Below are 64,525 nucleotides of genomic sequence, written 5' to 3' on the forward strand. Positions count from 1 at the left end.
AGACCGTTTGTTCATATCTATTTGTATGTGTAGCACTTTTAAATTCAGTAGGGTCTAATGGGTTATTTCTTATATATTTAGTGAAAATAATAGCAATAAAAATAATTAAATCTCAGATATTATTATTATATTTATATATATATATATAAATTTTAAATTATTAATGCATTTGACAATTAATTATGAATCATCAATATGGGTACGTGTTTCTACAAATATAAATAACATATTTAAATTAATTAACGTGTCTTCAATAATACTACTATTTTTCTTAGAGAATTTATAATTATTACCTGTCCTTGGGGGCTTTTACGTAAATCTCATTTCCTCAAATGCTACTATCTTTAGGATCAATTCTTAAATAATGATCAAATGTTATTTTAAAATCATAAATCTATTATTAACGTATAATAATATAACAAACTAAAATAAATATTCTAAACTACCCAATCCTACCCAAATTATATTTTATATCTAAGCTTTGGTAAAATTTATATATTAGAGTATGCAGAACTTATATCCTATGCTCTGGTAAAATATATATATATATATATATATTTAATCTACAGAACCTATAACCTATTGCTCTGATACCAAATGTAACACCCCGACCCCGAGGGGTCTGCGATATTAACTTTTTACTACTGATTTACAGCGGAAGCAAATAAACTCAATTTTTATTAAACCAGAGCGCTAATTATTCATGTTACAATCACTTATTTCAAAAGAAGAAAATTACACAAACGTAAATATCTGAAATCATACTAATGTTTCAAATAAATCTTTATTTTTCTAATCCCCACCCGCATGCTTGCTAAGCCTGATTTCCGACATGTCCTTCAGAGTTATCTGAAATAAAATATGATTGGGGTGAGACGACGCTCAGTAAGTAAATAAGATTATTATTAGTGTGTGACCAAAATGAGCTTTTAAAGAATTTCGTAAAACAATATTTAATACTATAACTTCAAGACTGCTTTTAGAATAAACATAAATTTAAAAATTCCTACATAAAACTTTTGTCATCAATTTTAACAGTAAATTTTATAATCATATACTATAACTGTTAAATTAAACTTTTAACTTTAAAACTGTAAAAATATTTAATGATAAACATACATATACTTTTCCTTATACGTTTTCCTTAGATCGTCATTTAAGCACCAAAATGATCCTTTTCACGTAAACTTACACTTTTCCTTCAAATCATCAGTAACTTTGTACACGTAATTAAATATGTATAAACATATATTGTAAAAACCACCCTTAGGCCTGTTTGCCGTAAGTCATGTTTACCCCCATGACTGGGTTGTGCGGTCCGAAGACTGGACTTAGTTGACTGGCCGACCAAACTAAATCAACGTACGTAAACTTTAAGTGAGATTTTCTTTATTAAGTCCTGGTCGGGAACCAGGTGTGCACTCAGGAGAAATCCACTAACATAAATAACCAATTTGTAAATAGTGTGGGTGCACTCTGATCCGTATAAACTTTAAGCTGCGGTACCGAGCATCTGTAACTTTGAACTTTCGTTGCCATAAGGGGTTTGAAAATCATCTTATTATAATTTATGCAATTTAAAATAATATCGTGAAAATCTCATCTTTACTCATATTTACATAAAAAATGCAACGTAGAAATAAACTCATGCCATACAATTTTTGTGTTAAAAATATATATAATTTTATTTTTGAATAGAAAGAAATGCTGAAAATTTACCCGAGGGGATTGGAACATTTCTTAACCCAAAAATAGATGCAAGTATATTAAAGATAGAACTGGTATAATTAAATATGCTTAAAAATAAACTCATGGAAATTTTGTGGAACTAATTAACATAATTAAAATTTACGTACAAAATAAACTCGGGTATGAATTTAAAATAAAAAGAAACTAACATAATCAAAATTTACTTACCTTCTTCCTTACGAACACTGTAACTATCTCTAAGAAATGAGATCGGAAAGAGTGGGTGATTGAGAACTTACTTAAAAATTCTCTCTCCACCACAATTTCTTTCACTCACTAATTCTTCTCTTCCTTGGAAAATTGTTGTGAAAAATGAAGGTTAAGAGCTTCCTATTTATAGGAAAATTTTGGGGAAGAAACGAAATTTATAAAAGTGTGGGGAGATGGATGAAATTATAATTTTTAAAAATTAAAGAATAGGCAAGGTATGGGTTGAGTATGGGATAGGGATGGAGGCCATGTGGGAGTGCTTGCCACCATTCCCACTAAATAATTTTTTTTAATTAATTACTTACCTAATTAATTAATCAATTACTTAATTAATTATTTAATTATTTTTTTAATCATTATTATCATTATTATTATCATTGTTATTAATTTTAAACTACTTTTAGTATTTATTTATTTTATTATTTATTTTTGAATAAGAATTAAATTTAAATTTTGAAAACTCATGTGGCCCCACATGGTCTTGTGGCTCTACACAACTTCGAGACCTTAATGGATTCTACGTAACTCGAATAACTCTTATACGATTTTATGCATCCTACATAGCTTTGAGACTTGTGTAAACCTCCATACGGATTCGGGACTCATGTGGGTCCCACACAGTCTTGTGGGCCCCGCATAGGATACCTATATTATTATTATTTTATCATATATTTCTACAAATTATATCAGTTAAAACATTATTTTATGTACTTATTTACGTATATGAACAGTGTCTTGTGGCTCCGGGACTCATGTGGACCCCACATAGTCTTGTGGGCCCCACATATGATACCTATATTATTATCATCTTATTATGTATTTCTACAAATTATGTCTGTCAAAACATTATTTTATGTATGTATACTTATTTACGTGTACAAACTGTGTCTATCTTGTTTATCCTACGAAATTTCATTTTGACCAGGCCGACCTCCAAGGAGCGACTGAGCCGCAATGGTCTCTGAGCACTCGCTAAGATAAGGTCTTTCTTAGACATCAAACATGGAATGAAGGATTCTACAGAAAAACACTTCTGTATTGATATTAACTTAATGACTATTTTTATTATTTTATTATTATTGTACTTTAATCATATATATATATATTTTTGGGTCATCACAATACATCCAAGAGATAGTTAGACTCCACGGCGTCCCAGTGTCCATAGTTTCAGATAGAGACCCATGGTTTACATCTCGTTTTTGGAAGAGTCTGCAAGGGGCCATGGGTTCTCAGTTGTCGTTCAGCACAGCTTTTCATCCTCAGACAGATGGACAGACAGAGAGGACAATATAGATTTTGGAGGATATGCTGCGAGCATGTGTGCTAGATTTTGGAGGTCGTTGGATGCAGTATTTGCCACTGGTTGAGTTTGCTTATAATAACAGCTACCAGGCCAGCATTGGGATGGCACCGTATGAGGCACTGTATGGCAAGAGGTGCCGATCCCCATTGTACTGGGATGAGGTTAGTGAGAGACAGGTATTGGGGCCAGAGCTGATACAGCAGACTCAGGATAAAGTCAGACTCATCAGAGACAGGATCAGGACAGCGCAGAGCCGGCAGAAGAGTTAGGCTGATACTCGTCGGCAAGAATTGGAGTTTGACACAGGAGATCACGTGTTCCTGAAGGTAGCACCGCTGAAGGGTGTTATGAGGTTCGGGAGGAAAGGTAAGCTGAGCCCTAGGTATATTGGACCATTCAAGATTCTTGAGAGAGTGGGTCCAGTCGCCTATCATTTGGCATTACCACCGGTCCTATCTAGGATCCATGACGTATTCCACGTTTCTATGCTGAGGAAATATGTCCCAGACCCCTCCCATGTGATTAGATATGAAGCACTGGAGTTGGGTGATGCTTTAGCATATGAGGAAGTGCCAATGCAGATTCTTAACTAGAAGGAACAGGAACTACGCACGAAGAAGATTCCACTCGTAAAAGTTCTGTGGCGCAACCATGCCATTAAGGAGGCTTATTGGGAACTAGAGGATCAGATGCGCCTAAGATATCCGCACTTATTCAGTGGAGTTTAGAGCTGAGCCAGTCAAGTGAATGGAATAGTATTATAGTTTTTAATTGTATAGTGTAATGTAAGATATATAGGGTTTTTAGTTTTGAAACGTGAATGGTTTTGAGAGAATTTTGAATAGTTGTGATCTCCCAGAGCCATTGTTGTAACCACGGTATTCCTCCGCCATAAGTGAGGGTAATTAATAAAAATAAGAAGTGTTTTCGCTAAGGAAGGGAAACAGGGGAAATGGCAAATTTCGAGGATGAAATTTTTATAAGGATGGGAGAATGTAAAAACCCAAAAAAAAAATATATATATATAAAACAGATTAGTGGATTGATTTCAAAATAAATAAATTATTATTATTATTATTAATTAATTAATTAATTGAATTTAAAAGAAAAAGGAAACAAAAATTTAATTAATTAAAATTTATTTTTATTTTTTATTAATAAAATATATTATTATTATATTAATATATAAATATATATATATATATATATATATATATGTTAAACCACCTGAAGTTAAGCTTCACGTGGATTCTATTTTAAATTCAACCCCCCCCTATCATCTATCTTCTTCTTCTTCTTCTTCTTCTTCTTTCTTTTCTTCTTCTTTTATTTTCCTTTTCCTGCAGCAGCGCAGGTCCTCTCTCTCTCCTCACGTTCTCTCTCCCTCTCTCCTCGATTTCGTGACGGATTTTCGTCCGATCAAAAATCCAAAGATACCACTGGATTCCATTTGCCGCTGCCGTCATTTCTACCGGAGCGGATCGGTGGTAGGAGCGGCGTAAGTGTATTCCCTGGGGTAAGCCATTTTTTCCTTTTTCTTTAATTTCTTGCAAAATATAAGCCCAATTGACGAACGGACACCACCACGAGAATCTAGGGATGATTCTCTACAAGTCTAGTGGGACGAAATTCTTGTGGGGGTATCGGGCCAAAACCCCAAATTTGGGGTGCAACGATTATTAAGGGGCTTATTTTCAATTAATTAGCATTAATTTAGAAATGCTAAAATATTAAGCATTTGAAACTGAAGTAGGATTTCTGGAATTTAGGCCCCGGGTGAGCGCTGCGGGTGTAATTTTGGGACCCGCAGGCAAAATTTGGAAAATTAAATAGGGATATTAAATAATAGTTTAAAAATTAATTTGAGGTATATGGAGCTTAGGGAAGGTTAGATGAGTATTATTTTGGAGAAATAGATTAATTAATTTGGAGAAAATGTAAATTTCAGGAATTAGATTTCGGGCGCCAAGGGCGTGAAATTTTGGGTTCTAAGGAATTTCTCAATAGTCAGGTAAGGGAATAAACTAAAGCAGTAATTTTCCATACAAATTATTATTGATTATGAGTAAATTTATTTTCAGAAAAGCATATGTTATATTGTGTATTACGAATGACATGTACGATTGGGAAAATACTGTTATGATGATTAAAATGTATATGTATGTATGAGATGTAAGAGATTCACGATTTTAGAATATGAAGTATGACTTTTAACAGCATATGTGTGGCATGAATATTATTTTATGTGAAATGTATTATGATGTGAAAGATTTTACGAACAAAGCATGATTTCAGGTATTATGAAAATATGAGTTATGTTGTGATGGTTTTGACAATTATGTGATAAATGATGTATTTTCAGTATATATATACCTGAAACAATTTTGGCGCGAGGCCATATATTTATGTTATCGGCACGAGGCCGTATTTATGTTTTTGGCGCGAAGCCATATATTTATGTTATCGGCACGAGACAGTATTTATGTTATTGGCGCGAGGCCATGTATTTATGTTATCGGCACGAGGCCGTATTTATGCTATCGGCACGAGGCCGTATTTATATTATTGGCGCGAGGCCATATTTACGATGATTTTGGCGCGAGGCCATATGTATGATTTCGGCGCGAAGCCGTATCTATATTTTCGGCACGAGGTTGTAATGATGTTGCGTATGATCATGTATTATATGTTTTCATAACTAGGATGTTAGTTTAGTTCAGACCAGGAGCTCGGTACCGTAGCTATGGGTTAATTTTAGCACGAGGCCTTATTAGTGCTACCGTCCCACGAGGGGATGGGAGATGGATAGTCGATGTGGCTTTCAGTAGAGTGTGGACGTCCACCTGGCAGTCCGGACCAGGGTGTGGCGGGCTCATCGTACTTACAGACATATTTGATTCCGCAGTGGTCGACCAGCCATTGTCGGGTCCCGCCTTCGGGTTGCACAACCCGTCATGGGGGGTAATACATGACACCAGTTAGCTATTCATCCTGTGTTTATTTTCAGTACTACAGTTATAACAAATGATTTTATGTATGATACGAATTATTAACAGATGTGAAAATATATGTTTACCCAGTACGATATGATGATGTTTATGGAATTATGAAATGTACTATATACGTATAAATGCATTAAATATTCATGTTGCCACACAGCTGTATTTAGTTTATTTTCCCTTACTGAGAAGTGTCTCACCCCCAATATTATTACATTTTTCAGGAGTCCCTGAGAGACCGGTGGGTCAAGGCCGCCGTTGAGATTAGTGAGATTACCCTGTGAGGAGGTAAGATTTTGTACTAGGATTAGAATTATTTTGTGTTTCACCCTTGAGATATTTTGATGTATATGAGGATGTATAGTAGTACAGTATCATAATGTTATAGAAAGTTATGGTATTATGTTTTATGATTGGATGGTTGAGATTTTATGTTTACTGCTGCTAGGTTTTCCGCTGTGTTTGACAGGTGTCACCGCTACCCACGGGTTCGGGTTGACCATTTTATTTATTATGTGATATTTTATGTTAAGAAATTGAGGGACGTTACAGTTAAGCACCCTTACTCCCCTGAGCATTATTTCATATCATTGAAGTGCGTATTTTTATTGAGATTATTGTGTACATTTCTGCTTGTATTTTTCAGAAGCATTTTCATGTACAAAAATGGTTTTAATGTACTGGTTCGATTCAACCCATTAATTGAACTGGGCAGTCTCAGCCCCGTAAGTGAGACCGGTTCGGTTCAGCCCAAAATTGAACTGGGGAGTCTCGGCCTCATAAGTGAGGTTAATTCGGTTTAGCCCGAAAATTGAACTGGGGTTTTCCTCGCTCCGTAAGGAGAAGATGTAAAAGGCTTCTGCTCCGCCCGATTAAGTGAACAGGTATAGTTGAATCCTTGGGGGATATGCCTAAGGCAGGGATGTAGGTTGGTTTGGCCGAACCTCGATAACAAATCTGGTGTCGCTCTCTTTTTATCTTATTTAAATTTCTGCACTTTAATTTCAACATGTGTATGAATGCTTATTTAATGTCAAAATTATTTGCATGCACACATTTGATTTAAATAAGATACTGCACATGTGTATGTTTGCTTTTATTGTTAAACTCATTTTACATACACGTATATATGTTGTATGGGATATGAACTGTGGTGAATCGGCAAAATGTTTTAAATTGGCCGAAAAGTTTTAAATGTCCAATTCACCTTATAAAGACCCGAATAAAAATGGTATTTAAATAATAAGATAAGGGGAAATAGAAAATTGGAAACAAAAGGAAGTAGTCGACTTCGTCGACAAAGGCTTAAGAGAATTTGTCGACGAATATAGGGGACTCGTCAACGAGAAAATGCCAATAGAGGTTTTGGGGCAGCTTGAATTTCGTCGACGAATACAGGGAGTCATCGACGAATTTACTGAAGGATTCGTCAACGAAGTGATGTGTCCCGTCGACGAATCTGGCAGTATAAATAGTGAAAAAATCGGGATATTTTGTAATTTTCAACGCCTCTCTCTCTCTCCTACGACTCTCTCTCTCTCTCTCTCTCTCTCTCTCTCTCTATCTTTTTGATATCGGGCTAAATCTTCGCTGGATCGACGATTTGAAGCTACCATGACGCTCCGAGCGAAGTTCTCTACGAGTTTGCCGGAGCGGATCATTGGGAAAATGAAGTTGGAAATCATCCCTAAGTTGAGGTAAGGTTTTTTAAGCCAAATTTGATCTTATGGTAGTTATAAGAAATGATGTACGCATGAAAATACTGAAGTTTAATACTGGCAGTTTTCATTTTCAGGGTATTGGTCAGGAAATCCTACGGGAGTTAGACTAGATTATTTTGGGGGCTTTCTCAGTAGCCTGGTAAGGGGATAAACTAAGCTAGTATTTGTTGAAATTATGTATACTGCTATAACATCTGGTTTTAGAAAAAGTAAATATGTGTATATGTATATATGATTTTTATTTGGGAAATTATTGTTAAAATGATGATATATTGAATATGGAAAATCTGTTTAGTGTGGCATGAGTATAGAATGCTATGAAATACCGTTTCTAGAATTGTGTTTATGATACGGATTTTTATAATGGAAAAACCGGTGTACGGGCCGAATTTTTATATGTGATATGTTTGCCAGCATACGGGTCATGCTATGATGTCATTTGCTAGCGTACGGGCTGTGCTATGATATGTTTGCCGACGTACGGGCTATGCTATGATGTGATTCACCAGCATACGGGCTGTGCTATGATGTGGTTTGCCGGCGTACGGGTCATGCTATGATAAAATGTATAATATCGGCGTACGGGTCGATGATTTTCATGATACACTTTTATATGCAAAATGGTATGATTGATGTGAAAATAAATGATATGAGATATCTATGTATCACAGTTTTAGTATATGTTATATGATATTAGAACCTGGTTGGTTTGGTCTAGGCTAGCACTTGCACGGTAGAATTGCTATGTGTCCATGGTCTTCGTGATCATGATATTTGTGTTAACGCCGCTGTACGGAGTGGTGTGAGATTGGATGGTCGATGTGGCTTTTAAGAAGTGTGTGTGATCGCCCCTGGTGTACGGACCAGATCAAGTAGGCCCATCAGACTTACAGACTGTATGTTTGACTTGGCAGTGGTCGGCCAACCATTGTCAGTTCTCGCCTTTGGGCCACACAACCCAGTCATGTGTGGGGTAATACATGACAACAGCGAGCTAACCTACCAGGATTGTTTTTATGTTATCATTACTGTATAAGATAAGATATGTTTATGAAAATGTTATATGTTCAGCCATGATTTGATACGTATATGTTTTCCCAGATTTGACAAAACAATTGATATGTTCTGTATGGGATATGTATAACACAGTTTACTCATGTTGCCACACATTAGTATTAGTTTATTTCTCTTACTGAGAGGTGTCTCACCCCAAAATTTCATAAACTTTTCAGGAGCCCCAGATAGGAGAGCGGGAAAAGCCCCGCTGAATTAGAGCTGTGGTCTTCCCTTTATGAAAGGTAAGTTTTAGTAGGAACAGTTAAATTTTGTGGGAAAAGTTCCTAGATCTCATTTTTGGGTTGTATATGTATGGAAATACAGTGGTATAGTGACTATGGTGCTTGCATTAATGTGATAGATGTTTTGTATTTACAATATTGTGGTTGTATGTTTCCTGCTGCTTAGGCTTCTGTTTGTGTTCTGATGTTTCCCTGGTACCCACGGGTCCAAGTGGATTATGACCTGTTGAGCTGGGTTATGAGATATGTGATGATATATTTTATTTTATTATTATAAAAAAAAGTGGAAAATAAACAGGTCGTCACACACCCCCCTCTTGGGATCACACCAATTACAACACTCCGAACATCTTGCATGCTCTTCGGTTTCACTCAGTCAACCACTACTTCTATCTTACCAGGATCAACTGAGATACCACCTTTAGACAAGACATGGCCTAGAAACGCGACTTGATTCAGCCAGAACTCGCATTTCTTCAGCTTAGTATACAACTTCTTTCCCCGTAGTACCTGAAGTACCAACCTCAGATGGTTTTCATGCTTTTTTGAACTCCTAGAGTATACCAGAATATCGTCGATAAATACCACTACAAACTGATCCAGGTATTCATGGAAAACCCTCTTCATTAGGTCCATAAATACTGTCGAGACGTTAGTCAACCCGAAACGCATAACCAGAAACTTGTAGTGACTGAATCTGGTTCGGAAAGTAGTTTTCGCAACATCCTTAGTCCTAACACCTGATGATACCCTGACCGTAGATCGATCTTTGAAAAGACCCGTGTTCCCTGCAGTTGGTCAAACAGATCATCTACACGAGGCAACAGGTATCAATTCTTCACCGTTACCTTGTTGATCTCACAGTAATCCATGCACATTCGCATCGACCCGTCCTTCTTCTTCACGAAGAATACTAGAGCTCCCTAGGGCGAAACACTAGGTCTAATAAAGCCCTTATCCAGTAGTTCCTGCAACTGCTCCTTCAACTCTCTAAGTTCATCTGGAGCCATCCGGTATAGAGCTTTAGAAATCGGCGCCTTGCCTGGCAGCAAATCAATACCAAACTCCACCTCGTGATCAGGAGATAAAACAGGTAAGTCTTCCAGGAATACATTCGGAAATTCATCAACCACTCGGATATCTTCAAGTTTTAGATCATCCCGTGGTGGTTTCTTCACACAAGTTAGGTACCCCTGACAACCGTGTAAAAGTAACCTTCTCGCATGTGTAGTTGATAGAATTTGTGGCGTTGAACGCACACACGATCCCATGAACTCATACTCTTGCTCCCCAGGAGGTCTGAACACTACTTACCTCCCTACGCACTTCACACACGGTGTAGAGGATGGATCCCCTTGAAAACTCAACCACTCGGTGTTCTGCCGATAACCAAAGCTGTAATTCTTCTTCTTCTTCCACTGTCTCTGCTGAGAACCACTCTGAGGACCAGAAGATACTAGCCTCTTCCCCTGAACCTGTACTACCTCATCTCCTCGAAGGTCGGTCTCAACTATGGTGGCTTTATCCACCAGGATAGAGAACTCACGGATCTACAGTATCCCCACTAGATGACGAATGTCTTTCCTCAGACCCCTCTCGAATCTTCGAGCCTTCTCGTGCTCATTCCGGACCAAGTACGGTGCGAATCGAGACAACTCGATAAATCTAGCAGCATACTTCTGCACCATCAAAGTACCTTGTGTCAGGCCTGAAAACTCATCGGCCTTCGCATCTCGAGTGGAGATCGAAAAGTATTTCTCAAAAAATACCTCCTTGAAATGGCCCCACGTCATACTAGATGGACCAGCTCTCTACCGCTCCACCATCGCCCTGTCTCCCCAGTCAACTGGAAGGTAGCATACAAGACCTTCTACTTCTCAGTTCAGTGGAGGACTTCCAAAATCCTCTCTGTCTTCTCGACCTAGTCCTCCACCACTATCGGATCAGGTCCTCTCATAAATGTCAGAGGGTGCATGCGTGTGAACCTCTCAATGGTACACCCCGCATTAGTAGGACAACACTCGCGTCTCCTAACACTCCGTTTAATCTCTCGAATCACCTGTCTCACCAAACCACGAGACACAAAAGAAGACTCATCGCTCGCCGTCTCCTTGGAGCCACTCTCCAAGTTATTATCCTTGGGCTCCATTCTGAAAACAGGATAGGAATCGATTAGAATTCCTATATCGTACGTAGTTAACACAATCATAGACCTAATCATGTCAACTATTACTCTTATAAGTCTAAGCCTGTTCTGTCACACTGACACGAAAGTTGTCAATGATCTGCCCTGCCTTTACTGGAATCGTCATTCCAGGAAAAACACGGAATACCGCCGATACATCCCGATCTTGCAACAGAACAACCCTCGACCAACACTACCCATTTCCGACATCCTATACTCTGGTATGTACACAACAATACTCCTAACCAAGTCTACAAGACCTAACAACCTGGTTAGCTCTAATACCAAGCTGTCACGCTCCAAACCCGGAAATGGGACCCATGGGTGAATTTAAATAACCTAACCTGTCTCTGTATTAATTAAATCATACATAATACATTATACCAAGAGGGTCTGACCCCGTGGGGTACACGGATGCCCTATATACATACATACAAACATCCATACTCATCAACATATGTAGCAGAATACGATCTTTTATACATAACCAGTATCATACCAGAGTTTATATTAGACAATCTAGGATATACATTGCCATAATACAAAACATACCCCAGGTGTCTACAAAATTATCCTGACGATATGGATACCAAAACTCGTACTTAGATGGTACTAGCAGTAGCTGTGACACCCTTGCTTCCAGACGCTAGGATGCTACTTACCGCTACCTGAAGGCCCTGAAAAATATTGTACGTACATTCGGGGTGAGACACCTCTCAGTAAGGAAGAAAACAGTTTATATCAGTGTGTGGCATACCAGTGTCATTTTGCATACTTCATAACACTATACATACGATACAGTTTGAAACAATTCGTTCAGTTTCATACAAATACAAGAGTAGGGAGGTAAGTAGTGTTCAGACCTCCTAGGGAGCAAGAGTATGAGTTCGTGGGATCGCGTGTGCGTTTGATGCCACAAATTTTATCGGCATTACAAGCGAGGAGGTTACTCTTGGATGGTTATCAGGGTACCTAGCTTGTGTGAAGGAACCGCCGCTGGATGAGTTGAGACTTGAGGATATTCAGGTGGTCCACGGGTTTCTGGATGTGTTTCCTAATGAATTACCCGATTTACCTCCGGATCGTGAGGTGGAGTTTGCGATAGAGTTGCTACTTGGCAAGGCACCGATCTCTAAAGCTCCGTACCGGATGGCTCCAGCAGAACTTCGAGAGTTGAAGGAGCAGTTGCAGGAATTACTGGACCAAGGTTTTATTCAACCGAGTGTTTCGCCCTGGGGAGCTCTAGTATTATTTGTGAAGAAGAAGGATGGGTCGATGTGTATGTGCATAGACTACTGTGAGATCAATAAAGTGATGGTGAAGAACCGTTACCCTTTGCCGCATATAGATGATCTTTTCGACCAGCTGCAGGGAACTCAGGTCTTTTCAAAGATCAACCTACGGTTGGGGTATCATAGGGTGAAGGTTAGATCTGAGGATGTAGCGAAGACTGCTTTCTAAACCAGATATGGCCACTATGAATTCTTAGTTATGCCGTTTGGGCTGACCAATGCGCCGGCAGTGTTCATGGATTTGATGAACATGGTTTTCCATGAGTACTTAGATCAATTTGTAGTGGTATTCATTGACGACATTCTGGTATACTCTAGGAATACGGAAGAACATGTGGAACATTTGAGGTTAGTGTTATAGATTCTACGGGAGAAGAAGTTGTATGCTAAGCTAAAGAAGTGTGAGTTCTGGTTGAATCAGGTCACGTTCTTAGGCCATGTGGTGTCTAAGGGCGGTATCTCTGTTGATCCTAGCAAGATCGAAGTTGTGATCGACTGGACTAGATCAAAGAGAGTGCAGGAGGTTCATAGTTTTCTGGGACTGGTAGGTTACTATCGTCAGTTCGTAGAGGGATTCTCTAAATTATCTGGACCTCTGACACGATTGACTAAGAAGGGAGTGAAGTTTGATTGAACTAGTGATTGCGAGCAGTGTTTTCTCGAGTTGAAGCACTGGCTGGTTACTGCTCCAGTATTGACCATTCCTTCAGGAAATGGGAATTTTGTGATTTATAGCGACGCGTCCTTAAAGGGTTTGGGATGTGTGCTTATGCAACAGGGTAAGGTGGTAGCTTATGCTTCTCAACAACTTAAGGAGTATGAGAAGAATTACTCTACGCATGATTTGGAATTGGCTGCTGTAGTATATGCTCTAAAGATCTAGCAACACTACCTGTATGGTGTTCAGTGTGAGATTTTCACTGACCACAAGAGCCTCAGGTACTTTTTCACGCAGAAGGATCTGAATATGAGGCAGAGGCGGTGGCTAGAGTTGATTAAGGACTACAATTGCACGATCAGTTATCACCTGGAAAGGCTAATGTGGTAGCAGATGCGTTGAGTCGGAACTCAGAACATGCAGCAGTATCTACAGCTGTAGCTCAGCATCATATCAGACGGGATCTGGAAAACCTTGGCATGGAGTTGGTCTCTAGTGATCATCAGGCTTTTATTGCTAGCTTGGTAATCCAACCGACCTTGTTTGAGCGTATTAAAGCTGTGTAGACTAATGATGCAGAGTTAACTAAGATTGTGGAGAAAGTGCAGCAGGGTTTGGCTGCGGACTTTAACATCTTTGACAGAGGTGTGTTGAAATTTGGGATCAGGCTGTGTGTTCCAGACGATGAGGAGATCAGAAAGATGATTCTGGAGGAAGCGCATCGTTCTTTGTATACAGTACATTTGGGTAGTACGAAGATGTATTGGGATTTGCGCGAGCCCTTCTGGTGGTCTGGTATGAAGAGGGAAATTGCCCGATTTGTGGATCAGTATCTGACGTGTCAGCAGGTGAAAGCTAAACATCAGAGGCCGGCAGGGCCGTTGCAGCCTTTGCCTATTACGGTATGGTAATGGGAACATATTTTCATGAACTTTGTTACTGGATTGCCGACAGTGCTTCACGGGCAGAATGTCATTTGCGTAATGTGGACAGGTTGATGAAATCTACTCACTTTGTACTGATGAAGGTTAGCTACCTTTTGAGTAGGCTAGCTGATATGTACGTGCATGAAATTGTGAGAATGCATGGAGTACCGGTGTCCATTGTTTCAGATCGGGATCCGAGGTTTACTTCTCAATTTTGAAAGAGCTTGCAAGAAGCATTGGGGACGAAGCTTATATTCAGTACAACATTCCACCCCCAGACCGATGGACAGTTGGAGAGGACGATACAGATCTTGGAAGATATGTTACGGGCTTGTGTATTGAACTTCGGTGGTAGTTGGATTCAATTTCTGTCACTTGTGGAGTTTGCCTATAACAATAGCTTTCAGGCTGGTATAGGGATGGCACCGTTCGAGGCTTTGTATGGTCGGAGGTGTCGATCTCCTTTGTATTGGGATGAAGTCGGTGCACGTTAGGTTTTAGGACTTGAACTCGTGCAGCAGGCGTCTAAGAAGGTAGGTTTGATCCGGGAGAGGATTAGATCAGCTCAGAGTCTGTAGACGAGTTATGCGGATGTTCGCCGCCGTGAGTTGGAGTTCGAGGTGGGGGTAAGGTATTCCTTAGAATCGCTCCGATGAAGGGAGTGATGAGATTCGGAGGGAATGGCAAGTTGAGCCCGAGGTATATTGGACCATTCGACGTACTTGAGCGAGTGGGTCCGGTAGCCTACAGAGTTGCATTACCCCCAACACTCTCGAGGGTCCATGATGTATTTCACGTATCCATGTTGAGGAGATACGTGTTGGATCCGTTGCATATTATCAGTTACAAGTCCTTGTGACTTGAGGATACTTTAGCGTATGAGGAGATTCCTGTTCAGGTTTTGGACTGTAAAGTTCAGAAGCTTCGTACGAAAGAGATACCATTAGTGAAGGTATTGTGGCGGAACCACGAGGTTAAGGAAGCTTCTTGGGAACTAGAGACGGAAATACGCCGTAAGTATTCGCAGTTGTTTTGAATAGTATTTGGATAGCAGGGTGGTATGAGTATGTATGTATGTATGTAAACCTCTGTTATCATATTGTACGTAGTGGTTAGTCTCTGGGAGAGTCCTGTTGTATTGTAAGCTCTCGAGACCGTGTATGTATGTGACCATGGTATTCCTCCGCCATAAGTGAGGGCATGTATGCATGTATCGTAATGGGGTTGCATATAAATGGCCGCCGTATTCTCTAGAGTATGTGTGTATGTATCGTAATGGGGCTGCGTATAAATGGCTGCCGTATTCTCGAGAGTAAGTATGTATGTATCGTAGAGGGACTGCGAATAGCTAGTCACCGTTTCACTTTAGAGTATGTATGTAGTAGTATGAATGTGATTGTAAAGAGAGATTGCAAATTTCGAGGACGAAATTTTTGTAAGGAGGAGAGATTATAAGAACCCGAATCGTGATAATGGGGTTTATATATGTAAAGAGAGGGACATTTTGGTAAAAGAGCAGGTTCATCGACGAAGCCGGATTTTGTCGACGAAGCCTTTGTTTTTCTCGTCGATGAAATTCAGAGCCTCGTCGACGAGAAAAAGCCGAGGGGTTCAGGAAAATTTAAATATCAGGGTTCGTCGACGAAATTGCTACCTTGTCGACGAAATCTCTGAAGACCTCGTCGACGAGGACACCACTTCGTCGACGAAATACTCTGGGTCAAAGACTTATAAAAGATATTTTTGAGTTTCTTCATTGCTAAGTTTTGGAAATCCTCTCTCTCTCTCTCTAAGATTCGAAGCTCTCTCTCTCTCTCTCTCTCTTCGATTCCTTCACCGTTTGTCGCCGGATTCACAAATCCAAAGTTACTACGAGGATCAGTGAAGGATTCTCTACGTTTCTAGAGGATCGGAATCTCGTTTGGAGCGATTTTGGGTTTCGGGTCAAAATCGAGGTAAGACTCGGCTTTCATTTCTAATTTAGTATATGTGTAGTAGTACGGATTATAAGTATGTTTTATACTATGGTTTGTAGGTTTTGGAGTCTCGGTTCGTAGTTTTGAGGACCGTAAAGTTCGTAGTTGGATTTCGGGTTAAGGTAAGGGGATTTTGTTTATATCAGTCCATTTTCAAAATCAAGATCGATAAGCTTGTAGGCTACGATCGTATGCATGTTATGACTACTTATTTGAGGAAATCTATCAGGTGAAAATACGGGATTTTCGGGTTGCAGTTTTTCGGGAAAATTGGGGATTTCGGGTATCATCTCTATTTTGTTTGGAAAATTGTTGTTTGCTTTAAAACTGTAATATTGAGGTGACCATAATCTATATTTGCATAAACTATATACTTGAAATTGTAATTGATATGATTTGCCGTAAACCAAATATGTGTGGTATGTATGAATGTATGTATTTGTTTTAGGTATTTGTAAAACAGCTATGTGGCGGCTAATAACCATACGCTGAAATGTATAGGGACGTGAGTTCCAAAATGATTCTAGGTTTGTGAAATCAGTTAGGGGCGGCTAATTACTGTACGCCAAGAGTGACTGGCTCTATATCCAAGGGTGTGAAATATCACCAGTCTAATTCCGGTTGGTCACCGAAGTGGTGTGAGCTATATGCTACATCGTATGTTGCAATGGATTCACAGTGGGCCTAGGTCGTCGTAGCGTAGTTGTGTATATGGCAATGTAATCGTGGTGAGACTAGGTGACCTTTGTGTAGTTGCGTATGTAGCAATGGATTCACTTTTGGGGTTGAGTCGTAGATCTTCGTAGTTGCATATGACAATGTAATCGCTATGAGATTAGGTGACCTTGTGTAGTTACGTATGATGCAATGGATTCACCATTGGGCCTTGATCGTCGCAATGTAGTTGCGTATGTAGCAATGTAATCGCTGTGAGACGAGGTGACCTGGTGTAGTTGCGAACTAGTGTGACGACACTGACCGTATGTATGTATGTATGTATGTATGTTGGGTATCGTATGAATTGGAATGGTTTTCTAAAAATACTGGAACTGTATGTATTTGTATGAAACTGTACGAATTGTTTCAAACTGTATTGTATGTATAGTGTTATGAAGTATGTAAAATGACACTAGTATGCCACACACTGATATAAATTGTTTTCTTCCTTACTGAGAGGTGTCTCACCCCGAATGTACGTACAATATTTTTCAGGGCCTTCAGGTAGCGGTAAGTAGCATCCTAGCGTCTGGAAGCAAGGGTGTCATAGCTACTGCTAGTACCGTAGAGGTACGAGTTTTGGTATCCAGATCGTCAGGATAATTTGTAGACACCTGGGGTATGTTTTGTATTATGACAATGTATATCCTAGCTTGTCTAGTATAGACTCTGGTATGATACTGGTTATGTATAAAAGATCGTATTCCGCTACATATGTTGATAAGTATGGATGTTTGTATGTATGTATATAGGGCATCCGTGTACCCCACGGGGTCGGACCCTCTTGGTATGATATATCATGTATGATTTAATTGATACAGAGACAGGTTAGGTTATTTAAATTCACCCCCAGGTCCCATTTCCGGGTTTGGGGAGTGACAATGAGGGTCCAACCCCGTGGAGTACACGTAAACCTTATACACATTCACATACATATCCATACACATCAAATACGCGGCGAAAATATTCTTTCTAATACATACACCGTACCATACTAGAGTCTGTACATGACTAGAGTCTATGCTCCAAAATACAGTACATACCTCAGGTGTATACAAAACCCAACAATGACAACGCAGTTACAAAATTCGTACTCACATAAGTACTATACGTATCTAACCGACACCCACACTTCCAAACACTAGGATGCTAGTTTTGGCTACTCAAATGACCTGAAAAATATTTGTATATTCCGGGTGAGACACCTCTCAGTAAGGAAGAAAGCAGGTTATATTAGTGTGTGGCATACAAGTGTTATTTCAACATAAAACATAATATGATACAGTTCCAATATTTTTCACAATACAGTTCCAGTACATACGATACCAAATATACGGTCAGTGTCGTCACACTCAAGCACCTGATACCCTGCAATAACCGAAGCCTCATAGCGATATCGTTTCCAGTACAGTGTCCACTCACACCCATCGATGACCAGCCGAGACAAATAGGCGATATTTCACACCCTCGGATATAGAGTTGGACACTTTCGCCCACAGTATTTAGCCAAGACATGGCGTTTGCCCACGATAATTAGTTGAGACGTGGCAGAATTTCATAAAACCTGGAATATTTTGGAACTCATGTTCTTATACCTATCAACGTACGGTAATTAGCCGCCCCTAGTTGGTTTATAAAACCTAGAACATTTTACATACAACAGTTCATTCCACACTTATTTGAGTATACAACAATCATATCGTTTTCAATTCTAGAATACAATTTAATAGAAATAAAAGTACGGTCATCTCATTACTACAGTTTTATACAACATATGATTTTTCCACCAGAAATAGAAATGATACCCGAAACCCCCAATTTTCCCCAAAAACTGTAACCCAAAAATCCCGCATTTTTATCCAATATATTTTTCCAAATAAGTAGCCAAAACATACATACAATCGTAAACTACAGTTTTACAGATCTCGATTTCAAAAATAACTGATATAAACAGAATCCCCTTACCTTTTCCCGAATACCACAAACCCGAACTCTATGGCTCCAAAACTACAAATCGAGTTCCCAAAACCTACACATCCAAGAACTATACTTCACTATAATTCTTATTACTACATATATACCAAAACGAAATTGAAATCGGACCCTTACCTCAGTTTTGGGTCAAAACTTGAAAATCCTCAAAACGAATTTCCGATCCGCCAAAAACGTAGTGATTCCTCCCCTGATCCACGTAGTAACGTCGGATTGTTGAATCAAGCGACAAACAGCGAAGAATCGAAAAGAGAATGAGAGATTTCACTGGTTTTAGAAAGAGAGAGAGAGAGAGAGAGAGAGAGAGAGAGAGAGAGAGAGAGAGAGAGAGAGAGGAAAATTTAGCCTTCTTAGCAACTAAGCAATGAAGGAGGATATTTATAGCCCCTTTGACCTGGCCAACCTCATTGACGAAATGACACCTTCATCGACGTCTACACATTTCGTCGACGAACCGGTTCCTTCAGCGACAAACCCTATTTTGATATTTTACAACTTGTTCGGTATCTCTTCGTCGACGAGACTCTAAATTTCGGCGACGAAGAGTATGAGGGCCTTCGCCGATGAGAACAATGACTTTGTCGATGAAGCCTACTAAATTTACCTTTTCACCCTTTTGTTATTTATTAAATATGAAATTCTCGGGTTGGGTTCTTACACAATATGTGTTTTTAATCTTTAATAATATATACTTTGATTATTTTAATTATATTTTTAATTGCTATTTATTTCAATGATAAAAATGGGTATTTGTTTAATCAAGTTTTTTTTTTTAATTCTAAAAATACCAACAAAGCAAGTTGTTAGTTTTTGTTTTCGATTTTTATTTTAATATTTTTTTTTACGATAGTGCCAAAAAAATCCTATATAAATAGTTCGTCATATTTTGAATCCAAATCTAATTCAAACATGTGGGTCACGAATGATTTAGTAAGAGCTGACCCATCTTGTCATCCGTGCAACCACTTATTTATGAGTTCTTAGAAATACAAAATGAATTGAAATTATTCATTAGTCCTTAATTTGCCTTTGAAATAAATGAGATCATGCAACCCTAAGCATGATTGCATTGAATATCTTTAAATTCACACAAATTTAAATATAAACCCTAAAATAAAGTCTCTAAACACTACTTTTTGTACAAACATCTCATTAAAATGATCATTATCATTACCACCGTCAAGCACGCAATTAATTTTTAAAAAAGCAATCAACAAATTAAACGAAAGATTTTCTTTTCTCGTTTTTTCGTATGAGAATGTGTAACGATCTTGGGCTCAATTTCAATGAGGTATTATCCGATTTGGTCCGCTGGCCTCATGGATTTGTTCTATAAAAGGCACCTAACATAGTTGAAACTCAAACTCTCATTATAAGTCCAAGATCTCCCTAGCACGCTTTTGATATGGGACCATGACACAATGTTTCTAGAAACTTCTTTTGTGCGACGATATATAGCAGCAATGACTTTTTAAAAATTGGAGCATAAACAACGAGGCCTTTAGGCCTAGTGGTTTACCTCCCCGTTCTCCTTTGAGGAGATGGAGGTTCAAGTCCTCTTGGTTGCTTGACGAGGCATTTATCGTGATTTGTTGGTTGTGCCAAGTCCTCTTGGTTGCTTGAAGAAGCATCTATTGTGATTTGTTTGGTTGGTTGGGTTTGGGCTGCCCCTTTAGGGGCCTTGTATAGCTAGTCATATAAAAAATAAAAATAAAAACATTTTTCGCATGGTTCTTCTCATTCAAATGATATTTTTTTTGTCACGAGACCGTTAAAAAACATATAAATTGAAAAACTATTGTATTATTTTATTGATCATCATAAGCTCAGGATAAAAATTAAAATAGGGGTACTCCTGTTATGGTATACCCTGACCCAAAACTATTACATAATAAAAATAAGGGACATACATGTTAGAGGACCCTTAGAAGGTGGGGTCATTGGGCTTGCCGGGACAAGTAGGGTTACTTGGGACGATGGGGGTTGGGGGGCAGGGTGCCCCATTTTCAAAATTACACCTGCATTCCCAAGCATTAGGTAAGGCTGGAGCAAACCTCACACATTCTGCCTTTATTGATCCAATGCCCCTAAAGCAAGGCTGGCATGACCTTTGACATGCCTCTATGTCTGGACACCCTCCTAAAAGGGTGGATAAGTAGTTGCATTTCGCCTGAGCTAATGTCACTGCATGAAATAGAGAGACATACAAAAACGTTAAATCTCACATTGCTAATAATTTGTAAAAGTATAGCCCGATGCATAAAGCCCCCACGTCTACAGAATTCGAGGAAGAAACGGATCATAATGGGTCTATGGTACGCAGTCTTAACTTATATTTTTTGCCCATTTTCAAGCCTCAAATCCGTGACCTCTAGGTCTCTTACCGTTGCGCCTAAACTCCCCATCATTTTTAATAATTTGTGATAAAATAAAATGGAAAAATTCATAATTTCGCTAGTCTATGTCTACCTCCACTTCTCTAATTATGTTATGTAGATTTATGATATATCATCGAGACTCATAATGGATAGATAAACTTATGTTTTATTAGAACGTGAACCATGTAGTCCGATCAAATTTATGCAAAATCAAAACCAATCTTACACATACAATAACAAAACATTTTAAAAACTGGAAAATTCTAGTGTGAAAAAAAGTGCAACACAAAATTTTTTCAAAGTGAAGCAATATTACGTGATGAAAAATTAAGTTTGTAATAATGCATAGAATCAAAACTTTAAACTTATACTTCCAGACACTCCCCAATTATCATTATTTTCAAAAACATAACTTCTCGATATTCAAAATTGATGTGTTTTGAATATTGAAGTAAATTAATGAAAAAAACCTGATGAGAGCATTAAGAAAACAACAATGAAAACTGCGAGGAGGCAAAGTGAGGGCCTCTCCATCCCTTTGATTTCTAAAATTCAGTGGAAGTTGGTGTAAGATGCGGTTCACTATTATCACATTTCACTATATATCGAAAATCCATCTTCTTCATTAGGAAAGAGATCGAGATCGATCGAAAATATCTTAGTCAACCCATATCTTGCCAAATCTTCTCCCCTCCACCTCCCAAATGCGCACTAAAACCCTAAAAACGCAAGTCTGTTGGGATGACGCCCAAGCTAGTTGTATTCACCGCCCTTGACCGCAGACACCATGCTCGAGCCTCCCAAAAAGGTATGCTATTTTTTTAAGCATATTATTTTGTCGACTATTTAATTGCTTTAATTAAATTTTTTACAAATAATTTGAGAAAAAAAAATTATTAGAGATTATCTTTATGTTTTTTTTTTGTTAATAGTAGAGATGAATTGATATTGCTACTGCATAAAGTTTGAAAATTGAAGAGTGGGAGGGATAAAATTGCGTTGGAAATTCATTGATGAGTGGCGTATAGAATAGAAATTGTGACTCATAGCACAAATTTCGAATTTAAATATATATACACAGATGGCATAAACCCTAATTATGTTCAAATTTTAAAATATTATATTTTGGAGGTTCATAACTTCTCAATATTTGAAATTAATGCATTTTGAAGATACTTGGTTCAAGAAAAATTGTCATCTTCAATTTGAAAAATATTAATGTTGTGTTTGAGAGTATAAATTTCGAATCTTAGAAATGGATTTTGATGACTTTTGACAAATTTTAATATTATTTATATTATATTTTTAACAAATGGGATACAAAATCCTGATCTAAGATTTCTCTAAATGTAGAATAAGTATTATTGCCTCTTAAAAAATTGTACCAATGAAAATAATAACGCGATATCTCAATAGTACACAATATTTTTTCACATCATTGTAAGATTCATGGTAATAAAAGCATACCAAATTGGTGTATATGTATATATATATATATTAAAGAATATTTTATTGCGTTTATTATCACTGTTTTATTGTGATACTGATACTACTCAAAATTTGGGATATATGAATAACATAATAATTAGGGATATATGGTGGTGAGATTGGGGGACCCTAGAAGGGAGGCATTGGGAGGGGCAGGGCAGGGAGGTTGGGCTGGGGCAGTGGGTGGAGGGCAGGGTGCCCCATTTGTGAAGTAACACCTGCATTCCCACATGTAGGCTGGGAAGCTTGGAGCAGTGCATATTGCTTTTACCATCCCCACGTTCCTATAGCAAGGGCTGCATGCCCTTAAGCATGCATCCTTGTCTGGACACCCTCCCTTAAAGGTAGACAGGTAATTGCAACCCCCCTCAGCCACTGCATTCAGAGAGAGAGAGAGAGAGAGAGAGAGAGAGAGAGAGAGAGAGAGAGAGAGAGAGAGGGGGGAAATGTCACTAGGGCATTATGGTATATAATAATAATAATAATAATAATAATAATAATTAAAAAACAAATAAATTTCAAAGTTGTCTTCAATATTTATCATGATTTAAATGATAACAATCAAACCATTAATTACTGTCATCGTATAGTTGTAGAAGAATTTTTGGATTGTTCTTATGAGATTATATGTATATAGTTGTCGCTTAGGATTGAAACCCTAAAACAGTTTTTCATTGACAATGATAAAAATTGCGCAAAAGTTGTATGGACCTAAACCACGTAAATCATGTTAGTATATTTTTTTTTATGTATTCCTTTTGGTTTGTTGTGTTTGTATGCATAACCCTAGAGTGTATTTCAATAAAATCATATTGCTACTATGCATAATTAAATTTTTTTTATAAATAAAGGGTTATTTGGTATTATTGTGAAAAACGGTAAACGAAAATTTAAAATCAGAAATGAAAAACTAAATATCGAAATCATTTGGGAAACAAAAACAAATTAAGAATTATATTAAAGAAAAGCTAATTTATATTGTTGAATCAAATAAACATAGAAATTATATTTAAAAACTCACTTTTGATTGTGACAACTGAAAAATAGCTAAAACATTTTCTAAATGAGTTTTTTGTTTTTTTTCTAATTTTGTCTAGATATTTACATTTTTATTATATTTCAAGTTCATTCGGTCATTTCATTTATAATTCAAAATTATGAATAAAATGAATGATTTAATACGTAAAATTAATTCTAAATATTGAAGTATTGTGACAATCAATTTTCAAAATAATTGAAATATAGGTATATATATATATATAAAATTTAATTTTTTAATTTTTAAATAAGAACAATTGAAAATTGACAATAAAAATAAATAATAACAATGTAAGCAAATCTATTTTCTTTACAATATATAAATAAAAATAGAAAAATACTAAACAACCATTAAATTTTTTATTATCAACTCTAATTATATGCTTGGTACATTAAGAATGAAATGAAATCAAATTTATCACTTCATTTTCATATTGACCATTCAAATTTTCTTTACATTCTATTCGTGCCCTATTTTATTTCACAAACCAAACATGAAGTAAATATTATAAACTCTAATCGTTAAATTATCTCTTGGAAGAACTTCTCATTTAACTCTATGTCAAAATCTTTTGGTGATTTTTTATTTATGTAACTTTTTTTACTGAACTTTACGTATGAATCTTTTCTTTCAAAATTGACTCGCATCTAATGCTTGAGAGCATTATATGTTAATTAAAAAGATTAAAATTATACTACCAAAATATAATTTAATTATAAATTCATTAGTATTTTGTTAATTTGAGCGAGCCAATTGCTCCCAAATTTACACTGTTACATATAACTATTCAATGCTTGAAATTGATGCATTTCTTTTCAAATATTGGGCTTTGCTCGAATAAGATGATTAATCTGACGAGTTTATAGTTGAAGTAAAACAAAACAAACCTGATGAAATAATCGCAACAAGGATAACAAGTAGGCAAGCTGAGGCTCTATTCATCTCTTTTGATTTTTAAAATTCACAAAAGCAAGAATAAGAGATGGTGGTATAAGAAGAGATCTATGGCGATTTACATTTCATATGTCTGTATTTATATTGAAGGAGTGCTTTATGAAAGCCTCTAGATTTCATGTCATTAATGCTTGTTGCATTTTTGAGTCTTGAAATGTGAACCAAATCCTAAGAATTTATTTGAAATCCTACCCGTCTCTGAATGTTGTATTTTAGTTGAGCTCTTTGTAGGAATGCTAGTCAATAGCTTTAATTAATGAAAGGGTATTGCTGGCTATGACTAAATACTAAATGTTACATTAACAGGAAATATGCCATAAATGACATTAAATATGCCTAACTCAATATGCATGAATATTAAATGCATATATCAAATAGGCGGATCATAAATTAATGGAAACATGTACATAAATTAAAATTTTTGTTTCACTTATTTGTTTGTTTAATTTAATTAATTAATTTATTTTGATTACATAGAAATTTCAGCCACCAACAAGTCCTTTGGACTCCCCTGGTGCGGCACCAAACCTACAGATCAACGTCCTCCCTCTAGGTTTCGTTGATCAGGTAAAGTCCGAAAATGCGGACACGGCTTCCATGCATCAGTTGGACGTTCGGCTAACCCGACCCTCGAGATACATCTCAATTACCATCCACGGTCCCAAAATATTTTGGGTACACATACATGATCTCTGGATAGATCCCACACTTCAATATTAGACCTACCTAAATATTTGTATCCGAAATAATTTTGAGACATGGATTTTGAAAAGTTTAATTTCACCGATTAATTATATTGTGTTTCTTTCAAATCAATATCATTATTTAAAATATTCATAATAGAGGGGTGGGGGGGGGGGGGTGAATAACTTGAATGGCAGTGTTAGCATGAAGCCTTCAAGAGCAATTTGATGTTGTTGTGCATACAAAATGTTGCATTTAGATAATTTGTTTGAGTAAAGGAAGTAAAAGTAAAATAAACAAGAATATCATTTTCACTATATTGTCTATCTTTTCCAAATAGTATGCAAAATAAATACTTGTTCTCATATGTTGATGCGAGTACGCAGCGGAACAAAACCTTGCAAATTCGAAACAATCCGAAACAAGTAATGCAAGCACTTAATGATGAATACACGGTACAAGCAATCATTTATAATGAGAATAAGGAAAGCAACTAAAATCAAAGACTTATGTAGTTCGACAATTTGCCTACGTTCACAAGAGTAAGTAGTTGTGTTTTCACTATCACATGTGAATCTTACATCAAGCTTAGATCAAAGGTTACAAAATATAGTTTAAATACTAACCCTATGTGTATAGAAGACTTGTACTATAACTAAAACACTTCTGTAGCAATTCCCAGAGAAAAATCTTACAAAATCTCTCAATCTACTGATCACCAATTCAAAAATCCGTGACTTGTGCCAAATGAAACTATCGACCGTCGATGGTTTAATGCTGAGAGTTATTCCTGCTACAGACTGAAACCGTCGACAGTTTGATACCAAGAGCAAATCGTCTCTCATACCGTTGACCAATCTGTCGACGGTTTGATCCTGCAACTAGCCTCCTTGTTCTTTACATCACTATGTTTTCCTAGTACATGCTTTCCACTCAAATATAAGGCACATTTCCAACATTATATGATTTAAAATTGAGAAAAATTAAATGTCAATATTGTGTAAAATTAAATTTTGGTATTTGACGTGTGTGTGTGTGTGTATGTATATATACATATAATCTTTTTTTTGCTTTCTTTGATAACTAAACATGAAAGGTGAATTCTTTCATATTTCTATCTCTTTGTTTTTTTTTTTTTTTTTTTAAATATATTTTTAGTATTCAAAGTGAAATTTTTTCATATTTTATTTTCTTTTTCATGCTTCGAACAAGGTTTACTAGACTTAGAGAATTTTTATGATTAATCCTTGTCTTGTATCTTTTTACACCATGTACACATTTTGTACTTCTTGTCAATGAGAATAGAATGGATACGGGCAAAAAGAAATCAAATTTATCATATCTTTGTATTCTTTAATTAAATAAAATTTCATGTCATTTCTACTTACTTTTATTCTACATATCAGATATGAGATATATTTTATTTTCTTGAGAGGGAGGGGGAGCCATTTTAAATATTAAATTCACTTTCATTAAATAGTGGCCAAGTGTATATTAAATGATAATTTGGGGTTTGAATATTACATTTATTGTTATATATATATATATATATATTTATATATCACTAAAATTAAGCCTAAATTTATAAAATTGTGGAAAAATAAGATTTAGCTTAAAATTGGGATTAAAACTTTCCCACTAAGCGCAAATCTTTCCAAAATATCTCTAATATATAGTAATTTTGATTATTAAAATAATAAAATAACAAGAGTTACAATATGAGTTTGATTTGTGTCATATGCCTGCATCATTTATAATGAGAGAGAAAAGGATCATTATCTTGCTAAAGTGGTAAGTGAAGTCAAAAGACATTTTCTAGACTCGTAAATACAATTCAATGGAGAGCTAGTGTAGAGACCTAGAATTAAATAATAAGAAAAGGAAACAAAAGGGAAATTTCACAAAAGGGGATAGGGTCCGCGTTCGTCAACGAATCATCTTCTTGGCCTCGTCGACGTGGATGCGTGTCTTGTCGATGAGAATTTACCGAGAGACTGTTTTCAGGACTTGAATTTCGTTGATGAGGGCACTGTCGTCGTCGACGAACTATTTTTATGGACTCGTCAATGAGGCAACGTGGCCAACCACCTATAAATATGTAGAAAACGGGTTTTCAGTGAAAAATTTCTCTCTCTCTCTCTCATTTTCTCTCTCTAGAAAACAGTTTCTCTCAATTCTCTATAGATTTCTAGCTCCGATTCTTCTCGGTTTGGCGATCAGAAGCTACCACGATGATCATAGGGAAATTCTCTGCAACCTAACTAGAACGGAAATTCAATTTGAATAGTTTGGGAACCATCCTAAATTTGGGTAAGTGGATTTTTATGTATTTTCAGTATTATTAGTATTATTTGAGGCTAGATTTTGTATTCTATGAGAATATACTAGTATTTTGTGGAATAATTTGGGGTGTCATATTTTTAGGAATAGAGTGTTTTGGGCCCCTATAGTCGTGGGTTGAGAATCCTAACAAGTATCTGTTCGGGAGCCCAGATAAATTATAATTCAAGAAATTATGAATAGACAATCTCAGGAAATATGGGTGTATTGATTTACTGAAAAATTTGTATATGTAAATGCAGGTTTTTGGGGTTGGTACACCGAAGGTGCGAGAGTTGAGTGGAGGCCAACCTCTTAGTCAGATAGGTAAGGGAAATATATTATGTTAGGAATTTTAGAAAGTTTACTAGAAAATTATGTATATATCAATTTATTATTCAATTTTTTCAAAATATTATTATTATATTAGGAGATGCAGATTTTAGAGCATGTGATTTTAATTACTTAATTGTATGGCATGAGTTCATAACATTTTAGTATAATATTTATACAGTTTTACAAATATCATGATTTACAGTATATTAGCAGAAAATATCGATATGCAGTTATCAGAAAAATATGATTTATAGTATTTTTCAGAATGTCATGACTTCTGAACCATAATACTCGGTTATTTAGTTATTCAGTTAGAAATTCAGATTATGCAGATTAGTTTAAAAATGTTATGGTTATTTCAAAATCATGGTAAAAAAAGTAAGATAATTATAAGTATCAGTACTAAATAGTAACAAACCCTGATGAATTATTCAATCAGTTTCAAACAATAGACCACGGTACCGTTGTTATTTTTATATCACAGTGCAACCACATATCTCAGAATGTATATGGATTCCGTCAATCGTGTCTATAGAGAGATTGCAGTCTCCCCGATATCCTAGGTTGAGGAGGTCGATTTGATGAGGTAGAGATTAGGTGCCCGGAGAGATTGCAGTGGGCCAAAATGATGATTGATAGAGTTTCAGATTGACTTAACTGGTGGACCAACTAATGTTAAGTCTCGCCTACGGGCTGTACAACACTATCATGAGGGGTTAAATCATGATATTCAGTTCCGAAGGTCTTATCACAGTTGTTTCTATATATATAAATTTACAGTACAATAACAGATTTATTATGATACTAAAATTATGTGTAATTAGAAAGCTCAGATGTATAGTTGTATTTTAAATTATAATAAATGTAATCTGTACTGTATACTAGACTAATAGTTTTACAGTTTTAGTATTATATCAATATATTAAATGAGTAACTCAGTTGCCACACACTAGTGATAACATATCTTCTCTGACTGAGCGTTGTCTCATCCCAGTGACTTAACATTTTTCAGGTGATCCATTTGGGCGAACAAATCAGGCTCGCAGGTAGAGAGATTCTTGTACTGCTTTTTTTTTGAAAGGTGAATGTTTCCTGGGTGTTGGATGTTTGGGTAGATCCCAGGATTTTTGATGGATGTCACTGAGAGTTTTGTAATGTATATTTTGGGACTTTCTAAGTTTCTGGTATTATAAATATAGTTTACAGTTTTATGTTTATCACTGCTTAGGAATGTAATGTGAACAGAGTTCCTCTGGTGCTTCCTTGGGGCCTGAGATGTTTTTAGCAGATAAAACAAAGAGATTTGCTATATATGTTTAAGTGAAAAAAAAATGGCAAAAATAAAAATAAAAAACTAGGTCGTTACAATTAGCCTCTTACAATCAATATGAATACAATCTCTCCATTATAAAGGCTGCCTAAAAAAATATAACCTCATAATACTTGAACAAATCTTTATTAATGCAGCACAATTAGCTTCTTTGAGAGAGATTTATGAAAGGGAAGCCAAGAGAGAAAAATGTGAGTGGTCTCTACTAAAACCCTAAACCGATATCAATTTATCATATATACTCATTTTATGCCACTTATTTAAGCGTCAGAGAAGACCGTAAAAAACTATTTAAGGATCTTCAAAAACTCTTCTTATATTCCATGATTATATACAGAAGAAGTCATTAAAGTAAGAATGATTTTATTATGTTGGTCACTCAAGACATGTTTGCCTTGACAATATTTATTTTAAAATAAGAAGACCATCTATTCTATCTCTAATGGAGTAATCATGCCATTCTTCTCTTGATATTTTGCAAAGAATGGTCTACCTTGTTGGGTTTTCATGGTAGTGATGTGTTAATTATTTTTTTTTTGTACTTCATATTTGTATCATAAGCTAATAAATAACTTTGCTGCTTTTAGTTTGTTTTACATTTTTTTATTACATGAATATTTTTATTCAACTAAAAGAAAAAATAAAAGAAAATAGAAGTAGGTGTAAAACATGTTACAAATTAGATTCTGCATCTGACTCGATAGTAACATTTATTCATATTAGGCCATATAATAATTTTACCTAACACAATTATCGATTATTGATATGTTATGCACATGATGGTGACTTATATTTACATACCTTTATTAATAAATAAATTTGACCTTTTATGACTAATGAGATAATTAAAGAAATTTTAATGTCATATTGAAAACTCCGTAGGTATATTTGTAAGGAGTGTAGATGTATTTTCTCTTATAATTTTTTTTTATAACTTTCACTTCTACACATGACATAACGAAAATTAAAAATATAATGGGAATTAAAAAAATAATATTTCACATTTATTCTCTTTTTTTTATCCAAATAAAATTCTTATCTAAACAAACTATAATTTTAAACGATTTCCTATAATTTTAAACATTCGCATATAATTTTTACTTATTTTAATTATAATTTATATTATTACTAAGTACCAAATATTAGGCTAATATTTTTTAAAACAAAACAAAAAAAAAATTAAAAGGAACAAAAATATGTGTAATAATCGAAAAATGAAATATCTTGTGGAGGTAATGGAACGTTAGAAAGTATCGCCTGCCAGACCTCCTGTTTGAAGTACTGATTCATTACCAAATTCTGAATCGCTCAGCGCTCATGGCTGCTCGCGCTTTCCACAATATCAGTTAGGCTGGATCCTTTCAGTAATCTTCTGATAGTAATCCTCAGCAAACCATGGCCTCCATGCTGCAACATTCATGGGTTTCTTCTTTCTCCTCCATAAACCCCACCTCTTTCAACAATAAACCCACTTTCATCCCATCTCCATACCCCTCTACCTTCACTCGCAATCCCCTCAAACCCTCATTATCGGCGTCATTGAACCAACCCGGTGCTGAATCTTCGCAACCCAGCTTGTCAAATTCATCTCAAAGTTCTTCGGAACCCGAACCGGGCGGTACGGACCCCATGAAGCTCGCTTTTGCGAGGGCTAAGGCATACAAGAAGTCAGTCAAGACGAACCCGAGCCCGAAAATTATTGAAAACCCGTTAGTGGAAGCTGAGAAAAATGATGACAACGTAAATGGGAATGGGAATGCAGATTCAAATTCAAGTTTGGGTTTGGGCGATGGTGGTGGTGGAAATCGGGATGTTCCTGTTTCAGTCAAGATTGCAATGGAGAAAGCAAAAGAGTATAAGAAGAACAAAGGGGTCATTGGCGGCGGCGATAACTCCGAGGAAAAAGAGACATTTTCAGGTAATGTTGAGTAAAATGTGGAGATTGACTATTTTCATTTTGATTTGGGATTTAAGCTGATCCTTGACGGAAGGATTAAGCACTTACATGTTCCTGAAGTGTGCAAGCTGGTTTAGTTTAGCCTCTGATCTTTTAATTGAGTTAATGTAGCTAATAATATGCCCAAATTAATCTACATTGGATTGAGATGCTTGGTTGTGCCATACACATCTTGTTGCTAACTTGCTGCCAGTTGTGGAGAGTGTGGGGAGTTGCCCCCTATTCAACTCAACCGAAAGTATAATGACCTATATTTATTTTTTCTTAATCGTATGACATCTTAATAGAAGTGGGGTCAAATTTTAAATATGAGGAGATTTTGCAAAAAATAAAAAGGCATAGTTTGCCTGAAGAAGCCAAAAATTGATAAAATTATAAGTTAGTGAAAGGAATTCAAATCTGTAAACAGAAAAAAAAAAAAAACAAAGATAGAGATAGTGACAGAGAGATGAAGTGAAAGAAAAGTTTATAGTTCCAACGTACGAAGATTCATCAATGTTTTGGTATGTTTGATAGTAGCATTTGCAGAATGTAACTGGACATTCTTGGAAAATTGGTTGCTTGATTACATATATTGGGAAGGATGTATTTTTGGTAGCATTGATAATGGATTGAATATGAAATGTTTATTAAAATGAAATCTGATGAAAAAAAAAACTGTGAGGTTTATTTGTTTTAGAATGAGTGTAGTGAAAATATAGGCAATAAAGTTTCTTTTGCTATTAAAAAAATTGAATGACTATAGTGAATAACTTTCTCACACTTTTAGTCGGTCATATGTTATGGCTAAAAGTGAACTTTTAGATTGTGTCCTACAGTGAAGAATGCTTTTAGATATTCAATCACTGAAAAATAATCTTAATAAACAAGTGTGTGCCACCACTGATTGAGATCCTGGTTCTGCCACTTGTTGCTGGAGCTTGTATCACACAGGCAGCAACTGGCACATGTATGATGTGTCCAAGTGTTCCAGTCCAATTTTGATTAATTTTGGACACAAATCATATAATAATAGCTGCACTGAATCAAATACAAATTCAGGCAGGCACATTGATCCAACATGATTAACTTAGTGGCCTGCAGGTAATTAACTTTTAATTAAATGAGGGAAAATAAAGAACTTCCTTTAATTTCATTCCACATGATGGGAGCGTGTGGAATTTCATTCAATATTTCAATTTATATTTACAAAGCATTGTGGAGTTTGTTTTGTTGGTTGTAGAAAATGGGCATCTTGAACCAGAATGTGGATGGAAATTTGTTTATGTATGACAAATATGACTAATGGGAAGAATTCTGGGAAATGGATATGTTGAGAATGGTTAGCAAAAACCGAGAAGGAATCATGCGTTGATCTTATTGGGGCTCAACTCCGAGTTCCATTTAAGTATTGAATTTTTGTTGATTTTTTTTTTTCTGGATAATTAGAAATAGTTCCTTGTCATTGATTCCATGTATAATGCAATTAGAATGTGATTATATTGCTGTGAATTAGTTAATTTCTTTGGTTGATGGCCTGAAGCCAGTTTTTGAACAAGGAGTCAGCCACTCCAGAAATGGGGATAAGGCTGCCAACCATCCATCTTCCTAGACCTGGTGATATGTGGGAGCCTCGGAATAGGCTGCCTTTCTTGATGACAGTGGGGTATTTTGGCATGCAATGTGGACTAAACTTTGTCAATGCATTGGTTTCTAGGATTGAGGAGAGGAAATGAGGGGATTTTGGAAGACAGGTATTCTTTGAAAAAGGATAGTGAGAAAAAAGAACTGACGGTCTCGAGCACTGACTTTATGGGGCTCAATTTCTCGGATAAGAAGAATAGCAGGGCACTGCCAGCAGGATTGGCTCCACTGCAAGACCCTTTCCCAGAAGGTGACTTGCCTGAAGTGGAGTTGATTATTGGGGACAGAAGCAACTTTGGAACTTCAACACCATTAGCACCTGATTCAGTCCAGGAAGATGATTCAGATATTTATAAGCCTAAGGTTTCCACATGGGGAGTCTTTCCTAGGCCCAGAAACATTTCAAAATCAGTAAGATACACCGTCAGATCCCATATTTTTCTTGGAACTTTGACAGATTATTTTTCATTGGTATGCTATATTTTGTTATTGAATGAGTTCCATTTGATTTTTTTGGGGATGGGTTTTTGCAGTTAGATGTTTTTCTTGAGCAGCAAATTGATTCTGAAATGGGCATGAGTGACATCGAAATTTTAGACACCAACTTTCCTACGCAGGGAAAAAAATTAATTTTCTTTGTTCAGTGTAACTTGTGAAGATTTAAAAAATTGGAGAAGAAAATAGGTGCAGGAGAACTGCTGACGTTGTTTTTCTTTTTACATTCCTCTAATCACCCTCAAATCCTGGGAGTGCGGGAGCATCCTGCTAATAACATCTACCCCATGGAAACCAAAAACATAGACAATGGATCCCCTTGCCTAAGTCCTCGGGAGGCCTTGAACCACTCTCTAGGCTGACCATGATTGAGTTTATGTAGCATCCACTTCCTCCACATAGCCCCAGAGCCTTGCCCAATCATCACTCTATTCAAAGCCCTAGTTCATCGTATCATGAGATCCAGCTTAAAGATTAGTCTCCTGCTGCTCTTCATCGCATTCTACCACCTCATTAGCCACCAGCACAATGTCTAAAATTTTTCTATCTTTAATGAACACAAACTGAGCCATAGTCTCTATTGTCCGCCAAATTCTATTTTAGCTTCTTAGATAAAGATGTTAAAGCTTGATAGTTAATATGCATTGTTGACCCACGTCCTAACAGCTTAAGCATTTAGGTAAAGTGGTAATCTAACATGGTATCAGAGTTAGTTACCAGGAGGAGGCTTTGTTTAACTTGGAGCCCCCCCCCCCCCCTCCCCAGCACTAGCACCTCCTTATAGGTAAGTTGGGCTCCTTGATGGGCCCCTATTGGCAGCCCATGAAATCCGCCCCCCCCCCCCCCCCCCATTTTATTCTTAAAAGTTTTCCACTGGGCCAGACTGTCATGTTGTTCTGTGCCTTTTCAATGTTGGCCTGAAATAATAGGTATTTCTCTTATACACTCCATGAGTAGCCTCACCAAAATCAAAATTCAAATTTGAAAATTTTCCTAAAGCAGAAATGGATTTCTCTTCTCGAATTCCCTCACAGTCTGCTTGGTCAGGCTTTCCTTTCCCATATCTCGTTTTTGCCCTACCAAACTTATTGAAATTCCTCCATTGCCAGTGAGCTGGAGCTTCAATTCTCCAAAAAACAGATTCTTCTTCATGGTTATGATCTCTGCACATTCAAAGAAATGCAATCACAGCACTACAGCTTCTGGTTGAAAATAATTGGGTTACTTTCCTCCACTGATCCCAGTATTGTTTCCCAAATTTTTTTCCTAACTGACACCTTGGTTCTGTTTTAGCACATGGATCATCTGAATAGTCCCCATTACTGGTATTCTTTCCATCGAGATAGATCTACCGAAGGCATTCACTCGCAATGGTCTAATGTCTTGTCTTTTGTGGTTTTTTTTTTTTTTTTAGTTACAAGATATGAAGGATAAGGCGTCCTCCTAAAGACCAAAAATAATTACCAAAGTGCTGCCTTCCAAACCCTTTAAAGATTGGACAGCCACAATCCCCCTAGAACCCCAAAGGAATGTGCCCAAAAAGAAGCTAAAAAAAATACTAAAAATAACTGTCACCCAAAGCAAAATCGGAGAATGCTTCTGATCTTTGAAAATCTTTGCTTTCCTCTCGAGCCATAGAATCCTCAAAGTGGCATACACTGTGCAAGTCCATAAATTCCTCCCTCTTCTACTCTTCACAAGTCCTAGCTGAAGCTTTTGGATGTATTTGATGGTCTTTATTTATTTTCCTGTTGAAATTAGTTGTGCTACACAAATGATTATGTATATTGTGAAACTGATACCTCCATTTTGCACCATAACCTCCTGTGCTGTCAACTCTCAGTCTAGGACTAGCTGAAGCTTTTTGATGTGTTTTGATGCTCTTATTTATTTTCCTGTTGAACTAGTTGTGCTACATAAATGATTATATATATGTTGTGAAACTGATACCACATTTTGCAACATAACCTCCTGTGGAGTCAACTTTCAGTCAAAGGCTATTCTTTCTCATAGATGATTACCCTGGCTTTGATGTTCAGTTTGGAGGTGGAAAAGTTATTCGCCCTGGTGAGGTGCTTGAAACAACAGAAGATAAATCAGTTAAAGAAGCACGTACAAGGGAATTGATAACTGCCTATCAGAGTAAGATTGGCTTGAACATTGATCCAAGGCTAAGATCTGAATGTGAGAAGGTAGTCACCAAGCACAATACTACTTTTTGCATCCCTTAAATTTGAGAAACTTTTTCCTTTCCTTCTATATATTACCGTTAGAGAATGTTCTTGGAGGCAACTTCTTATTATTGTTTTTAGTTTATCTTTTCACAGAAAAAAGTAGAGAAGGGATTGTGTTTGTGTGTATCGTTCTTGTCAATCAGCTTTATTAGTCATTTTAAATCCTTACCGTGTTAAATTTCAAGCATGATAAAGATATTGAATTTTTTTTCATTTTTAATTTATAAATCTGTTTTTCAAGTAAGTTGAGAGTCCATGCACGATTAGTTGATTGAAATTATCATCTTGAAGTATTGAGCAAAATATAATTATGATAAGTTGTACAGTATTTAGTTAAAAATAGCTAGGAATGTTAGCCTTTGAGTTCACCATAAAATATTTTGCTCGCATATCTGTATTAAATAGTTATACCCGGAATTAGTTCTTGCAAAAATACACGTTAGATATGATTGTAGTGCTCTAACCTGATTGTGGAGTTTCTTGAAAATAACTTTGCTATAAAAAAAAAAAAAAAAAAGTTTACAGAAACTTTACTGCAAACATGAGAATAGATGAATTTGATTTGATGGAATGTCATATGGCTCAACTTTTGTAAGAGATCTAATTCTTTTGTTTTCTTCTTAATGGATATGTTCATGTCAAGCTTATGAATTAATGGAAAATTTCAAGTTATTAAAATATTGTTCTTAATGTTACTTGTTTAATGGTTTCTCTTGCTACATATATATTTTTTATTCCCTATGTGCTTGTTTGAGCATGTGTGCACATTTTATTTATTTATTTATGTTTTCTTTGTGCGAAATAGGAAGCTTTAGTCTCAAGGCTTTTTCGTGCTTCCTTCTCTCCCTTTATATATTCTCTCTAGCTATATGTGTCTTTTTTTGTGTGTGTGCACAAGAGAGAGAATTCTTGGCTTTGTCACACACGCACACAGAGACACACACAGAGGTTGACTCACTTGTTTCTCTTAGATTTTCCACTATTTTGAGACCATCATGGCTTGCCCTTTTGCCAAACCTCGGGGAGCTTTGTTCGTGGGGCTGCCCTTTTTTGAAAGGGAGCATTTGTGCAACGATAGAGTTGTCGCTGTGTGACCTAGAGGCCATGGGTTTGAGGCATGGAATCAGGCCTTTTGCCAAAATGTAAGGTAAAGCTGCATACTATAGATCCATCGTGGTTCAACCCTTCCTTGGACCCATATGCAGGAGTTTTGTGCACTGGGCTGCTCTTTTTAACTTCGCCTGTGATGCACTCAATGTCTTAAATCTTTTCACACACAATCGGTCTCAAGCTCGGGTAAAGTAGGGTTGCATTAGGTAGCTGACAGTTGGCATAAAACTTGTCATCTCTTTGATATCTTTATTGATTATTCGCTAGGCTGGGGCATCTCCTACGAGCTACACATTACACTTAATCACTTGGGTGTAGCGAAAAATGGTGAGGGTGGGCTAAATTGTCGCCTCAAGGTGACACTTCATGTCGGCATCTAGGTATGGTGTCAAATATGCGAGGGTTCCCTCATGATTCTAGACGTGGGCGGGTAAAGAAGTTAGTTTAGGAGTATAGTTAGATCAGCAACTTAGAATATAGGGACATTTACGGTAAATGTATGGAGATGGTGGACACTAAAAAAGGAAAAATTAGTGTAATTTGCCTTCAAGAAACTAAGTGGGTAGGGGAGAAAACTGGAGAAATTGAAAAATCAGAATTCAAACTTCGGTATAGTGGAAAAGAAAAATCATTGTAGACAAAAACTAAAATAACAGTGTTGTAGATGTTAAAAGAATATGGGATAGAATCATAAAAATTTAAAATGGTCTTAGGTCAAGAGATAATAAATGTCATTAGTGCTTATGTTCCTCAAATAGACTTTGGAGAAAACCTTCAATGACAATTTTGGAAGATATGGATAACATTATTTACAAAGGATATTAGGGATTGAAAAAATATTCATAGGAGCTGATTTGAATGGATATATTAGAAAGGATAGTAAAGGTTATGAGAGGCTGCATGGAGGACATGGATATCAAGATAAAAATGAGTCTAGGAATATGATCTTAGACTTTGCCATGTCATATGATCTTATTGTAATGAATGCTTGCTTTAAGAAGAGAGAATTATAGGGGTGTACTCAATTCTAGGTAGTACCCAAAAATGATGAATGAACTAAACCAAATTGGTTCTTATATTCCAAACTATACTGAACCATAGATAGATGGTTTGGTCATAAGGAAAAGCGGTTTATCGGTCTAATCTTTGGTTATTAACCGAAATAAATTTTTTAAAACTAAATGAAGCCCACATTATTGTTAGTTCAACATCGGCTTGAAGAACAAGGGCCATGAAGTGGTTCTTAACATTGCATCGACCCATAAGGAGTGAGGGGAAGGGATGTAAGACTTGGTTTCTATAGCTGGGAGAAGACTCTAAAAAATTGAGAGCCAGCTGATGTGGGATGACAAATCACAAAAGTATAGGAGAGTTGGCCACTGGGCTATGTGGGTGACTGGGCATGAAGGAGTCATTTATCTTTTGAATCTTGTGTCACAATGGTAAAACATGGGAAAGTAGCTCACATCTTCATCTATAAAATGGCTCGAATCCTTGCTTATCTTCCTTCTTTTTGTATGTAAAAATAAAAAAAAAATTGAGAAATAATAAAAATAATTGACAATTTTGAACTTAAAAGTTAAAATTAGAAGTAGGATAAATTTAAGTGGGTAATATATAAAAAATTCACTAGAGAATGAAAACCGAAACCAAAACTGTAATGCCCTGAACTCGAGAGTGGGGCCCAGGGTGTTATGTGTTCCATTCACAGATCTCTGATACCAGCACCTCAATTTATATTACCAGAGTGCTAATTTATACAACCGAAAAGGGCCTCCATTCAGCCATATTACATACCCAAGAAATTAAAACATAAACGTAAACATAACTGTTCCAATATCTTATAGATACTCACACTATACTAAGCTATCCCGAAAACCCTGCCCTGGAGCTCGCTAAGTTCGACCACCAAAAGGTTCTGAAAAAAATAATTTATACACTAAGGTGAGACACCTCTCAGTAAGATGAAATAAATTATTATCAGTGTGTGGCAGATGAGTTTTAGTGTAGTCAAAATATAAGAGTTTAATTATTCAACAATAACTGAACAAACACTTGCAGACAATACTCACACATACATTATCATCCATAACATAGAAATCCGCATACACATATATCACACGTATTACCATAGCACATCCACCATCACAGATCACACCACAACATATCCACAATCACGATTCATTCAATTCACATACACTATTATTTATAGCGAGAGTTTTCTGAGGATTGGGGAGATTACACGCCCATACATGTAACGCCCCTTTGCTTTGATACCTTATGTAACTTTGCTCATTTAGCCTGGGTGCAACTACAATCGATACCTTTCAAGGCACTCGCTTTACTTAGTAAGCCCTTGGGCGGAGAGTTTACCTCGCTTCAATCATACATAATACCACAGTATAAAATTACATTCAATACTTTGCTATAATTAACTTTCATTTGCCAACTAGAACCCACACACATTCAATATCAATCATACCACAGAGTCTGCATGCATGTCTACCACATCACATTACAATCACCATACATTCAATTCACATTCATGCACGCACATCCATAATTGAAATGCACATCTCAACATCACACCTTTACTTTCCGGCCTCCTTGCTGCATATTGAGCATCCCTCCCCATCGTTCTTAGTACGTGGCCCACACAGGGACTTTTACTGCATATTTCTCAGTACGTGGCCCACACTGGGACTTTCGCTGCATACTTCTCAGTACATGGCCCACACAGGGACTTTCACATCACACAGAGCTTTGACAAATAAACCTCACAGGCTCACACACACATATATGTTCATAACCCACAACAATTACAATCAGTTTAATTATAAAATGTTATTCTCATGCCACACGATTTAAACATTAAACCATAATTTACTAAATTGAGATGGTCAACCCTACTCACTTTGATCTTTTACCAAAACATGTTTAACAACTTAAACTAATAATTTTAGCCGGCCAAATATTTCAGAAAATCCATCACTTTAGCCCTGCAGCCTTATACCCAAATTTAAATGATTAATTTTGGGAAATAACAATTATTATAAAATCCTTAAGCTCACAATGCTAGTTTAATCAATTCGTAATAATAATAATAATAATCCAAAATCCAATTTCCTTAAATCCAAATACCTAGAAAACATATATATCGATTCCTGGAATCACAAATTTAATTGGTTGAATTTTAGAAAATTCCTGACATAATTTATTTCCCTTACCTGAGGCTTGGAGTGGTGCCTATAATGCCCAAACCTAAAATATGCTTCGATTAATTTGCTCAGGATCGAAGCCAGGACCTCGTGTGGTGTTCGTTTTTGATTTCGCTTATAGATGGAGAAATAATCTAGAGAGAGAGAGAGGGAGGCCGTGAGGAGAGAGAAGGAGAGTTGGGACGGAGTGAGAGAGAGTGTGCTGGAGTGAGGTGCATGTTCTCTCTGTAATCCAAATTGAATTTGGAATTTGGAGAAAGCTTCTTAAAGAAGCTTTAGATTACAATATATATATATATATATATATATATACATACTTTAACCATTATAATAATGTTATATTATATACTTATATATATATATATATCACTTATCCTTATATATGTATGCATATATATAACCATCATATTACTTAATTTAATTAATTCAATTTAATAATGTTTAATTAATTAATAATTAATCTTATTATTATTATTATTTATTATTTATTTTTTTTTCTGAATCACACTTACTCACATATTATTTTTGGGGTTGTCACAGAAACGAAAGACCGAAACCACAAAACTAAAAGCTTATGATAGGATATCTAGGGAAGTTCTATGATGGGTCTTAAAAAGGGGGTATGCACTAAGTATACTGATGTCATTAAGGATATGAACAATGGAGTAATAATTGGCGTTAAACCACAGGTGGATATTCTAGGAAATTTCCAACCACAATATGCATATCAAGGGTCTGCTTTGAGCCTTTATCTTTTTGCACTAGTGATGGAATAACTTACAAGGATTATTGAAATGAGGTTTGGTGGTTTATGTTGTTTGCAGATGCTATTGTCTTGATCGATGAAACTAGGGGCGGAGTAAGATCTTACAATTATAAAGAGAAGCTTTAGAATCTAGAGGTTTGAGGATAAGTAGAAATAAGGCAAAATATATAAAATGCAATTTTAGTCATAGTAGAAGGAATATTGGAAAAAAGATTAAATTTGATGGTCACGAAATTAATGACAATAGTAGATTTTAACACTTTGAATCCGTTATGCAATTTTGGGCATGTTGTTTGATCATAGAATACCATTTAACTAATTGGAAAACTTTATAAGATGGCTATAAGACCAGCTATATATGGTTCAAAATGTTGGCAACTTAGAAAATATATCCAAAAAATAAAAGTTGCTGAAATGAGAATGCTAAGGTGGATGAGTGGTGTAATGTTTAAAGATAAATTAAGGAACAAACATATTTGTGGTTAGGCATAGATCTTGTAGAAGTCAAAATAAGGCAGGGCGGCTCAAATAGTTTGGGCATGTGCAACGTATGTCAAATAGTGGACCGATGAAGAGGAGTGAGCTAGTTATTATGAGGGGCAATAAAAGGAGTAGGGGTAAGCCTAAAATGAGATCGTGAACAAGGATTTGATAGCTTGCAATTATCAGAGAAAATTGCTTATGATCACGTAAATTGGTGGAAAAGTATTCATGCAACCGAACCCATCTAGTGGGACTTGAGGCTTGATTTATTGTTGTCAGTGTTTTGAAAGGTTTTTTTGAGGCACGCATCGGTGCGTTTTGGGACAAAAACGCCTCAAGGAGTATGTGTAAAGGCATAAATCCAATAAAGTGTACGTCTCAGCCAAAAAATCGTACGCCTCAGCCAAAAGACCATGCTTTTTTACGCCTCATATGCAAGGCGTACGCCTTTCAGTATTCGTAAGTCCAGAACCCAAAACACACTGAAACCCTATCCTCCCTTTCTCTCCTGCAAAGCTTCTTCTCCTTTGCTCTGTCGCCGAAGCCTGACGAAGCCTTTGCTCGCTCTTCGAAGCCTAGATGAAGCTCGACGAAGCCTTTGCTCTCTCTTGAAGCCTCGACGAAGCCTCTACTCTCTCTTTTGAAGACTCAACGAAGCTTAGCGAAGCCTCTGCTCTCTCTTTCGAAGCCTGGACGAAGCTCGACGAAGCTCGACGAAGCCTTTGCTCTCTCTTACGCCTCGACGAAGCCTCTGCTCGAAGCTTGAAGCCTTTGCTCTCTCTTACGCCTCAATGAAGCCTCTGCTCTCTCTCTCTCTCTCTCAGTCTCTCTCCGACGGGCCTGACTATATTATTTTTACAATCAACCAAGAGTTGACTAAATGAATATTAAAAATTATTCTCATTTTCTCATGAAACTTGGGTTCAAGGCTGGAGAAGTTTCATGCGTCTCCAAACAGCCCCTTAACAGGCTGGAGAAATTTGTAATTTGGCTTTTTCTCTTCTAATTGAAAACCTATGGCTTATTTTTAATACTTAAGAATTATATTTTATCTTTTTTTCTATTATTCTAATATTTTTCTCATTTTTATACTATATATAATTTTTTTTATTTAATAATTATTTTAAAAAATACAATCCCAAAATGCTTACGCCTCAATGCCTTGAGGCTTACGCCTCGCCTCGTGGAGGGTAAAACGCCTCACCTTATGTCTTCGCCTTTTAAAACACTGATTGTTGTTGTTGTTGTTTTAAGAGTCCAATATCATGTATTATATCCAAATTTCGAACAGGGACGCCCTTTGCTTGACTAAATGATTTGGGTATCAAAGTGCACAATTGACATTTTCTCCTATACATTGATATGCCTCCATGAGCTTTGGTAGTATACTACATTGTTTACAATGTTGAAGTGCATGGATATAGTTTTATATGCAATTGTAAATTGTAATAATGCAATGAATGTGTATATTCCTTATACGCTTATGTACCTCCATATAATGATGTTTATAATGTTGATATGCATGGATAGAGCTTGTTCTATGATGTAAATGAGCAATGAATGCACATTGTTCTCATGCCTTCACATGTTAGAAAATAAATGGATATTGTTGAGGCCTGATATACATTGTTAACCCACAACCTAACAGTTTAAGCTTTTAAGTGGTAATCTAACATGGTATCAGAGTCAGGTTGCCAGGATGTCATGTGTTCTAGTCTTGTTGCCTGCATTTATTATTTGTTTGTTAAGAATTATCTTACTCCCTATAATGAGTGGTGTTTATCGTTTTATTATCTCTCCATGTGTTGTCGGGCTTGTTGGGCTGCACCTGTGGAAGCCTTGATATACATTGTTGGCCCACAACCTAACAGCTTATGCTTTTAGGTAAAATGGTGATCTAACTGATGTAAAATAGTATAGGCAGGAATAAGACTCAAACAGACAAGCAGAGCTGGAAGGACTGCTGCCCTTTAAGACGATTTCTCGCTGACTGAGAATTTATCACAGTGGAGAATGTATTGAGCTAGTCACTGCATGCGTGGACTTTAGGATTAGTCAGAGGGCTTGGTTTCATGTGCAAGAAACAAGAGCTGTAGTGGTTGTAGTGTCTTGTTACCCAACTAGCAGAAAAGCTGTATGTGGCTGCTAGAGCGGAGCAGGGAAGAAGAGCTGAAGGCCGCTAGAGCAACGCAGTGAAGAACACTGCAGAGCAGAGCTGAGAGAGTGCAGAAGAGAAGAGGAGAGAAGACAAGAGCAGATGAGCTGCTGTGGTGTGCTGAAGAGGGCTGCTGCAAAGGCCTGTTTTCAGCTGCTAGAAGAGTAACAGCCCTCGGAGTTATAATTAAACATTTGGAAGCATGGAATTAGGACCTTGGTTTTGGATTTGTGTGGATTTCGAAAAATGTAGTATAAAATTGTATCGAGTTTCTTCAAAATGCACATAAATCCAAATCAATGGTCTGAAATCCATGCTTAATACTATTCTAGGGTATTTAAAAATTAGATTTAAAACTGATAGCTGATATTGTTTTAAATTATAAACATTGGATTTAATGGTGGTTTTAAATGTTGGATTAATTTGGTTAAATGGACAAGACAGTTTTTGACCATGATGAAGAAAAATTAACTCTGGAAAAAGTTAAAGAATTTCAACTGAAGTATAAAGCTCCGTCAAGATCTGTAAATCATGAGGCGGGGGGGTGGCCATGTGTATGATATTTGGTTAGCCCAAGGCCCGTTATCGAGCCTACTACAACAAGATACATATTCTAGTTGGTGGAGATACACAAATGAGAGTAAACCTCTCCAAAATTCCTGTGTGGGACAGACAAGTGGGAATTCAACGTGAAAGAACTCACACAATTCCAACATTGCATACCTCCATAAGCATTAACAATGTGCCCCATATTGATGTTCATGATGTTGATGCTCATGTAGTCATGTGTATGGATGATATGCAATTCTGTAACGTAATTGAATGATGGAATGAGACAATTGTACCTGACAATTTTATGTAAAATTTTTATATCGTCTTATTATTCTCTCAAGGTAAAAAAAAAAAAACCTTCATGTATTTTAATATGCCATTAATGGACATAATTTTCTGAATGACCCTATTGTTTTGTTGGATTGCGATGTTGCATTATATTGTGGGAAGAATCATGGGATACACCTAAAGAACTATACCAGCAGATAGTTGAACAAACAAGCAAACTGCCCAAATATTAAGTTGAAGGGACGCAACTCTTTCACACAAGCTCTCTCTCTCTCTCTCTCTCTCTCTCTCTCTCTCTCTCTCTCTATTTTGTTTTTAATGGCTAATCTAAACTACCTCTATGCATTTGTAAGAAAGAGAAATGGAAGGACACCCTGAGTTGAGTGTTTTACTTCTTGTTAGAGGTTTGTTATCCTTCATGTAGAGCTAGTGCTTCTTCAAACCCGTGATTGAGTAGGTCTTGAATATACAACCTTATCTACCTTATAATTATCTCACTTCCTCTCGCTGATCAGTTCAATATAAGAATCTTCTTCTTCTTTGAATCTATTATCTTACTTTGATTTAATTCTATTGCAATATGAGTGGCATCAAGTTGGTTCTTCTAGATCAAATTAGGTAGGTCCTTTGTTAAGGCATTGCAGTTCAGATACCTTGAAGTATGAATATAATATTGTCTATCTTGCTTGGTTTATAAATTTGCTGCAAACATGTTGCTAATCAGCCTTGTTCTGGTTTGGGCACAGCACTTGGGTTTAAGGTAAGTGCAGAAATATTTATTGGCTATTTGAAACTTAAACCAAATATTGAAGAAATTTGAGAAAGCATTCAGATGTTTAGATAATTCTATTACTTTGGCTAACACAGCAGACTAAAAAAAGGATAATTCCATGAAAATGTGGAATAAACTTTGAGGAGAATAATTAAATTAATAAAGGGTGTTTGATCCTCAAAATTTGTGTTTTAGCTAGTCTGGATATGGCCTTGATGAATAAGACATGGCTTAGAATTTGTGGATTATATCCTTATATGTCCATGCTTTAATATGGCAAAGCTCATCCACCCTTCCTTGTGCATCTTCTATAGTATGATTTAATTATTTAATTTTTATACTACTTAACCTTTAAATTTGTTTTTGGATAGAAATATAACATTAACAGAGAGGAGAATACTTAACCTTTAACTATAGTGCATGACTTTTTTTCCTAATCTACTTATTTGTATTTGTAGGCATTGAAGGATGGCGACTCATTGATGGATCTTGGAAAGCTTAAGGATGCATTGCCCTATTATGAAAAGGTTATGGATAAGTTGGCCTTTAAGGTAACTTACCTTCTAGATCTGTTGTGGTCCTTGTAGCTTTGAATTTTAGGGTTGTTTCTATGAATGTAATTTTGATTACCCAAAACCATGCTCTCACCCTTCCCCCCCTTTATTGGCAAGTATTGCAAATGAAATTGAACAATTATTTAGGAAAGAGAAGACATGTTTTTATATTATAGAATTCTAATGCTTAGCTGTTTTATATCAGATCATGTTAAAGTTTTAAACTGCAAAGTTTCCTTTTATTGTATGATTGAAATGGATAACTAGAGAAGTGGTTTTTTTTTTTTTGCCACAATTTAAAATTGGGGGAGTTGATCTATCAGTAATTCATCGTCCACTAAATCGTAAATCATATGCCACCTCATGACAGTCAATGGGTAATTTCTCGAACCCATTAGACAATGATGTCTCTTTCCCATATGCAATTTACGTGTTCATGCATTTATGAGAATCTGCGCAAATCCTTTTTGGCAAGATCACTATTCACCTCCCCCCTTTTCAGCTGTTCCTGTCATGCCCCACAACCTTAAATCTGGTTTCTATGCTTCAAAGTTTGAAGCCAGATGTATTTCTGTCCCCAAAACTCTGAACTGGAGCAGGAATAGGCAGACTTTTGCAAGTGGACTGGTACTCTCCAGGAAGGATCCTGGCTCTTTGTGATGAGCTAAGCTTGTTCAAGGCATTATGCTTGTTTGTGACTGCTTGTCTTGTGTATATAGGATGGACAACCATCTTGTAAATAGTAGTATAGGTTTTATTCATGGAGCTTGTTTATGCTGTAGCGTAAAAGGAGAGTATGATTGTAACGACCTGCTAATCTAATCATATAATAAAACATAATAAATAAAATGGTCAACCCGAACCCGTGGGTAGTGGGGGCACCTGTCATACACAGCGGAACTTAGGCAGTAGTAAATGTAAATCACATTCATCAACCATAAATTATAAAATTCCAGAGTCTACTATATTCCCCAAGATACTGTATCTATATACAATCTCCAAAATATCAAAATAAACTTAGGATCTTACAATAAAAATCTCCTGATCCTAGATCAAAACTTACCCTTCTAGCAAGGAAGCTCAACTCACTCAGCGGCGGCCTTGACCCGCCGATCTCTCCTGGTTTCCTGAAATAGTTTAAACTTAGGGTGAGACACCTCTTAGTAAGGGTATATAAATTAAAATCAGTTGTGTGACAACATGAATAATTTAATGTTGTAATACATATACCGTACATTTCACATACCATAAAACATAAATCGTAATATGGTTAGATAAACATATAATTTAATACTTCCAAATAATCATACTAATCATGTATCATCTGATATAATCTATAATACTGAAAACTACCCAAGATGAATAGTTAGCTGATGTTATGTATTACCCCACATGACGGGTTGTGCAGCCCGAAGGCGGGACCCAACAATGGCTGGCTGACCACTGTCGAATTAAAAATGTCTGTAAGTACGATGGGCCTGCCACACCTTGGTCTGGACTGTCAGGTGGACGTCTACAACTTTACACTGAAAGCCACATCGATTATCCATCTCCCACCCCCTCGTGGGGTGGTTAGCACCAATCTGATCATAGATGTCTGATCTATAAGTTATGGTACCATGCTCCTGAAACTGAACTAAACTAACATCTGGGTTCTGTTAACATATAGTACATAAACATACACTGTTCATCGTAAATCAAATAATAGCATTTTATGAATCCCATATTAACATAATAATTACGGTCTCGCACCGAAAACATGAATAATGCTGTCTTGCGCCGAATAACATGAATAATTGCGGTCTTGCGCCGATCATCAATTACGGCCTTGCGCCGAACATATCATATATTTTGAAACCATAATTTACTGTGTTTGTCATGTTATTCCTGAAAATATTTGTAAACATGCTTTATTTTGTAAATCTAACTTAACATGGTATAGCATATATATAAAAAATAATATTCACGCCACACGAATTGAATGAAACCATATATTCCATTCCGAAATCACATTTCCTGTACAGTTGCAGTATTTTCCCAAACTTACATTTTCTCAATTATACTCATATATAATCACCTGCTTTCTGAAAATTATTCTACTATTAAATAATAGTAATTTCAAGGAAAAGTAATTGTTTTAATTTATACCCTTACCTGACAACTGAAAAGCCCCTCTATAATACTGGTCTTACACCCGTAAGAGACCCTGAGTAATACCTTGAAAATGATACCTCTTAGAACTAAATTTCAGTATTTATTCGAGTACATCATTTCCTTCAACTGTGGAAAGACCAAATTTCGAATAAAAAACCTTACCTCAATTCAGGGATGAATTTCAACGGAGTTCCACCGATGATCTTCTCTAGCAGATATGTAGAGAACTTATCTAGGAGCGTCGTGGTGACTTCAGATCGTCGAACCGGCGAAAATTCGGCCCGAAATCGAAGAGAAAAGGGTGGAGAACCAAAGGGAGGAGAGAGAGAGAGGGTTCTACGTTGAAAATTATGCTTAAAAATGAAATTCGGGTTATTTATACATTGACCTTCATTGACAAGCCACGTCACCTCGTCGACGAGGTCAAGAAGGCTCCTTGTTGACGAACTCTCCCCTTTGTCGACGAAATTCAGAGTTGCCCCAAAAACCCCTCTCGGTATCTTCTCGTCGACGAAGCTCACTCTCATCGACGAGACCCTATATTATCCTCGTCGACGAGACCCTATGTTATCCTTATTGACGAGTTCTTGATCTAAATTCCTTGGTTATTTCCCAAAGTGCAATGTTTCGCGTTCGTCGACGAATCCTGCTACCTTCTTCTGTTTCTGTTTCTGTTTCCATTTCCCTCCCTCTTTATTATTTAAATACTATTATCATTCGGGTCATTACAATGATTCCTCGGTCAGTTGGCCTCCCTTGCTAAACACATGTTGTCTATGGAGGTGATAAAAATGAATGACATTGCTTTACTATTTACAGTGTGATTCTTTTTCTACTTATTTGTTTACTTTGTCCGCATAACTTTGTACTCGATTGTTAAGAATTTGTTCATGTGGTGAAACTGTGGTATACTTTCGGTCAACTTGTTAAGCAAGACTGCTAGAACTAGTGCTGCACAGCCCTTCACAAGGTGTGAAGTGTTCAGCTTGTGACAACCTTGCATGCCCAAGTGAAGCAAGACCATGCCGAAAAAGACTCTTTCTTATGAATGTCCATGGTGCGAGCCTCAGGCCCATCAAGATATGGTCGTAAATTGGCCGTTGCTGTAGTGTCTTGGCACCAATATTGCAAGACAGGCCTAGCCATCTTACCCTCCAGATTGGAACTCTTTCCATTGATGGGCTGAATATTATGGGCCTTGGGAATATGCTTTTGACTGTTCCGCCTAAACAGTCTGAAATATTCCCCTTTATAGATATATATCTTTCTGGTTGAATTCCTGATTTTCTTGCCTTGACCAAAGAAACCTTGTCGAAACTTGAAACCTCGCCTGCCTTGTCTCCCCTTGCTGGAAAACCTCCATCCCTGTCACCAAGGGACCTGTAATCTGTTGAAAATTGACTGCATATGGCCCATATTTGGCATTTTTGCTGACCATAGTCCTTGTCTCACATTCATGGAACCACAATCCAAACACCTGGGCTTCACTTCTGTTACAACCTCCTGAATTGCAGTCTTTTTTGCTAAAGGATTGCTTTCCTCTGCATGGCCCTCCACCATTCTGAGAAAGTTCTTCCACCCTGAGGCCTCCTTATTGACCCAGATATCTGTATGATTTGCTTAGAGTCTAATAAACCTATGCGCATCTCTTTATATATTGTTGGGTCATGACAGCTATTGTCCAGCCTGCTCTCTTTTTGGTGAAATGTGGGTAGCTTCACCAAGTTGGATAAATTCTTGTTGGTGCAGTACTGGGGTTAAAGTGAAAAAAGTGGTGGGCTTATGTAAGTATGTAGCTTATGTTTTTTTTTTTGAACTTCTTGGACCAAAATGCAAGAATCTTCAACACTAAAAGTTATTTCTTTATTCTTGCTATAGAGCCCCCCCCTCTCCCCCCTTTTTTTCCACTTCTTTTGGGAATACTCTTTGGGAAAATTTTGGGAGATTTCATTGTCTTGACTGGCCTCCAAAGTACTGGAGGACTGCACTTTATTTTCAGCTGAGTACTAGTGGATGTCTTGTCCTCCAAAGTTTGTATTATTGTTTATTTTTTAATGAATGAATATTTCTGATAAATAAGAGACAAATAAAATAGGGTAGACGATTACATTTTTTTTTTTTTTTTTATCTATGCAAAAATGCTCAATTCAAGTGTTTTTACTTAATTTTATAGTTTAGTGCTACAGTTGTTTTTTATTGGGCAGTTTCACGTCCAGAACTGCTTGACCTCAACTTGACATCCTATTTGGTTTTTAATGCAAAAATCAACTTGGCAGATTTTGAAAATAATATTTAAAAATTAAACATGCTTGAGAAGGTATAAATCCATTCAGTAACACATACCTGAGTCTTGTGTGGTGTTACTGTGTTAGTTTTATTATAAATTTACTTTTGTCCAAGGACGGAAAATGCATAGTTGAACCCAAAATACTAACACATGAAGTCTTTGTATGAAGGGATTCACTATTAGTTATAAATTATATGAGCAATCATTTAGACCATGGTCCTAAAATCTCCTCCCAGTAGTTCCAAAATTTTCCTGGCATGTTGCACACAAAGAAAGTCCCCTTGGCAGTCTTTTATTAATTATCTTTGTCTATCTGAAAAAAAGAAAAAAACCTTATATACAACATTCCTAGTAAACTTGGGCCATGTTTGCACTCATTGACCTAGAATACCAACTGCTTAGTTTACTATTGTATTGCCTCTCTGTTTCATTCATTTAGTATTAGATCATCTCCCCCCCAACCCCACATTTTTAATGTCATAAATATTGCTTGTGCAGAGTGAACTTCATGGGTTAGCAGCTTTGCAGTGGTCCATTTGTCAAGATTCACTTAGTAGGTACTTTCATTTTTTGAAATTTTTAGGGCCACTTTGGATTAAAGACTTTGTTTGAGGAAGGAAAATAAGAAAGAAAATCCATTTACCATTATGTTTGCTTTCTATATCAAATACTATTGAAAATGACAATTTGTTTTAATATAATTAAAAATTAAGAAAAACCAAAATACTAATGATATGTTAAATTAAATTTTTGTTTGTTGATGTACTTTACATATTATTTTCTTTCTTAATTTCCTTGTTAATCAAACATAAAAAAGTAGAATTCTTCATATTTTCATTTGCCTTTCCCCCTAATGTTTTCTAAGTTCCAAATGGGGCCTTAGGAAATCTAATATGATATTTGGATGTTGGTTTTTAAGTGAATTATATAATTTCTTATTACATAGGATTTGAAACAGCTACATTTTGTTCAAAGAAACATTTAGTTCTGTTTTTTGGTTTAAACTAATGGCATTAGTTTTTTTCCACCTTGGTGTGGTGATGCTCTGCACCATGTGAGCAGTTTGTCCTTTGTTTTCATGTGGATGCTGAACATAGCCTCTGTAGTTTAAACATGGCCTTTACAATTTTGACCTGGTTCTTGTTTATTGAGGAGAAGTTTATTTCTTTTATTAATATGAAATTTTATTCAATATGCTTTAGCAATCAGAGTGGTGAATGAAAAAAAAAAAAGGGTTATGTACAAATTGTAATATTCTATTTTCTTGTGAAATTTTGTTTTGTAACATATGAACTCTATTTTTTTTTTGGATTCTTTTTGGTGCCCATATATGAAGCATCTTACCTTGTTTTTCTTATCGTCATCTTTGAATTTGACAACAATATGTAGGACCTAGAAACATCTAGCTTGCCAAGGGTGATTCTATTGTTAACACTTTTAAGTGCCCCTGGCCACTTCATGGGAGTTGAGTAAATCATTTTCCGTGTCTTGAGAGAAGTATAATGATCTTATTTGCATAGTTCAACAACATAGTCTTGTGCATCTAGTGCTATTGTGGCCTATTCAGGTATAATTAGGCTTCTTGCCTCATCATCCTCCTCACCATGGTTTTTTTTTAATTATTATTTTGGTGTATCCTCCCATATGACAAGTAGTTGTAGTTTGTTTTTGTTCTTGAAACCCATTAATGTACTCTCTAAGGTTACTCTGTTGATGGTTCAATTACACGGGTTTCTCATTGTGGCCATATTCTTTCATCTGCTTCTATTCTTATGTCCTTTGTGTTATATATGCCTAAAGAACCTGTTATTATTTAGTCAGTTAACTAAATCATAACTGTTATGTGCCCTTCTTTCCTTCTTTCCTTGTGACGGTATTCTGGATCTTTGACGAAGAAGAGGATTTGTGGAGGGCTTGAGAAGGATGACCGATACTATTTCAATGGTGGTGGTGGTAGATCTAGTTCTTGTCATTCAGCTTTTTCAATTTCTACTCATGGTGTCAATGGCATGTTCATTTGGGTCATCCATCCCTTCAAAAACTGCAACAAGTTTTTCCATGTTCAAGTTTATTTCTTGTCTTAGTGTTTTGCATGTCAATTAGGAAAGCGTATTTGGACATTTTTTCCACCTAGAGTTGAGTCTTTATTAAATTATTGTTTTCTCTTAATCAATCAAATAATGGACTAGATATTTTGTGTCCTTTGTGAATGATTTTTTGTATGTGACTTGGAATTGTTAAAAAACAAATTTCTTAATGTGTTTACTCAATTCTACTAGGAAATAAAAATATAGTTTGATATTAGCATTCAAATTCTTTGGTCTAATAATGCACTTGAGTTGGTTGAAAATAAGCTTTACTCTTTTTTCTTGGCAGAAGGGCATATTCATCAAATATTATGTGTACATTTACTTGACATAGCACGGTCTCTAGTCTGTTATATGTCTTCCTAATACCCTTTGGACTAATGCGTTTCTTACAACCTGCTTTCTACCTTGCAAGATGCCCTCTTATTCTAGGGCGACAAATTCCCTTCTCTGTTGTGTACCTAGAAACATCAATATTCTTTGTTGTGCCTCATGTATTTGGATGCATATGTTTTGTTCATTTTCCACATGGTGGTCAAGACATGTTCTCTCCTCGTGCTATTAAATATTTTTCTTGGATACTTGAGAACTTAGGAAGGGTATAGATGTTATGATCCCATGGTTAAAATAGCGGTTGGACCGTCATGTGATGGTTTTTCCTCTTCTCAATAACCTTGCACACCATTAAATCGGCAGGAAGGAATTGCTATTGTTCTGTAATGGCTGTTGTTGCTGTTAAGTAACTGCAACAGGATTGTTACAGAAAAATATATATATATATATATATATGTATATTTTTTTTAATTTTTTTTTTCTTCTCACTTTTCTTTTCCTTCCCTTCATAATCATTCTCTATAAACTATATGAAGAGAGGGATGAGAATACTATAATGAGGATGATAGTGATAGAAAAAATTATTTATTTATTTTTTAAATATCACAAGAGATGCATTGATTAACAATTTGATAACAGTTTTATTAAAAAAAAAAAATATTTATTTTGATAATAATAGTAATTTGATACTTCGTTTTTATGTTTTTCACTTCAACCTTCTTTTCTTGTCTAGTTTTGTTGTGTTCAAGTTGTTACTTTATTTATTTAATTATAAATTTTATAATTATTTATCATAATTTTAAATCTTAGGTTGCAGTTATGCAAAATAACTTGTTGGTCCAAATTTGTTAGATTTCTATTACTTTTAAGTTTTTACAAATAAAATAAATGAACTTGTTTAATATTTATTGTATTATTTGTATTTCTTATGTGCCTAATAGAATAATGGAGTGTATACTATATTTTATTTTATTAATTAATTTATTACACACGTTTAATGAAAAAGTGGGAAATATACATACATGCATATTTTGGACTAGCTCCATGGAACAGTAGGCTATTGCTGAAATAGGGAAGAATTAAAATCTTAGATCAAAACACTATGTATGGATGGTATGAAGTGCCTAAACAAGAATTCTTGAACAGCGAACAACCAGAGCCTATTGCTCACTACATCAAAAAATTTCCATTAATGAAAGATGTAAATTCATTGTAAAATAAAAAATACGCATGTCTGATGAAATGATTGTTGCTATCTGCTGCAAGAATGAATTATTGGTTTAACTGAATAACTAAATAAAATAGATAGACCTTTCTCTTCCTCTCAGGTTGATGGGTCTTCTCAATTAGAGGATCCTCTATATGGATAATACTGGATGCATGGCACACAAGCACATAATTTTTATATCAATAATGGTTTAAAATAAATGTAAAATTTGTTGCCTTCACTATACAAGATTAGTACGTTGAACTAAAGGATCCAAAATACACTGAAACTCTTTTTAAGAGGGGTTAAGAGCTACATTAATATACATGAGGTTGTGTGTGCTCGAAAAAATTCACCACTGCGCACCAGCTTCTCGTTATGGAACATCTGCTACTCTTGCTTCTCACTACACCCATTACCATTATGCTATGTTACTCACTATTGTTATTTAAAACCATGATAGTCCCCAAATTTGCAGGAAATTTGTTAGTACAAATGTTTTTTTTTTTTTTTAAGGAACACATTATTTCTCTTGTTGGGTCTTTGGATAAATATATTTTGAGTCCATAAAGTAATTTTGTTTCCCCTTGATGTGTTGATCCCCCAATTCCTATTCTTTCCCATTTGGAGGAAACTTCTGCTCCTTTTCCAATTCCATCAGTTACTGACACAGCGAAACAGTTCAGGTTTATGAACTATAGAAAGCAGGCACAATTCAATGTGCCGTTTGAAGGAAGCAGGAATCCTGCGAACTATGGTTGAAGAATGTAATTTTGTGATTGTCCCATATAATCCTAACTCTCTATTTCTTGAGTTGGATGTTAATTTTGATAGTTAACTGGGGAGATATCTTATCACCTTAAATAAGATTGCTCCAGTGTCCTCTAAGCCGATGAAAGGCATTCTTCTATTCCAAATAGTAAGCCTAATTTATTAAAGACATTTTTTTTTTTTTGTGCCAAAGGGAGGGAGCTAAAAGGGAAGAAGTTATAACTATTTGTCCATTAGGGAGTGATAGAGACAATCGAGATCCCCAAATGGGCTGAAATGTGAATGGATGAGTGGTAAAACATTAAGGATAAATTAAGGAATAAACAAGTTAGGAATAGCACTAGAAGAAGATTAGATAAGAGGGGTGGTTTAGATAGTTTGGACATTTAAAACGAAGGCCAAGTAGTGCACCATTGAGGAGTGAGCTAGCTATTGTTAATGGTACTAGAAGAGGTAGGTGTAGACATAAAATAATTTGGAATGAGGTTTTAAGAAAGGATTTAATAGCTCTTATTTAGTTGAGGAAATTGCCCTTGATAGTGTGAATTTACGGAAAAGGATTCATATCCCGACCTTGTTTATTGAGACTTAAGGCTTGTTATTTTTGTTGTATGGTGTTAGAGAAGGAAAACATGTTTGGGAAGGAGATTGAAGTGTTTGTTTCTTCCAAGACTAATGATAAAAAGAAAAAGAGGGTTTAGAAAGAATTGTAAAATTTAGAAACTACAATAAAATATAGAGGGGAGAAAGGGAAGGGAAAAGGGTCTATAATGCTGATTGGGCTGGCTTTGTTGGTGATGAAAGGTATGCTCAACACTGTATGCTTGTGGGAGGTAATCTTGTTAATTGACAAACGAGTTCAGCAAGATCTAGTGTTGAAGCAGAATGTTGACCAATTCCTACTGTGAATCAGCTTGTTTGGTTGAAGTCTCTTATGTAGGAGATTAGATTCTTGGTAATGAAACCCATAAATTTTTTTTGTGATAATTAAACTGCCATTGATGTTGCTGCAATCTAATATTTCATGGTACGACGAAGCACATTGAAGTTGACTGTTATTTTGTGAGGTATGCTCTTTTAAAGAAGGTTGTGAGGACTTCATTTGTAAATACTTGGATTAGTTGGGCAATGTTTTCGCAAAAGCTTTATTTAATTCTACCTTGCCCAATGGTTGTAACAAGCTGGGGTTAGGGGATATTTACACATCTCGAGATTTTTTAGGGGGAGTGTTGAAAGAGAATATGATATTTTAGTAATTATGTGGTGTGAATGGAGGCTTCCTTTCATGTCTTCTTATTGTTAATATATAGGACGGGCATATAGGGAGCTGCACGTATACTCCATAAATTGCCGCCTGACCTTTACCTGTTCTTTTCTTCTTCTTTCTCTTCTTGTCCTCACCATCTCTAGCTTTACAACAGGTACAAAAGTATCTAGACCTCATATAAGTACCTCCTTGTCATAGAAGAAATATGCTCAAGATCTTTTAGATGAGGCTGGGCTATTAGGATCCAAACTTGGTGATACAGATATGGATCCTAATAGCGAAGTACTACCAAATGTGGTTAACTTGTTGCCTGACCTATTAGAGACTTGTTGGTAAGTTAATACCTCAGTCACATGACAAGGCATCTCTTTGCAACAAGTGTTAAGTTAGCGTCTTGATTCTCTTTGAATAAGTCAATGGGATGCTTTCATTCGTATCTTGCGATACCTTAAAGGTGCACTGAGAAGATGCCTCTTATCACATTGCCTCCAATCCAGTCTTCCATGAGCGTATGAAACACATTGAAGTTGATTGTCACTTTCTGTTTAGAAGCTTATGTAGAGGCTGATGTTATCTTTGGTGTGATGTAGAGGCTGATGTCCGGATTCCAACTTGCTAATTTATTCATTAAATCTCTGGGGGTGCTTGGGTTAAATACATTTGTAACGAGCTAAGAGCACATGATATCTAGGCTCCAATTTGGGGGGGAGTGTTACTGGTTGGTGGTTTTTTAGTCTCAATTATTTAGTATTAGTGGTGTGTGTTAGTACGCATGAGTTAGTAAGGGTATGATGGTCATTGCAATGCACATGACACATTCTAAACAGAGAGGGAAATCTACTGCTGTGATTACAATTTTCCAATTACTAAACAATCTCGAAAAAGTTAAGAGAACAAAGATCAAGCTCGAAAGATGGGCATTGTGCATCATCTGCTTTGGCATATATGTGTTGCTTACCTTTCAGAGCAATTTGAATAGAAGTGATGAAATGGGGGTGCATGCATGGTGAAAATGTTTACTCTTCAGAATATCTGTTTAGAAAACTAGGGAAGCCAAAAATGGAAGCTGTAGGAGCATTTGGGGAAAAAAGATATCAAATGGATTTATTCTATTTTGTTTTCAGTTGTGCAACCTTGAATGGATTTGGTAGTGGGACAATTGAAGCATGTTGAGAGAGGAATATACATTCTTGTTTTTAATGTTGAATAGTTTTGAATTTCACTAATGGATCTTGAATCATTGGCTAGTAGTTTTGGAGTTTTTGTGAACAAGGTTGCATTTTGTAAATGGAAATAAAAATAAAAATAAAAATAAAAATGAGTACTACCAATATCTTGGTAATTTCACCTTAAAACTTCCTTTCTACTTCTTGGCTTAATTGGCTGGTGATTGATGTTGGATTCTTGGATAATTCTTTCCAACCAGCAGATGTCCATTTCACTTAGAAGTTCTGTTGAATATGTCTTTGGTATTTCTTTGCTTATTTGAAATTTTAATGACTGACAGGCCAATGGAGGCTAAAGCTATGTATGAGAGACTTCAATCTCATCCCAATGTTCGAGTGAGCAAGAAAGCAAGACAATTCATGTTTGGTTTTGAGGTATAATTAGCCGTAGATATAATATATTAACTTCATTTATGGGCTCATAGTTCTAGATTTTCTATCAAAGCTAAGTCACATAGATGCTGTGGCATCTGATAAGGTTGTCTTTAAACAAATGAACTGTGGAGCATACATTGGGGCCTGAAATGTGTTTAATGTGTGAGGTTCTCAGTGAGTCTGGCTTTCCTGAAACTACAAGCTAAGGTTGCCCTTCTTACAGAGGTTTAAAATATTTTGCGGTTTGAAAATAAAGAAAAATAAGAAAAGAGTACTTGGGATATAATGTTTCTACAGAGGTGTAGAGTTTTTATTTTGAGACCTGACAGGAAAAAAAGCTACAAAAAAAATAGAGAAAAATAAGTACTTTTGAGGTCAGTCATGCATGTGCTACTGATCTGAAACTCACTTTTATGTTTCCCATAGCTGGTGCACAACAGAAATGTTGAAATGATTTGTTCGTTCTTTAGTTCAAATCTTTTCATGCATAATAATCAATTGAACCTGAAATTTAGATTTTATGTTTCCCACACTAGGGTGCACAATCAGAAATATTTACATGTTTTGGAAGTTTCTTTGTACTAACCTTTTCATGCATAATACTCTCTCTCCTCCCATGCACAAATGTGTGGGTGGGATGGGAAGGGATGCTATGTTTCATTAAAAATTACAAGTTGATGACAGGCTGCGGAAATGATGAAGATTAATAGCTCACCCCCCTCTTCAAATAACACTGGCTACAAGAATTATTTTGAAAGATTTGTTGTAGATAAAACAAAATACTCTCTACCAGAGGCTGAAGTTAAAGAAGGTGCACTAAGTCAAGCCCTCCCATACATTATTTTTCTCATTTCTCCCATTTTTTGGGTTCTATTCATTGCTGTAAAAAACAGAATATAACTACAAATTTGTAACTTCTAACTAGGATGTAACTAACTGCTTTTGTATTTGAGATGTATAGATATAATATTATTCTTTTAGTAGATGATTTATTAGCAAATTGCAGATTGAATAGTCAATGTTTGTCCATAGATAATTCATAGCAGGCATATTTTGCGATATTTTTTGTCTGTGGCAACACCAAAGCATGTCAGTATATATGACTGAGGCTGCTATAAGACTTTTTATGCGTAAGACTTCTTATGCAGTACATGAGAATGTATGCTAAGATGGCATTTGGTTCTTGAAATCCAAGATTTTTGTAAACTTTTACACCATGTGAAGTTAATCAAACTTAATTTCCTATTTTGTTGACATGCCTGAATCTGAGAGATGTAAATTTTGCTAGTATGTTTGGACAAAATATTGCATTCCAGACAAGTTGCAGGAATCTTGTAGCGAATATTTGAGATGAACTAATCCCAACAAATTAAAATATTTTTTTTCATAGAAGCAGCATGAGAAGAGATGAGGGAGCTGAGAGGGTGATTGGAGCCCTTATATTATTGCATGAATTTATATTCAATGTAGGGTTTGGATTGGTGGTTTTTCCTTCTGTTTTTGTTCAGCACCGCTTGTATATAAATTCAGTTTTTGCAGTTTGTTGCTTGCTTCATCTTTGGATATATTATTGTAATAAAGTCTTATGACTGCAAAGATTAGCTCATTATTTATAATGTATGCACGCAAACACCAAGCGTTGAAATTCCCCTTGATTAAAATATCAAGCGGGCTTGGTGTAACAATCTCGGCATGGTCTCGATCCAATTTTCGTGAGGTATTGTTTGCTTTGACTCATGGGCTTCTCATGGTTTTGTCATTAAAGGGCGTCTCATATAATTCAAGCTTGAACCAAGTTTATAAATCCAAAATCTCCTTTTACATATCCAATAGAGGACTACAATATGATCAAACAGTTTGTGCATATCCAATATGGATTATGATGTGCTCTCTTATTTGATCTTTGATGCCTTCATTACAGTGATCCACACCTCTGTGAAGGATTTATCCGATAGTATCCCTACGGTGACTTTGATACTAAATAGTTTTTGCCTCGACTTCGGTGAGATATTGTCCATTTTGACTCGCTAGCTGGCCTTACAATTTTGTCCTATAAAAAGCATCTTGTCAAATGGAGAACCAATTTTATAAACACAAGATCTCTTAGTACGCGTCTAGTAAAGTATAGTGGCACTTAACAATTTAACTTGTATAATGATCAGGGGAAGTTATCTCATCCTTCAGACGAGATTGAGCTGCAACTGCTGCAGAAAATATTTGGAATTAGGTAATGAGAACTGTGGTTTGCAACTTGCACTCACATCATCTTATGATAGTTGCTACTAGCTGGTGTTTTTCTTCAAAATTTGCAGCCTTTTGTATATTTAATTTGCTCTGTTTTGTCTCTCTTGATCTTCTGCTCATCCACCTTAATATTATTTATTGGAGTTGACAAAAGTTCAGTTGGGATGGTTCACAATCAACTCTAGTTGAGGAGTCAATTAGCCAACAATTAATAATCCATCCGCTGCATGAGGGGGAAAAAAAAAATACTGAACTGCTGTTGTTGTCTACCGGATAAGACTTCACCTCCTTAGATAATGAATGAATGCTTGAAGATTTTATGGTTTTTTTTTTTTGTACTGACCTAATAACTACGTGCATGTGCCTTGCATGGTCTAAATTCATTATTCAAGTTTTAGATGGGCATTGGCTCTTAGGCAATGTGTTAGGAATACGAAAGCCTGAGGGGCTGCCACTTGATTTCTAACAGTGTTTGGGGGCATGGAAGGATTTGGATTTACCTCTAGCCCATTGTGTGTTGGCTCTAAATTGCTCGTTTATTATAATCGATTGTAATAGTAAATTTTAGTTTGTATTTGGGGGCAAGGATTTCATGTTTTGGGTTTGAAAATTTTTGAATTTAGACAAAGCTGAATACAACTTTTTATTGTGTTGTATCTAAATAGATACAAAACAAAGTCTTAAGATTCAAATGTCGAACTCTCAAACATAAAGTAAGATAGATTATTATATTTGAGAGTACAGGTCTCAGAACTTGGGTTTGGATAGATTTTAATATAATTTTATATTATATCTTATTCAAATTTCTACAAATCTAAATTCAAAACCTTTTCCGAATTTATGCATATGATGATGAATTTTTATGCAATCAGTTTATATTTCAGAGAAATAAAAAGTAGATGCACAAAAGGGAACTTCCTATAAAATAGATGTGAAGATTGTTAAAAATTTCTGGTCCTGTCTCAACTCCAATGTCATATGGTGTGATTGGGTAAGCAATTTCCTCATTTGGGGGTTTTCCTGAGCCCAAAGAAAGTGGAGAAGAGGGAAGTTTCCTCTTGTGCCAAACCACACCTCACTTGCAAATTTCCTCATTTTGTCATTTTGTATGTTTTGCTTTCACAAGTTCCCAATGCCTTTGCAAATGGGGAATTTAAAATTTATTTACCCCGTTTTGGAAGTTCAAATTAGAGCATGTATTTCATGTTGCACCCTTAATTTTATTTTTATGAATTCGATAAAGTGTAACTTTGTACTACATTTTATTTAAATTTATACAAATTTAAATTCAAAATTTAGGTTTGTAATATACAATTATAATCAATACATTAAATGGCGTTTATACAGATATATATTAAATTTTGTTTACATTTACATAAATTTAAAACCTAAAATCTAGATTCATGTTCTTCAACAATATTTACAATCGTCACTTTATTGCTTGAGCCTTTTTTTGTGAATCTTGGAATTAGAGGTTCATATTTAGTTGACGGTTCTTATTCTTTTTTCCTTTACTTTTAAAAAAAAATTATAAAGTATATCCCGTGCAAGAAAGTTATCGCAAGACTTTTCTCTCGGTGATTTTCCCTTTTTTTCTTGTCTTCCTCAACCAAGTAAAAAAAAAGAAAAAGAAGATTCCCCATAAGCTTTGTCATATCTTTAACTAAAGATAATCACTGAAAGTAGAAAGATGCATAGCCTAAAGGTTGCATTGCAGGACCATGATTAAAGAAACTTGTTGACAACTCTTGATCCCCTTTTTAATGGAGATTAGTGGGGTGCCCTCATTACCAAAATTTGGATCATTCTCCAAACGACAATAATAGTTATAATTATTATAATATAACTACACAATTAAGAAGAAAGAAGGTGGTGTAATATACAACATTCCATCTCTTTTAAAATATAATGGATAACAATGTTGTTTTTTTTTTTTTTTTTTTAAATATTGGGTGATTTATACTTTAGGGATCTTGAAACTTATCTCTAATTTTTTGTTTTTATTTTTTATGATCCGGGGACTCCAACCACCATTGCGTCACATTGAGCACCCTAATGCAGTACCAAACCCGGAGATGTTTAGCAAACCCTACCACCAAAATATACTGTTAATATCTTGAGTATGATATCAGGAGAGGGGTAGCGAGCTCGAACCCTCGCCATGTGGTAGAGAAGGCCCTCACCTTACCACCTGAGCAATCCCAAGGGGATTGGAAACTTCTCTTTATTGCCAACAAGGGTCCAAAGTTTCCTTCATTAGCTTTTGTGTGCATGCCATATTAGATTATTTTTTAATTATTGTAAATGCAGCCCTCAAATTGTTTCTAATCAATGTTTGTAACCCAACAAGATAGCTCTAAAAAAGAAAAAAGAAAAAAAGGGTTTTAGCCCTCATCAGTTGAAAATTTCTGCATAGGCGGCACTGTTCATATTCATAATACAATGGGCAATTCAACAACCAAATGTATGAGGGTCAAACCTTTTTTGTAGGGTTTTTGGCATGTGTCTATTTTTTTTCTTTCAATTTACAAAAAAGAATCATCTAAGGGGGAGTCTTCAGTCAATTTTGAATTGGAACCTTTTTCCTAGTCAAATTTTGAAACAATTATTTGATGTTTTTTATTTTTTTTTGAATTTTCATCTATTTTGAAGTTCTCTTAGTAGGGAAATTTCATTTGTTGGTGTTATTTTTATTGTTTCTATTTTTTAACTTCTATTCTTTTTTACATTTTCCAAGATTAAAATTTCTTAATTTTAATTTTATATTATCAAAATACCCCAAAAATAAATGCAATATTTTGTCCCATGTTACCTATTTTCATTTTTTTTGGGCAAAAATAATACTATTTTTTTTTTAGCTAAAATGCTAAAATTTTCAACATACCCCCTCCTAAATTTTTGAACAATTTTGCTTAGTTACATTGAAATTAATAATACAAAATTATTTACGGACAAATCACACATCTAAACTAAGTAGGATGTTAATTAGGCCATGATGCTGAATTGATATTAGGCTTTTAAATCAATGAGAGCTAAAAAAACAATCATATCAGCAATAACACTTTTTGTGCATGTGGCAATCAACATTTCTTTTTGGCAAAGTGTGAGAGCTGTGGTAGGTTGAATCCATATTTCATCATTTTTTTTTTTATTATATAAACTTTCTATTTCTTTTATAAAAAATGGCATTAACCTAATTAGGGATTGTAGGGAACATGCAAATGCAAGCCAGCATGGGCATGTTTATGAAGAGTCAAAACTGGTGACCCATATCTTTTTGAAGGGGATGGTGACCTAAATTTCCACATGATCAATTGATCACGGCCGTTCATTCTGCCAAGCAGGGGTGATCATTTGAAAGCTGCAACATGTAAAGTCAATGGTAGGAAGGAAGATGGAAGAACTCATTGGCCATTGGGTTTGAAAAGGCAAATGGGGAAGAGGGTCCCTTTGGATTTTGTAAAGGTGTGCACCAAAAATAGAGGGAAAAATAGATTTGTAGTTTGGGATTTGTTTGAAAGATGGAGGTGCACCAAATTGTCATTTTCACAAGGTGATATATCTCAACATAACTACCTAAGAGCGTTAAGGACAATTCTAAGATTAGACAAGCTTTGAATCAAACCAAACCAAACCAAACCTATCTCAACCCGTATGCATGTGGAAAAATCTAGGATACTAATTTGGGAGTGTTTCACATGTACTCTATTCTAAGTCATTGAATTTAACATTAACAGATATTAAGAGCAATGTCAAGAAGGGATATACGATAAAAGTTTTCTTAGAAAGTTAGAATTATGTATGATAGAAAGATTTATATATTTGACTAAAGTCTCAGTTGTATTAGCCTGATATTTAGGATAGATAATAAACTTGTTTTTATATCATCTTGTGATTCTTCCTTGTGTCATTATCTTTGCATCAAGGTCTTAGACAAAATACAAAATAGTATGCTAGGGTTTTAGCGGTAGGAGGTCATGGGGCGGGGGGAATCTGCTATGGTATGCCACATCATGCCTATACTTTTATAAATAAAAAAAATATAAATTAAAAAATAATACATATTCAGATATCATATACCAAGCATTTGAAATAATCAAATTTTAAATTTAGTAACTAGTCAAATCTATTTCAAAATTGGTTTATAAAATCATATTTGGATTAAGTGTTTATCACTTAACACTTGATTTTACCAAATACCCCTAAGACGATCTCAAGCTAAAAAAAAAAAAAATCCTATGAAATATGTTAGTAATTCCTTTTGATTTCTTTTTCCTGTATCTTTGCTACTCTCTTTCTCTTGATCTTATTAAACAAAAGAACATGGAGAGAGAGTATTTTCTTCTCTTCAAGCATACAATCACCAAGTTTTGTTAGGCAAAAATGAAATTCAACTTATCCTCTTATCTATACATATAATAAATATTTTTTTTTTGAATGGTCATAGAGTACCAAACATGGTCTTTACTCTAAAATCTTGCAAACAACAATCATTATACACTAAATTATGTTTTTTTCTTAGATAAGCTCAAAATTTTGCCAAAAAAAAAAAGGGTTTGATTCATTTATTAACACATAAAAAAGTGAATAATTATTTTTTAATCAATTGAGTTATGAGTCTAGTTTTAGGATGCTTAGTCAAAGTTTTTGAACTATTTGCTCTGTGTTACTTATCTTTTAGAAAATAATTTTAAAAACAATCATGACTTGTGCATACAAATCTTTTAAACGAACAATTACCTACTTAAAACACAATAACTATTTTTAGACCATTTTAAAATTTATTTGATGTTAAAAATGTTAAAACATC

At 35.7% G+C, this 64,525-nt stretch overlaps 1 protein-coding gene across 4 annotated transcripts; it reads left to right on the forward strand.

Moving 5' to 3' along the window:
* Positions 1-30,763: 30,763 nt before the first annotated feature.
* LOC131164546 (uncharacterized) lies at positions 30,764-58,471 on the forward strand. Of its 4 annotated transcripts, none has more exons than XM_058121818.1 (7): positions 30,764-31,475; positions 33,211-33,548; positions 35,672-35,824; positions 45,669-45,761; positions 50,704-50,762; positions 57,378-57,471; positions 58,156-58,471. In XM_058121818.1, exons 1-7 carry the CDS (start codon positions 30,953-30,955, stop codon positions 58,369-58,371), a joined length of 1,476 nt encoding a protein of 491 aa, XP_057977801.1. In that variant the 5' UTR covers positions 30,764-30,952; the 3' UTR covers positions 58,372-58,471. The 4 variants fall into 4 exon arrangements, with proteins under 4 accessions (XP_057977801.1, XP_057977803.1, XP_057977804.1 ...); XM_058121819.1 differs by having other exon boundaries at positions 30,799-31,475; positions 58,146-58,471; XM_058121820.1 differs by having other exon boundaries at positions 30,784-31,475; positions 50,704-50,758; positions 57,378-58,471.
* Positions 58,472-64,525: the final 6,054 nt, after the last annotated feature.

This window comes from Malania oleifera, chromosome 9 (genome assembly GCF_029873635.1).
Source record: "Malania oleifera isolate guangnan ecotype guangnan chromosome 9, ASM2987363v1, whole genome shotgun sequence".
In the NCBI taxonomy this organism is placed as follows: Eukaryota; Viridiplantae; Streptophyta; class Magnoliopsida; order Santalales; family Ximeniaceae; genus Malania; species Malania oleifera.

Bases quoted from the DNA above. Each gene is read 5' to 3' on its own strand.
- LOC131164546 (XM_058121818.1), top strand. From the start codon at position 30,953: ATGGCCTCCATGCTGCAACATTCATGGGTTTCTTCTTTCTCCTCCATA. The intron at 35,825-45,668 runs GTAGTCACCAAG...TTGTATTTGTAG, and splicing joins TAAGATCTGAATGTGAGAAG to GCATTGAAGGATGGCGACTC. The intron at 45,762-50,703 runs GTAACTTACCTT...TTGCTTGTGCAG, and splicing joins TGGATAAGTTGGCCTTTAAG to AGTGAACTTCATGGGTTAGC.